The sequence below is a fragment of the Bidens hawaiensis genome, unplaced genomic scaffold (assembly GCF_021521415.1).
Source record: "Bidens hawaiensis isolate Kalapana, Puna unplaced genomic scaffold, B.hawaiensis_p1.1 tig00038673_1, whole genome shotgun sequence".
Taxonomy (NCBI): Eukaryota; Viridiplantae; Streptophyta; class Magnoliopsida; order Asterales; family Asteraceae; genus Bidens; species Bidens hawaiensis.
In genome coordinates, this window is record NW_027496804.1 from 90,557 (window position 1) to 153,953 (window position 63,397).

Sequence of the window (63,397 nt, forward strand, 5' to 3'; positions counted from 1 at the left end):
TATGTTAACGGAATGTGTAATTGTAACCTACTTAAATCAACCAAGGGGAGGTTATGTGATGAACTATAACCACCCTAAGTGTTAGAATTGGTATTTGAGAAATCAAAGTCAATCCTAATCTTTCTACTTTACGAAACTACTTGCCAACTTAAATTGACATTCTTGTGGTGGCATGACATTAGGAAATGGTCGACTTTAAAATGCACATGCTACTCCTTTTTTGTCATAGATGCTCGCTTAGAAATGCGGAGCTATCTATCATATATTATTACGGCAAGTTTTACCACATGTTTACATATTAATTATCAATGATAAAATGGATTGGATTCTTGATCTTAGATGGTAACCTTCATATAATTAAACTACTTGTTTAGAATCTCTCGTCCTGGTCACCTATATATTATATATAAGTATTTATAGTTTATAAAAAGTTCAAAAATTAACCACAAATATGATTAAAACCTTCGATTAAAGTAAAAACGACGATTCATCATTAGAAACATTTGTGTCCACGGATCGATACTTAGTTCTTACCAATACTATTCTACATATACGATAGGTACACTTGCCTATTTTGTATGTGTTTAGTCTTCGTAGAAATTACTTTTATAAATTTAAAACACGATCTTGTGCAAAAGCTAAATAATCCATCCTTTCATAATTTCACCACACTAACGTAGCACGCATCAAATAACATAGTATAATTAGCTTTTAATTACATCTATCAACATTAGCTTTGGATAATTAGCTTTGGATTTTTGGAAATATGTCTATCAACATTAGTGAAGTAATGAAAATTTAAAGACTAGGGTGGAAAAGAGGAACTACTAACAAGAAGGAAACTATGATACACTTGGGTAATTTGGGAGAATTTGGGTAATTTGGGAGAAATATTTTATCATATGTAGTTCGTTTGTTATTGTTTCTCTCTGTTTTTAATTACATCTACACTTCATGTTTCATATGCATACGGTTTGGCAAAACAATTATTTTTTTTCAGTTCTTATGAAGGTTGCAACATTTCCTTTGTCGAAGAAGCAGGTTTGTTTTGGTCCAACATATAACAAAATGTCACCCGCTCATATTTTACAACTAGAAATGGTTGGATTTATATAATGGAATTATAAATCTATAATGCCAGGCAGTAGCGGATCCAGGAATTTTTTCAGTGGGTTCATTGTTTATAAATGTTCTAATTTCATACGACATAAAAAAAATTGGGTCGGTTTGACGGTTCGGATCGTATAAGGTTCATCACATTAGATACAGGAGCGGTCCAACCATTTTGAAGGCCTAAAGCGTAAACTAAATCGGGCCCTTTTCAAAAAGAGATTATTAGTTTATCAACCTTGTAAGTTAGGATCCAATCATACAAACTTACTAAACTATGAAGTTATTATTCTGCACTTTTATTTGATGCAAATAACTACCATAAGACGAATAAATTCAAGATTTGAGTTGCAAAACAAGTTAAGAAAACAAAAATGACGCCTGAGTCGAGAAAACTACCCTGCAACCCATGTGTATTAACATTCCCAATTTGTTCAACATTTTAACAACTCTTTCATCCCTAAAGTTAATGGTACTCTCTTCCTTGCCTTGTTCATTATATCCTTTAGCATCAAGAACTTCTGAAATCATACAGTAGTATATCAATAATAATATGAAACTAGATTAGAACCAATCAATCATTTAAAGGAAATCGTGGGACGAACCATTACCTTTCATGATCATTAAATTTGATATTCATATCTTGGAATCTAAACCGGAAGTGAGATCAATATCTAAAAAGATTAGCAAATAGATTTCAGTCACATGAATTTTTAATTAAATCAAAGTAAAAACCAGCATTGCAAAGTTAACTTGTATATTAGATTCTACTTAATTAAAATCTCACATGCCTTTATGGAGAAAATGATACAAGACTATTAACAAATTAACACAATAGTTATCCAACTAACTATGAACCAGTAAGCATGACAACTGAGAACAATTAAAAAATCTCTATTGCATACAATCAAGAACAGAAAGATTTTGAAGTCTAGAAGCAACCAGTCAAAGTCTTGCTATTTACAATTAACAAATTATCATAACTAAATTTACATTTGTGATTTTGAGGTTGGGAAGTGTGTTTGCTGTGTAACTGTGTTTAGTGTTGCGATTGGATAGATGGCTGGGTAAAAAACCTATTTAATTAACCAGCTAAAAAACATAAACAAATAGTATATAGAGGGAGTCGAACCTCGGTTCTATCAATAGAATTGCTGTATGTTTTCCACCAGACCGTGGATCCATTTTGTTTATGGGTTCACTCATAATTTATATGTGGGATCACTCTCATAATTTATATAAGCGTTTTATATAAAATCCGAAACTCAGTGGGTTCCCATGAACCGGCATTGGTGTATGTAGATCCGCCCCAGATGCCAGATAGAATATCCGATTTTTGTAACCACAAATAAAAGCTATCCAGGAACGCTATGTTGGTGATCAAGTTACATTGTTATATCCTTTTGAACTAATTCTTCAAGTTTTAAATAAGAGAAACATTTTGGTTATAATATGTTTAGATATAACTCTTACTTATAGAAGCGTTTTGGTTGGATAACGGATCTATGGTTTGAAAATCTGGATGAGTTCATTCCATGAAATCACCCATGAAAATTAGGACAAAGCAGACATAATGCCAAATTACATAATTACATAGTAATCAATATATGACAAAGATTTGGTACACTTCTTAACAATGCACCATCTTTGAGGTTGGGGATGAGTGCGAAAAAGAGTTTTTGTTATATAAGAGGAAAGAGAGAAATATGAAAGAATTAAATGGACCAAACTACTCTCACATGCAATATTTAATAACAAAAGTTAATTGAGTTATATTTTTGGACAAATAATGAAACCAAAGTTGGTGGTTAAAGGTGTTGCATACAAGTTTTAAACATTAAAGATCATGGGTAAAATTTAACTCAAAACACATGGACCATTCATAAAATTCTCTCTTTAAACAAAAATATTCAGTACATTTACACTCAAACGTGATAACTAATTAGCATTTTTTCCATAATAATCTTGAGTATTTAATTAAATAGATTTTGCATCCATTATATTTGTTAGTTTACACTTGATTATTTTTGGAACCACTGAGTAATAATTGGTTTTAAACGATCATCAAATACTTTTGAAACAATCAAAATTTATAATAATGTTGATTGATGATTGTGTACCTTTGTCTTTGGGTCTATAACCAGTGTCATCGACAACATGTGAAGCCGACATCACCCTAATCTGTTCACCTCCCACAAAATCTATATTTTCAATTAAAGTGATTGAGCAATTAACTAATATGAGTTTAATTGTTATTGTTCAAAATTAAATTTGGGCTTAAAATATTTGGCTTAAAATTTAAAAAATTAAATTTGGGGCACTAAAAAAATTATTAATGGGTCACTAAAATTATTTTGGATGAGTCACTTGGGTCTTTGGACCTAACATATTACAAATTTATAAAGAAAACTATGGACTTGAGTGGGTGCAAACGCTCCCCCTGGCCGAACATTGGATCCGCACCGGTCCAGAGGAACAACTTCAACTTGAAACTGCGCATGATTATACAAACGGAGGTGAATAAATTCTTTGGAAACTATTTAATAGTGTTCATATTCCAGGTATAATAATATGTAATTAAAAAAAGGGGCAATTTCATAGAATAGTAACCAAGTTTCAAAAGTGTTCTAATTAGGTCACTCAACTTTCATATTTTATTAAATTAAAGGTTCTAACATGTTTTTTAACGTTTTTATTTTTTTGTTTCACATAGGAAATCTTTTTATCTTTTTTTTTTATGTTGACGTTGAGTGGCGACGTGAATTTTATTTTATATTTTTGAATTTTAACATAACAAACGTTTTTAAAATTTTTTAAAATTATAACTACATATATTGCAAATTCCGACCCCCACATCTTATCCTCCATTTCTTTCTTAACAAACAAAAAAATCGGTGAGACTCGATTTGAAGATTTAGTAACCCGATTTGAGAAAAATATGCATGAGTGATCTAATTGGAACACTTTTGTAAGTTGGTTACTATTCTATGAGATATTCCATTAAAAATAATATAAACATTTTCATGATGACTAATAAAGTTAAGTGATGAACCAACAACCTCAATTGTTTACGGAAGCTAGGTGAGGCTATGAGGTATACATCATTCCCTTTATTTCTCACGTTTACGTCATCTAAGTGCAAACTCAGTATTTTTCCATCGTTCAACTTCACCCTTCAAGGCTTCAATTGTTTGACCCCTATTATGGTTTGTTCCCGTCATTATACATTATTCTCCACCATTTCAACTTATTTAATATAAAAAGAATTAAAAAAAAGTAAAACAAAAAAAACAAAAAAATGATTGGTGGATGAGGCCATCAACCTGACCACAATTTTTGGGTTGTAACGTGATGCGTGAAGAAGATTCATGTCATATAGGACCATTAGAGGTTGGGAAATGACCCACACTCCTTATACTGACCACCTGGTAATAAAAAATTGGCACCATACTAAAGTCATATATGTATAGATGTTGACAATCTTACATTAGACCAGGCCAAGTAATGAAAATTGAATTATTTGATTCATTAAAATTAATAACAATAATTATATATTTCTTTTTACAAATGCCGACGAATCCTAACGAGTCACGACAATACCTATGTTGATTGGTCTTTATGTGGTTCTTTCAAATGTTGCGGATAATCAAACTTTCATGATATATAATCTATACTATATATGTTATTAAAATCATATTGTACAATGGCATTTTTTTAATTATACCACTTTTGGAGTTTTGGCTAAAAGGTTCTTCTAGATACAATCACTTGCGGCTGATATAGTCATAGAGAAAGCAAAGAGAGCAATTTGTGTTACCTTTTTTTTACTCTTGATTGTATCACAAATGTATCGAAGGGAGCAGATAAAGATAGCAAAGAGAGGAATGAGTCCAATGAAAACAAAGAGGTAGAAAGTACCTAAAATTTTATTGTTAACTAATAGTGAACTTTACAATAAAATATATGGTTTAAATCAAATACAATTTAAATTAACGTGCAAATTGTGAAAATCAAGTATAGTAATTATATATACAAGTAAAATAATTATGTAATTACATCATATAGTAATCAAATATACTAATTATATATACAAGTAGAATAATTATGTAATTAAATCATAATGTAATCAAAGATACTAATTATATATACAAGTAGTGTAATTATGTAATTACATCATAAACTAATTACATAATTACTCTACTTGATTCTCACAATTAGCATGCTAATTTTATTTGTACGTTAAATTTTCTCATAAAATACAAATGTTATATATAAAGAAATATATATCAAAAAAAAAATTTAAATCTCATGTTTTCGTAATGTAAATTTATTGTACCTTATAATACATCTTTATATTCATCCTTCAACACATTTGATGTATTTCACTTTGTATGATTCAAATGATTTTATTTGTTCTAACCTGTGTTGCACACGAGTATCTAACCTAGTACAGTATATTATGTTAAAAAATTTTAGGAAAATTGGTTTTAAATACTCCCAACTATGCCTTATTGGCAAATAACAATCTCAACTTAACACTTGGCTGGTGACGGTTCCAACTAATAAAGTATTTGTTTATAATGGTCCACGACTAACGGATGATTAACTCTGTTAGTCTGATGCTTACATGGCATGCTTTATTGTCAAAACCTTGATTACGTGGCATAATACGTGGCAACCGGGAATAATAATAATAATAATAATAATAATAATAATAATAATAATAATAATATAACATATATAAATAGGTTACATATCCACATCATCCGGCGGTCACTTCTTCTCCATCCCCACACCGTGTTCTCCGGCGACACCTTCGCTGCAACCCTCACCATCATCCGACGAGTCATAATCTGTCGTTATGTTTACAAAATCCTAATTCTGGCAGATTTAACATGAAAAAAACGTTTACACTAAGAGATTTATATCCATTTACCAAAACCTTAAATACTATGTTCACTTTAAATTCTTCCAATTGAACGCCACTGATGTCGCCGACCGTTGAACTCAACGCCACGGTGGTGGTGCTTTCATCTGACCGAAATTGTAGTGGTAGCTCTGAACCTCCGTTTGTCTCTGCCTCCATGGTGGTGGTGCTTCGTTCTTTAGTTCCTCCCGGCCCGGATATGGTGTTGAACGTTCATTTAGCACTCTGAAAGCTCAAATTCCGACATAGAGTTTGTGTAGACAGCCGTGAATTGATGGATTCTACCATCGAACAAGAGAATTGAACATGAGTGGGTGAGTGGTAGTGAAACTAGGGGTTGAAGTTTGATGAATTGAAACAGAGGAAAAATCTTGGGGGGGGGGGGTAATTGGAGATGACCAGTTGTGTGGGATGGGAGTTGGTGGTGGGTGTCGGTGACTGTTTTACGGGAGGGGAAGAAAAATGGTGAGAGGGAGAGAGAGAGCGCGCATGGGATATAGAGAGTAATAAAATCAAGAGATTGTGCCATGTAAGATGCCACATAATCAAGTTTTTGACAACTAGGTGTGCCACGTGAGCATTAGACTAACGGAGTTAATCATCTGTTAGTCGCGGACCGTTGGAAACAAATACACCTTTTGTTAGGCATGTCACCAGTCAAGTGTTAAGTTGATACTATTATTTGCCAATATGACATAGTTGGGAGTATTTAAAACCAATTTTCCAAAAAGTTAATAAGTGTTCTTCAGGAAGCCATTAATGTAAATCAAGAAGTCGTTGGATTACTTAGACCATTCGTAGTGTCACCTCGTTGTGCCGTTTGGCTCTGAAACCTCGGGGGCACACCCCCCGACTTTTTCCTTCAGCGTTTTGGGCATAACGTTTTGTACAAAACGCGGATATGGCACGAGTTTTGATAAAACTGTGTGTGGGGAGGGGAGAGAGTAATATATGTAATTATTGTAAGAGAGTTGTGGCGTTTTGCCCACTACGTCACTTTTTACAAAACTCTCAATTGATGACAGGGATGCCATATGGCAAAAAATGGCCAAAGGTCGGACGTTTTGACTACACATAGTCTCAGGCTTTATTTCTTTTTTTTTAATGAAATAAATTAATAATAATAATGTTTACTTTATGTAATAAAATTTAATATTAATGTGTCCATCTCAAGTGTTTGTTGCTGTTTGTGTTTACAAAATTTTGTGAAAATTTGATACCACTCCAATCGAATGTGGCTTATAAGAAGTATTTGTAAATTCAAACATGTATTACATCACCCTAACCAAACACCTTAGAGCATTCTCGGTCGCTCCTCTATCTCTATCGCTATAGTTACATTAAAAATCACTACATTTTCATTTTCATATACAACAAAATAATGTTTTTTTTACATTTTATCATTAGTTTTTGTCTCTCATCTACTCAAAACTACTTTTAAATATATTAAAAAATAAATAGATGGTAAATAGTGTTTCTCTAAATTTACCCCTCTTAAAAAGCCTCTCTTATCCACTCACAATCCCCTACGACACTATAATAAATTTAGAGATTTATCTGACAATATTTTAGAGGAGTTGTTATGAACGCTCTTAGTTGGATTTCATGACTTAATAAATTTAATAAAGTGAGAAAACATTTTGAATTTTGAAGAGAGAAAATAGTTTGAAATGATCAAAAGGACACTTTTCTAAAGAAAGTCTATATTATTAGCCTTGTGTTGTTACTTGTTAGCCATCAAAGTGTAGGGGTTCACCAAATACATGGATAACATTGTGTTTGTTTTCTTCTTCCCATTTTGTTTCTTGTTAAGTGGGCAGATGGAGGGAAGTAAACTTTTTCTCTGTAAATAATATATAATAATATAAAGTAACAACATTTAGAAACTCTATATACCATGCTAATATTTTATAAGAGTTATTCTGAATGAATTGGTTCATTTAAAGGAGAAAAATATATGTGGTCGTTTATTTTAACATTTAATAAAAAGTTTCAAAAATAAATATTAAACTTACTCTTAATAAATAAACAAAGTTTAAATAGTTATTAACAAGAAATAATCAATGAATGAAATCACATAAATTCAAGCGATGAAACACTGGATGATGATCTGCTGAAGAGGGAGACAAATTGATCGGTGCTTGGAAGGAAATAGAAGAGGTGTAAAAGACATTGACACGCGTAGTTACAAAGCTTAATCAGGAACCATAAAGCAAAGTAAAATAGCCAAAACCAATGATACAACACCTAAGGCAATCAAAACAAAGTACAATGGCAGATACACAAAGTAAATGTTTTAATGCTGCACTCTCCCGTAGAGAAATGTTAAAATAAAAACTCACTCCAGTTGAGAAAACCCTGGAAACTCTTTCTAAGCCATTGATTTCTTTTAATGGATGGTTGAGATTAAATCCATAACACTAGTACACTATTTATATTAAAAAACTAATGTTGAAGTACCGAAGGGTAAAACAGACTTTTTAAGTAGACTTGCTTTGTGTCATATCATCTTTCATTTTCCTCCATCTCAAATCCCAGTATTCTCTCTCTCTTTTCATTATTCAAGATTTCAAGCTAAAACTCTCTCTCTCTCTCTGTCTCTCTGTCTCTTCCTTCATTTCATTCACACAACCAAAACTCTCTCTCTCTCTCTTCATTCATCTTTCATGTTCCCCTTTCCTCCATTAAAACTACGATCCAAAGCATATCGAAGCCAAGATCCAAGGTGATGACGGCGGCGAAGGCCATGGTGTATCGGAAGGTGATGACGGCGACGAAGGCGTTGGTGTATCGGAAAGTTCCATGTAGCGGCGGTCGATCGTTTACCACTTAATCCAGTGATTTTTCTCTACAAAAGGTTCAGATCTGGAGATTTTATATTGACAAAGTTCTGAACAAGAATGTATGGATGAAAGCTGTTGTGATCTCGTCGTTTTTAGTTTTTTTTTCTTCTCTTTTTTAAGGTACTATGTCGACAGAGTTCAGATCTGATTGTTTTAGTATTTTTGTTTTTTGAGATATTCTATGAAATTTTGTTTGGATTCGAATCTTATTTTATATTTTTTGAAATTTGTTATTTTAGAGTAGAAAAATAGCTTCATTATTCTGTTTATTGTTGGCCCTTAAAATAAATTCAAACTTTTTTGATTTTGTTGCAATTCTTGAATCTTGAATTTGATAATAAATCTTCATCTTATTATTTGCTGGAAAATAAGACAGTTGAGTGGGGTGGTGTTTAGAGTTTGTACTGCAAATATTATTATCCAGTTTCTTTAAAATGTATACGTACATTTTTAAAACATATGTTACGTTTGTCTATAAACGTATGTTTTAATATGCAAAACATATGTTACGCTTTTCTATAAACGTATGTTTTAATATGAAAAAACGTATGTTTTTTTGTATCGAAATATTAATATTTAAGTGGATCAGTTTTAATATTTGCATAACCCATACATGCGCAAAAGAGAGTGAGAGACGGGTTATACAACGTTTATGAACATTTAAATACAAATGAGAGTGTGGAGACAAGTATTGTACCTCTAAGAAATCAATCAAATCAAAAACATCATTTTAACTATTACTTTTTTCTATATAACCATTATAAGGTAAAGGGTTAAAATTTTTTGAATAACCCCTATGAGGAGTTACTTATCCAGCTTTTTAAAAATACTTACGTATATTTTTAAAACATATGTTACGCTTGTCTATAAACGTATGTTTTAATATGAAAAACATATATTACGCTTGTCTATAAACGTATGTTTTAATATGCAAAAACATATGTTTTTTTTGTTTCGGAATATTAATATTTAAGTGGACAATTTTTATTATTTGCATAACCCATACATGGCAAAGAGAGAGTGAGAGAGGGGTTATACAAAGTTTATGAACATTTAATACAAAAGAGAGTGTATGATACATGTATTGTACCTTTAAGAAATCAATCAAATCAACTAAAACATTATATACATGAAAGCTGTATGCTCATAATCATACCAAAATAACATTTGAATATCAAAATTAAAACATCAAAAAATTCACTTATGTAAACAAACCCTACCTAAAAATTCCCTTATGTAAACAAACCCTACCTACAAATTTAGTGATGGTGTTGATGGGGAGGGAGGGTGGTGGTGAAGAGATGGAAGAGATAAAGAGAGAAAGATGATAGATTTTGTGGTTTTTGTTGGATACAGATCTAAAGGAATAGGTAGTTTTGGAAAGGACAAAAGTGAGCGGATGAAATTACATAACTAGCATTGATGATTATAAAACAATAAACCCAAAAAACACCCATGTGGCTGCATCTAGAACCACAAAATAGAGTTTCCAGGATTTTCTCAACTCAACCAAGTTTTCTTTTTATACTTTCCCCTCTCCCGTAATTGTAATTATATAGATATGATATTCAAAAATATCCATTAGGAGATGGAACTTTGTTTCTTAAGTGGTTATGGATTTGTACAATAGCCTAATAATTATGTTCTTGGTATGGAACAGTCTTCTGAGTAGAGGTCATTTGAGACAGCTTTTACGCTATGTTCCCAAGTTCATTTATGAAAAGAAAGGCAAGGAAAAGAAAGTTTTCTTTTTTTATATTTTCTTTTGGTATCTCATCTTTCTTTTAATTTTATTTTCCTTTCAAATATTTCCAATTTGGAAAGATACACAGTTTTTTATTTTACTCATCATTTTCTCTTCTCTCCCCTCATTTTCTTTCTTTTAATGAAACTCGGGAACACCTTTTTAATATTTTCCTTTCTTTTCCTTTTGTAAATGAAACTCGGGAACACCTTTCCTCATTTTAAATATTTTCATTTTAAATATTTATAAACCAAAATATTTTTGATACTCTTTAACTAATCATAAGATTTCAAGTTAGAATCTAATATCCAGTTTTATTGCAGTGAAAATTCAGGTTGCAGACTTGTTCCCATTGTGAAGTTGGCATGGATGGAAAATTTTGATGCAAAGTTTGCATTCACAAACCCTGTAACGGACTTCTTGGTGGGACCTCTCTCTTACCGTCTCACATCACATATATATAATATACATATTAATACATTTATACTTTTAATAAGTTTTTAATAAGATTTGTGAAGTTTTGCTGTTATAAAAGAACATGAAATTTTTTTATTAAAGTTTGGAATCTGATACTACACCGAACAACATTTGAAGTAGGGTGTGGATTTTATTTAGTAGTGTGCCTATGTTATAGTCTTTCCCTTTATTAATACTTGGATTCTATGTTTGAGCATCATTCTGCAATCTGTCTTGTTCAAGAAACTTCACCTTTTACACTTTACTTGTACACTCACACTACTCCTGAATTCCACGTACCACTGCCATGTGAGTATCTGACCTGACATCACATTCACATCAAAGTATTCACAAATGCTCATAACTATAATGTACCACTGATTTCAAATTTTCAATCAATCAAATATAAAAAAAAAACAAAATGAAAAACAATCACCGACATACCACCACCACCACCTCCGGCGACGGCAACTTCAACCTCTGGTCATCCTGCCGCCGCAAAATCATCAACACCACGCGCTGCGGCTGCACGACTCGCAACCGCAAAACTATCAAATCCCCGGAATGCAGATCAGACACGGTTAAATGCAATGGAGCCGGAAAACTGTCAAGTCGCCGGAATGTTCGCCGGAGGAAAAGATCACGGCGGTGGAAGAGGCGGTGAAGCGGTTACGTGGCGGCGGGGTATTACTAGGAGCGAAGGAAGTGAGGGAGCTAGCGAAAGTGGATTCGGAAGCGAGGACGAAACTCGCTTTGCTCGGAGCGATTCAGCCGCTTGTTGCAATGCTTGAATATGAAGACCTTGAGTCCCAAATATCTGCTCTCTATGCTCTTCTTAATATTGGAATTGGAAATGATGAGTAAGATGTTTAGATTAAGTATCACATTGATTAATCGAAATAAATATCGAATTAGTGGTCGTTAGTTTGTTGTCCATTTGTCTTCTGTATCGACGTAAGCACTAACTAAATATTAATGTTTATAATTTTATTTCAGGAATAAATCCGCAATTGTTGAAGCAGGAGTAGTGCATAAGATGCTCAAGTTAATTGAATCTCCAAGTTCACCCAATCCAGATTTAACAGCGGTAATTATTGCTAATTTTCTCGGATTAAGCGCACTTGATTCGAATAAATCCATCATTGGGTCATCCGGAGCCATCTCCTTCTTGATCAAGACCCTAAAGAGCTTGATTGAGGCGAACACTGGTGGCACTAGTTCACAAGTGATTCAAGATTGTTTGAGGGCACACTACAATCTATCTATTTTGGCGAAGAATGTTTCGCTCATGATCAAGGTCAATGGTTTTGTATCGTTTCTGTTGACCACGGTTGGGGGAGAAACTGAGATAAGTGATAGAATACTTTCGATTTTGACTAATGTTGTGTCAACTACCGAGGGTCGACACGCAGTTAGTAGTGTTGATGATGTGTTTACGATCTTAGTGGATGTTTTAAGTTGGATGGATTCGCCTTCTTGTCAAGAAAAGGCGACTTATGTTCTAATGGTGATGGCCTACAAGTCGAGTGAATATCAACAAGCTATGATCGAGGTGGGGATCATGTCATCATTACTCGAGTTAACTCTTTTAGGTAGCGCTTTAGCACAAAAACGATCGTCTAGGACTCTCGAAATCTTGAGGGACAAGAAAGGGAAACACGTTTCTAAAAATAGTGGAGGAGGTGGAGGGGCAACTCTATCAGCACCCCTCTGTGAGTCCGGTGACGATACTGAATCACTAGATTCACCAAGTGTCTTTTCAAGTAAGAATGCAGTAAAACTTATGGTGGAACAAAGCTTGCACAACAATATGAGGAAGATTGTAAAAAGGGCAAATTTACGGCAGGAGTTTTTATCAACAGAGCGTTACAAGTCATCGGTAGCGTCATTTTCGTCCTCGAAAAGTTTACCATTTTGAGACGAGTTTGATGGTTAAATTTGATCTCTCTTTTTTTTTCTCTCTTTTTCTTTTTTTAAATTTTTAATAATTGTATGGTTTGTTAGGGTATGATGCTAAATTTTGTATTGCTTTTTAAGGAATAGCTAGGATGACCAATGTTTTGGAAAAGTACATGTGCATGGTAGAAAGAAATGTTTTATAACACTTTGATATCTTATTTCAACTTGTACTCATTTAAAACCAGTTTGGACCGACAAACTAGAGAAAAAAAAAACTTAAATGGTTTTATATTACTTGGATCAATCGACCAAAAACCAAATCCAACTACTAACCAAATTATATGTATATATTGTTTTCCTTGCTGGTTGATGGCTCCTTCTCCTTCCTCCTCTTCAAACTCCAATTCGTCTGATCAAGGATAGATTAGACATTTGTAAATTGTAATACATAAAGCCGATAACCGTCTTATTCTCTCTCTCTTCCATTAAATATGACATACACCACACACAAGTTCTTGTACGGTTTTATACTTTAAATTGGTTTTGTAACGATAGGCATATATGTATATACTACAATACTACAGGAAGACGATATTAGCAGCCTTTGGATTTTGCCGAAGCTGACAAAGAATGAATTAGGAGTTAGGACAACAACTGCATCTAATATTAAGAAGCGTTTAAGAAAAATCAGATACACAAATAGTTAAATTTACGAGTAATAGTATGATTAGAATCGATACGAATCTTTTTTTTTTAATACGGGTTTTATTTTGTTTATATTTTATGTCTTGGAATTTTCAACTAAGAATGTGGATCTTGATTCTGCTACAGACACCCACGCTTTATATACGAATTTAAAAAATATATTATTCGATTTTGACCTTGTATCGGTTTTATAATGATCAACATCAAATTTCACAAAAATAATAAAAATATAGATACGATGGTAGTATTAACCATTAGGATTAACCAATTTGTATTTATTAATGACTAATATTTTTACCGATGGGTTACGTCGGGACATGTCGGTAAAACCACATGTGATAAAACTTAAGTGTAGTCAGTCCTAAGCGTTGATATAGTAAGTCGACGCAAATTTAGTCGGTTTCGGTTACATACATTACTGTATAGGAATTAAAACAAAAAACTATAAAATTGAGGTGGACCAACGGGGTGGTGTCGGCCGGTTTAACTCGAGTGTTGGTAAAACCCGATCATTGTCAATCCCGGGAGTTGAGCCGGTGAGTCTACGCAAGTTCGGTTGGTTTCCGACTCATTCGTTACGGTACCAGAATTAAAATATAAAAAAAACAAAATCGACATTCAATAGGTTCTTGTTATGTTCGTTACGATGGCAGTGGATCAGTAAAACCCAAGCGCTGTAAAATAGGAGCTTTGTCGGTCCATGTCATGCAGCGGTATGTCGACGTGAATTTGGTCATTTGCGGGTACATTTGTTACGGTAACGAAACTAAAACCCAAGTGTTGTAGGTACAAGGTTTCGCGGTGGTGAGTCAATAAAACCATAACATTTTCAGTCCTGGCGTTGCGACGGTGAGTCGACGCAAATTCGGTTGATTTCGTTTACATTCTTTACGATATTGGAACTAAAACAAAAAAGGTCTGTTAAACCCGAGTGTTGGTAAAACCCGAGCGTTGTAGATACCAGGCGTTGCGATAGTGAGTTGCTAAAACCCGAATATTTTCGATCTCGGGCATTACGGAGGTGAATCAACACAAATAAACATTTAATTATTAAAATTAAAAAAATTACTTAGCCAATCTCATAATGACAAATGGACCAATAATACTCTTGCATCGCCAAACTTTTCATTTATATTATATAATAATAGCTTTATCAAAATAAAAAAAGGTTTATAAGCAAAATAAGTTTGAATTAAAACAAGCAATTTTAAAATAAAAAATGCATCGGTTTGGCTTGGGTTACGACCAAAATGAGCTATTATAAGTCATTTTAGAAAATAATCATTAAAATTGATATAATATACTTTTTATGCTGGCGACGTGATAAAAGAGTAACAAAACTAAACGTACAAATTTAAGGGAGATAAATTTGGATCTCTTTTATTAAGTGACTATTTTGAGAAAGTTTCATATATATATATATATATAATAAGTAACGTGTCTAACAACTTTGTAAATAACTAAATAATAAATGCATAAATCTAATTAACAACATTTAAGTTTCTTATAAGTCTTTAATTTTCACAAAATATAAACTTACTTATTTGCAATGGTTAGTGTTTCTTCAAAAAAAAAAAAAAAATAAATTAGTTAAAATCATTTACATGTATATTTATAAAAGAGAAAATTACTGTTTGCGTCATTGTGGTTTCAGGGCGGAGGCACAATGAGTCTCCGAAAGAAAATTTGAACTGATTGAGTCCCTGTGGTTTCAAAAATGAACCATTTGAGTCACTGCTGTTAACTAAAAAGGTGTAATTACTAGTTTACCTTTTTTTTATGATCCGTATGAGTCCTTGTGCTTAACTGATTGGTCAGTTTTAGTCCCTCTTTAAAAATTACCTTCAAATTAAATAATTAATCACCAAACTATAAGCAATCAGGCCATAATCAACCAACCAAACCATAATCAACAAAAAAAAAAAAAAGAACCGAACTCTTTTTAACAAAAATAAACGAACCAAACTATTTTTTTAATAGAAATACACGACCGAACTACCTTTTTAACAAAAATGAACGAACTATTTTTTTACTAAACTAAACGAATGTAACTACTTCTAAAATAAGTAATCGAATTGAACTCCACCTTAGCACAAGTTACGATGATATTTTTGATGAAAATAAGTTCGGTTAGATTATTTTTGTTTAAAAAAGTTTGGTTCATTTATTTTTATTAAAAAACGTAGTTCGATTTTTTTTGTTAAAAATAAGTTTGGTTCGTTGTTTTCTTTAAAAGTAGTTCGATACGTTTGTTTTTATTAAAGCTAATTGTTCGGTTCGTTTAGTTAAGTAAAAAAAATTAGTTCATTTTGTTTATTTGTATTAAAAAAAAGTATTTCAGTATATTCATTTTTGTTAAAAAGAGTAGGTCGGTTAGTTTTTTTTTTCTTTTTTTTTAAAGTAGTTCGGTTATTTATTTTTGTTAAAAAAATTGTTACATTTGTTTATTTTTGTTACTCCGCATAAAATAAGCTTGATTCATTTTTTGTTTTGTTTTTTTTTTAAATGTAGTTGGTTTCGTTTATTTTTGTTAAACGAAATGAACTAAAGTGCTTGTTAAAAAAAATGTGGTTCGGTTCGTTTAGTTTAATAAAAAAAGTAGTTTGATTCGTTTATTTTTGTTAAAATATAAGGCCATACGTAGTGGGCAATAAAAAGGGGCAAAAGGGGGCGATATTGGGCGACAACACCGCCCCCCTGGGCGAGAAGAGGGGCGGGGCTACAACAGTTTATCGCCTGCTTCCTTTCTTTTTATTATTATTATATTCTAATGTGTTATATATATATATATATATATATATTATAACTATTGTAGCCCCTACACCATTACACCCCAAAAACAAATTCTCACCCCTTGCTGACTGGGTGCCACACGGCGCAAAACGCCACAATTTGTAGCCCCTCCACTACGCATAGCCTAAGTTTGGTTTGTTTATCTTTGTTAAAAAAATAAGTTCGTTTAGTTTAAGTTTGTTGGAAAGGTAGTTTGATTAGTTTATTTTTGTTATAAACACAAGTTCGGTTCGTTTATTTCTGTTAAAAAAGTAGTTCGATTCGTTTATTTTTAATAAATGAAATTAATTGTTAAAAAAAAGTGATTCAGTTCGTTTAGATTGATAAAAAAATTTAGTTTGGTCCATTTATTTTTGTTGAAAAGTAGTTTGGTTCGTTAATTTTTGTTGAAAAGGTTGTTCGGTTTGTTTATTTTTGTTTAAAAAATTAGTCTAGTTCATTTATTTTTGTTAAAAGGTGAAGGGGATTCAAGGTGACCAATTATAAATAAAATGTCGATCTACCCCTGAAGATAACAAAGTCAAGTAACGTTAGGGACTCAAATGGTTTATTTTTGAAACACAGGGACTCAACCAGTTCAAATTTTCTTTTGGAGACTCATTGTGCATCCACCCTGAAAATACAGGGACGCAAACAGTAATTTTTTCTTTATAAAACAAATAATAACGAAAAACCAAAAGGGTAAGTTAATATTTGATTAGTGAGAGGGAGTATTCACTATCTCTTTCTCTATCTTTATCTATATTTTTTTTTTAAAACACACTGTTTTTTTTTCTAAATTTTGTATATTAAAAAAAAAAGTTCCGCATCACATTCGTTATCTTATCTTTACTAAACTCACAAACATTTATTTTATTAGTTTTCATATTTTTAATACACTCATAAGGGTGAATAGTAAACTCTAAATATAAAGGATTAAAGAACAATCTCTAAAAACTTATTTATAAAATAAATAATAGGATGGAGATATAAATTTGAGATTTTTTTGAAAATTTTCTCTAACATATAAAGAAATAGTATTTATAAATCATAGAATGTGAATGCTTTAATAACTTAAAGAGAAATCTGTATTTTGTCTGCCTGGTTTATATCCACGTTCGATGGGTTTACCTCTGAAAAAGAATTTGCGAAGTTTGGGCCACTATGTTTCTCCGGCGGGTTCCTCTGACTCCTACCGTCAGTTGACCCGTCATTGACCGTTAACGTCGAAGGGTAATATAGTCTTTTACCTATTTATACACCCCTGATTCAATAAAACCCCCGAATTAGGGATTTTGTTTTCCAAACACCCAAATATAGGTCAACCGTTCGAACATTGAACCCCTAATTTTTCCGATCACCGTTAAAATCAAACGTCACCTGCACACATCGCAATGTCGACCTCGTATTCTATTAGGCCAGACAGTGAGTATTGTGACCCGTACGACCTATATGGTAAGGTGTTACTGTGTGTTCAAAATTTTTGTTTTATTTACTTGTGTGTTGTTAACGGGTTGAATGAACTGTTGTTATAGGTGAAAATTATTCACATGCGTTCACCATAAAAGTTTTCCATGGAGGGTATTTCGCTACCGAGGGGCAGCGAAGATACGAAGGGGGGAAGATCACTTACGGATGAAGTTCAAGTTTCTGAATTTTGTAAAAGTTTGTTGCTTGGAATACTTTGTAAGTAACAATATGGTTGTGGTACAACTTGTTGTTTTCATTACAAACATCCGCGTATTAGTTTGGATTTGGGTTTAAAGCCATTGGTTGAATATTATCATTTTCAAGATGTTTTTGATATGATTAGAGGTAGTGATGGTATAGGTAGTCACATTGTTGAGATTTTTGTAGAACATGGCAGGACTAGTGGTACTGAAATAGTGGTCTATGATTATGGATTTGTACCTGGTTTTGGTTTTGAAAGTGTCCATGAAGTGAGTGGTGAAAGTGTTCATGAAGTGAGTGGTGAAAGTGTCCATGAAGTGGGTGGGGAAAGTGTCCATGAAGAGAGTGCTGAAAATAGTTCTAGTGAGGAAGATGATGGCAGTTATGATAGTGATCGATCAGATGAAAGTGATCCTGAGTATACGGCTGCCTTTCAAACACCCTTGGAGGATGTAGAAGTTGACATGAGGTTGTATAAAGCTATTGTAGATTTTGATGTGGTAGAAGCAGCAGGTGATCATATTAGTGATGATGATGGTTTAAATCCTTGCATGGATACCTATGAGAGCTCTGATGATGAGCGCTTGAGTGTCTTGAATAGTATGTTAAGAAAGTTCAAGGGGAAGGAAAGGAATAATGATGATGAGTGTCCATTTTATGTTGGTCAGTTAATAACATTAAAGGAAACATTGAATGAAATGGTTAAGAGTTATGCTATTCATGCTAGAAGAGATTTGTATATCAAGAAGAATGATCCTTTAAGGTTTAGGGTGATTTGTTTGGGGACCAATCCTAATTTGGTTGCTGGTGAGGGGTCAAATGTGTCAAGTCAGGAAAAGTTTAAGGTAAAAAAAAGAGAAATGAAACCCACTTGCCCTTGGACGATGCACATCTCAAGACAATCTGTTGAGGATAATTGGTGTGTGAAGGCCATTCCAAAAAAACACAACTGCCTCAGAAATAGAACAATTGGTTTGTACACAATGTATACTATTGCCAAAGAGATTGAGGTTGAGCTACAAACCACCCCTAACTTATCTACCAAGGAATTGAAGGCCAAATTCCAGCAGATGCATCAAGTACAACTTTCTTAATTCAAGATGAGAAGAGCAAAGATAATAGCCTTGCAAAGGAAGGATGGTGACCACACCAAACAATACACCCACCTCAGATCCTATATTGATGAGCTTCTTAAAGCAACCCCAGGTAGTACCATTAAATTAGATGTTGACCCATGTGCTAACCCTAACCTTAAAACAATGCAATTTAGAAGGATATATGTGTGTTATGTTGCTTTGGTTAAAGGATTTAAATTGCTTGGTAGAGAACTTCTTGGGTTGGATGGTTGTTTTATGAAAGGGAAATACCCCGGACAGATTTTGACTGCTGTCGGGACAGACGGTAACAATTGCTTGTATCCTGTTGCCTTTGCAATAGTGGAAGCCGAATGCACAGACTCATGGAAATGGTTCTTAGATCTCCTTGGAGATGATCTTGACTTGCCTCGTGATGCCAATTTTACTTTCATAAGTGACCGACAAAAGGTATGTACACGTAGGATATATTTGTAATAGGCTAACTCATGTACACTAATTATGGTGATTTGACTGTTGTAGGGACTTATTCAAGCAGTTGAGAGTGTTTTCCCTAGGCAGAGCATCGGTTTTGTTGTAGACACATCCATGAGAACTTGAGGAAAACCTGGAGGGGAGATTTGTATAAAGGCTTGTTTTATAGGGCAACATCGGCCACTTCCGTCCCCTACTTCAACATGGCAATGGAGAAGATTAAGAAAACAAATCTTGATATGTTTCTCTGGCTTAGTGAGATCCCGGCAGCAAGATGGTCAAGATCACATTTTTCAGGAAGGGCAAAAAGTGATATGTTGCTGAACAATCTTTGTGAATATTTCAACAAGCAACTTGTTGGAGCAAGAGACAAGCCGATCATTACATGCTTAGAGTATATTAGAGAGTATTTGACCATGAGGATTGTGACTGTGAAGAAGATGCAAGCCACTGCAAGGGGCCCATTAACACTGCAAGCAACAAAAGCATGGGATGAAATCCAAACAGAAGCAAGCAAATTGATGGTTATGATGGTTGATGAAGTGACTTACCAGGTATGAATATTTGCATGACTATGATATTACAATCAATCTTTTGTTAATATGCAAATATGTTCATAGGTTAAAAGTCTGAGAAGCCAATGTGTGGTGAATGTGAGGGATAGAACTTGCACATGCAGGAGATGGGACTTGACAGGTATGCCATGCAAACATGCTGTGGCAGCCCTATATAACATGATAGAAAACAACATGTATATCGGTCCATTGGAGAAGTGGGTTGATGAAGCTTACTGGTTAGACACTTGGAAGAAGGTGTATAATCACCAAATCAGGCCCATACCTGTGACAATCGTCAATTTCAGGTTAACCTCGTTAACTCAACTCCGTTAATTCAAACTTTAAGATCGTTGAATCTATAACTCATACTTCATTACATTTAAACTAGGGTTTAAATGACGCTTAACACTTACTACATGTGTAGTAGTCTTTCGGGATTTGCACCGAAACGCAAACGATTGAGGAATAAACGAAGCACACTAAAACACTAATGATGTGATAACTATGTGTTAGGATTATGTGTTATATTATTGTCATGATTATGTGCAAGTTAGGATAGAATGTTCTAGAAAAACAACACTTGAAAGTAGAAGGACTAGAGTGTAACTTGTTTGTTTATAAATATATCACTAATAAACAAACCCTAACCTATTATTCTAAACCTACAACACCACCGATCGGCTCTCTCTCCCTCTCTTGACCCACGGCTGCCGTCCACCATCACACACATATACACATCAAATCAAGAGATTAATCCAAGAACTAGGTGCTAGGAAGGTATACTTGATCATCTCTTACCTCTTTGTTGTTTAATTTTGATGTTTGATGGGTTGTGTGAAAACCCTAAATCGGCCGATCTTGTATGTATGTGATTGTTATGATTCTTGTTAGTTGGATAATAGATTGATAACTAGATTGATATTGATACATGATTGATTGTTGTTCTTGATTTGAATTAAAACACAAACCCTAATCTTGTATGTATGGTGTGATTGATATGCATGGATAGTAGTTATAGTGTCTAGAGGGTTATATGGATGCATGATAGTTCATAGATTGTTATTATGATGAGTTTTGATGTGAACAGATTCTGGACAGAACGTATATACGATGTTTAACTGACTGTAACGAAGTGTAAACGTGAAAATTGATTGAGATTGTGGGTACTGCAGTAAACTAGGTTGAGTCTAGTTTCTATGAAGTATAAATTCGTAATTTTTGGATAAGTGGAAGTATACTTTTATGATTTTACAAAAACGTGATGCAAAGCTGAGCTGTTAGACCTGCTGTTAGGTTATGTTGTGAATGTTATATCTCATGAACTACGAGACCAATTGGGTTGGTTCCACTTCTGGAGGTTGACTCACTGAGTTAGGAACCAAACCCAAGTGGTCTTGCATTTATTGGATTTTTCGTTTAACGGGAATTGCAAATAACATTCTGATGTGCATGAATCTGACTGATATAAGTTAGCTGTAATGTTTTGATCATTATGAACAGTCTATATGGAATAAAAATAAGATAAAAGATGTTCTGGAAACCTAAGATATGTATGCTCCTGTGGTAATTTTTGGTAAATTAATTGAGACGTTATAATCGGTAAACTAGTGCAATCTTTCAAGTAGAAATTCTGTCATAACGAAACTAGCTGCTGAGTTGTATAGGAATGCATGAAATATGATAGTTTTTATATAATTGTTGTATTTTGACCAAAATACCCTTGCGGGGAATAGTTGCTAGTTGATTGCCATGAATTGACCAAATTGCCCTTATGGGGAATAATGGTTAGTTAGTCTTTGTTTGTTGACCAAAATGCCCCTACGGGAATAATTGCTAATAAGTATGTTATTAATACGTGACACGAAAGTAATTGCTCACTCATGTATCGTATCACAATTTTACTTGTTTAAGTCACACACGATTCACAAACGAAACACGAAACATGTTACGTGCATAGGTATTATGTGCCGAGTCTAGAGACTCGTTAAACATTCCGATACTTAGAAAATCTCTTTGTTATTTTAGAACGCTAGAGAGTTTTCTACGACGCGCATCACTCGGTGATCTAGATCGGATATTCTTCGCAAACAGTGAGTTCACTTACCCCACTCTTAAACTGTTTTTAAACGTTTTTCACTTGGGGGAGATAACATACTCCGATAAACATATTTTCTGAGATAAACGCATATGAAAGATTTTGTTATAAATTATATATCACTTGTAAAGGCAAAGCGGCATACGTAACATTTGAAGTCCCACACATCGGACCGGTTAATATTTGGAATAGCGAGTCACTTTTGGGTAGTACTACTGGGTTTGACAAACCCCACCCGACGCTAAGCTCAACTGGAGGTTGAGTGGGTGTAAATTTTGGCTAACACTTACCATGGTCTGGAGGACCTGGTGACGGGCACTTGATAAACAGTCAGCTTCGGTCGCGAACCACTTAGCGATACTTGTTGTATAGATTAGCTACCTATCGATATATAATTTGACATAACACTATCTGGTAATGCAAAACACTTAAACGCTGTAACGTGGTTACACACTTAAACGCTGTAACGTGGTTACACACTTAAACGCTGTAACGTAGTTACACACTCAAACGCTGTAACATGGTAACACACTCAAACGTCGTAACGGGGTTACGCAACATTTAAACGTCGTAACGAGGTTACGCAAAACGCTAAACGATTTATCTTATTTTACTTGTGAACTCACCAACCTTGTGTTGACACTTTTAGTATGTTATTCTCAGGTAGCCGAGGCGGGCGCGCGGTTTAGGAGCATGCATTAATGAAAACACTTTTATTCTGCAAACTTAATTTTAACAGTTACATTTGGTTTTAAGTCGTCCTGCGTGACGCAACTTTTGAATTAAGGTTTTACGCTTCCGCACTTACTTTCATTTAAACGTTTTTCTTTGGTTTGGTTATAACTAATGATTCCGATCCTGCCAGTTCACACCCTCTGACGGTAAAACTCCGTTAGTGGATTTTGAGGGTGTGACAGATTGGTATCAGAGCCATTGGTTATAGCGAACTAGAAACTGCATGCATACTAGACTATAACCGCGACGACCCATTAGTTATAATGATACGCACTGCATAGGTTTGTGTAGTCTTGAAATCTTATTTCCTTATCTCCTTCACTCATACGCGCGCATATACCCGGCTTACCTGTAGGAATGTCGACGCCACCCTCATCATCATCCGATTCGATGACGCATGCTCACGGGAAGGAACCGCAGTTACCTACTGCCTCGCCACCCCGTGTAGTCCCGGAACTCGAAGCTCCTGCACCAAAGAAGTACCGCCTATCCGGAGGCTTGTATGACAACAACGTTAGCTGGGAATGGTACCCCAACATGATCAGACGTATGGTCTACCGTGAACAAGTTCCCCCATTGCCTCACCCGAACCACCCTACTTACCCTAACACTCTACCACCTATAACCGAACCTGTAGAGCGAGTTCTCGCAGCTGTCGTTTCTTGTTTGGAGCGTGATGTGGGTTACATGCGCTACACTAGAGAAAATGTTGCCAGACTGTTTAAAGATGGAACCGAGACTCAGGAGGAGATTGCCCGCATGGCAGCGGCAATGAAAGAAATGCAAGAGACTAGTGAGCAATAAACCAAGGTTATGATGAAGATGCAAGCCGAGATGATAGACTTGCAAGAGCAACTCCAAGAAGCAAGGACCCGAACCGAAATAGCCTTAGAACGTTGCGATATCCTACAAATGCAACTTGCCCAGAACGTAGCAGAACCTGAGGCAGAGCCCGAGGCAGAGCCTGATGTAGAACCTGAAGAAGATCCCGAAGAGGAGCCTGAGGAGGATCCCGAGGAAGATCCCGAAGAGGAGCCCGAGGAGGAACCTGAAGAAGAACCGAAGGAGGAACCAGCTGAGGAGGAGGCACATTCAGAGGTGTCCTCAGATGACGACATCTAGTGAGGATGACACTTAGATGGAGGGGTTGTCTCCATCCGAACTATTATTTTTCTATAATTTTAAGGATTGATTGGAAATACTTTGTAGCGAATACAATGGTTTTAATCATGAATTTTTAATTAGACTAATAAGTGGTTGTGATGTGATGTTGTTTTTTTTTTCTTACCTATCTTTTATTACATGTATGGTGTGTTGTATATGAAAGAAAAATTCACGTTTTATACTATGATTCTAGGAAATGGCCGGAAGAAACGCTGGACGAGGACGAGGTAACATCAGCATGACTGCAGCTGAACTCCAAACCCTGCTGAATGACCATGTTGCTGCCGCTTTAGCTGCACACGTTCAAAATCAAACAGGAGGTCCGAATGGAGCATGTACCTTCAAGAACTACTTAGACTGCAAGCCCAGTACGTTTAAGGGCACTGAGGGAGCTATAGGCTTCCTGCGTTGGGCTGAGAAGGCCGAGTCGGCCTTTGAGATGTGTAATTGTCCCCCTGCCAGTAGGGTCAAATTCGCTGCTGGGACACTTGAGGATTCCGCCCTCACTTGGTGGAATTCGAACGTCCAGATCCTTGGATTGGAACTGGCTAACGCGATGAACTGGGAGGAGTTCAAAAACATGATGCGAGAGGAGTACTGTCCGAGGGAAGAAATTTCGAAGTTAGAGTCGGAGTTTTGGTCGTTGAAAATGGTGGGTTCAGAGATTGAAAGCTACACTACTCGTTCGCACGAGTTGGCAGTGATGTGTCCGCGGATGGTGGATCCGCCGAGCAAGAGAATAGAGATGTACATTGATGGGTTAGCACCACAGATTCAGGGTATGGTGACGTCTTCCAGACCAGCCACGATCCAACAAGCGATCCGTTTGGCTCACAAACTGACGGATCAGGCTGTGACCCAGGGTGCGTTACCACCGAGGGGTTCGACTGTTAAAGCCCGTGACAACCCGAGTAATGACCACGTCAGCAACAGTAACAACAACAGCAACCCGAACAGCGGGAAGAGAAAGTTTGACAACACCAGATCTTCATCCTCAAACCTCCCACCGCAACACCACTACCGTAAGCCCGAATTTACTCGGAGTTTCAACACTCAGAATCACAACAACAACAACGGTAGCGGGCAGGTTTCGAGCGGATATGTTGGGAAATATCCAAAGTGCAACAGGTGCAACTTTCATCATGTTGGTCAATGTGACCGTGTCAAGTGTCAAAGATGCGGAAAGATAGGTCATCAAGCGAAAGAATGTAGAGGAGACCTTGCGGCGAAGGGTGCTCCTAAGCCACCGATGACGACTAAGGGATGTTTTGAATGTGGACAGGAAGGTCATTTCCGGAAGGATTGCCCCAAGCTGAAACATAATGACAACAATGGGGGCAATGGAAGTGGCAGTAATGGTGGAGGAAATGGCAAAGGAAGAGCGTTTGTGATTGGATCAGGTCAAGCCCGCAGAGATCCGCATGTGGTGTCTGGTAAGTTCCCTGTAAACGATTGTTTTGCTTCTGTTTTGTTTGACACTGGAGCTGATAGGAGTTTTGTGTCAAAGGCCTTTAGCCAACTTTTAAACCTTACTCCAACCCCGTTAGACGCTAAGTTTCCTGTTGAATTAGCTAACGGCAAAACTGTAATAACAACTCATATACTTGCGGGATGTAAGTTGAAACTGTCAGGTCATGTCTTTGACATCGACCTTATTCCTTTTACGCTTAGTAGTTTCGATGTCGTTGTCGGCATGGACTGGTTATCCGAGAACCGAGCGGAGATTATATGCCATGATAAGATAGTCCATATTACCACCCCTTCTGGCGAGATCATTTCGGTCCGAGGCGAGAGAAGCGGCATGACCACCAGCGTCATTACCCTTATGAAGGCGCAGAAGTATTTACGAAAGGGTCATCCGGCAATTTTGGCGCAGATTGTTGAGAAACCCGCGGAGGAGAAACGAATTGAAGACATACCGGTTGTGCGAGACTTCCCGGAAGTTTTCCCGGAGGATTTACCTGGACTCCCTCCTATTCGTCAAGTCGAATTTCAGATCGAGTTGACACCCGGTGCAGCACCCATAGCACGAGCCCCGTATCGGCTCGCACCGGCGGAACTTCAGGAGTTGTCCACCCAGTTGCAAGATTTGTTGGATAAAGGTTTTATCCGACCTAGCTCATCGCCATGGGGAGCCCCTGTCTTGTTTGTCCGAAAGAAAGACGGGACTTTCCGAATGTGCATCGACTACCGGGAGTTGAACAAGATGACGGTCAAGAACCGTTATCCTTTACCCCGAATTGATGATTTGTTTGACCAGCTTCAGGGATCGAGTTACTACTCGAAGATCGATCTACGATCCGGTTATCACCAGCTGAGAGTGCGCGAAAAAGATATTTCAAAAACGGCTTTCAGAACACGGTATGGTCACTACGAGTTTTCGGTTATGCCTTTTGGCCTAACCAACGCACCAGCCGTATTTATGGATCTCATGAATCGAGTATGCAAGGCGTACCTCGACAAGTTCGTGATTGTTTTCATCGATGATATTCTCGTCTATTCCAAGAACGAGACTGACCACGAAGAGCACTTAAGGATAATTCTGGAACTACTGAAGAAGGAACAACTGTATGCTAAACTCTCGAAATGTGAATTCTGGCTTCGCGAGGTTCACTTTTTAGGACATGTGATCAACGAGAATGGTATCCATGTCGATCCCGGTAAGGTAGAGGCCATCAAAAACTGGGAAGCACCTAAGACTCCGACTGAGGTGCGACAATTCCTAGGACTGGCCGGCTACTATCGGCGTTTCATCGAGGGATTTTCAAAGATTGCTCAACCCCTCACCGCTTTGACTCACAAGGGCACTAAGTACAACTGGGGTGACGCGCAAGAATCCGCTTTTCAACTGTTGAAAACCAAGCTTTGTAGCGCCCCTATTTTAGCTCTCCCCGAGGGAACGGAAAACTTTGAGGTACACTGTGACGCATCTATACAAGGTCTCGGTTGTGTGCTGATGCAACTCGAGAAGGTTATAGCCTACGCCTCTAGACAACTACGGGTTCACGAGAAGAACTACACGACCCACGATTTGGAACTCGGAGCTGTAGTGTTTGCTCTTAAGATATGGAGGCATTACTTGTACGGTACCAAGTTTACCATTTACACCGACCACAAGAGTCTCCAACATATCTACGATCAGAAGGAGCTGAACATGCGACAGCGTCGTTGGGTCGAGCTGCTTAAAGATTACGATTGTGCCATCAAGTACCACCGTGGCAAGGCCAATGTGGTGGCCGACGCCCTCAGCAGAAAAGAAACAGATAAACCCAGACGGGTGAGAGCATTGCAACTTACGATTCATGCCAGCTTACCCAATCAGATTCGCGATGCGCAACTGGAAGCGTTGAAAGATGATAATCTTCCATCGGAACTCATGCGGGGCATGAGCAAGCAACTTGAAACCAGATCGGACGGGGTCCGATATTTTGAGAACCGGATTTGGGTTCCACGATACGGAGAATTGAGAACTCTAGTGATGGACGAAGCTCACAAGTCCCGATATTCTATCCACCCTGGCTCAGATAAAATGTATCATGATTTAAAGGAACTTTACTGGTGGCCGAACATGAAAGCCGACATTGCCACCTACGTGAGCAAATGCTTGACTTGTGCCAGAGTCAAGATAGAATACCAGAAACCATCTGGTCTACTGCAACAACCGGAACTCCCAATGTGGAAATGGGAACACATCTCAATGGACTTTATTACGGGTTTGCCTAAAACACCGACGGGATGCGATACCATCTGGGTGATCGTTGACCGGTTGACTAAATCGGCGCACTTCCTAGCGATTAAGGAAACAGACAAAATGGAAAGACTGACTCGTGTCTACATGAAGGAAGTAGTGTCGAGACACGGAGTGCCTGTCTCGATCATTTCCGATCGAGATTCTCGTTTTACCTCACACTTTTGGAAGTCGCTGCAAAGCGCACTGGGCACACGTCTCGATATGAGTACCGCATACCATCCTCAGACGGATGGGCAAAGTGAACGGACTATTCAGACCCTGGAGGATATGTTGCGTGCATGCGTCTTAGATTTCGGAAAAAGTTGGGAACCCCACTTACCCTTGGTAGAGTTTTCGTATAATAACAGCTACCACGCAAGTATTAAGGTAGCGCCGTTTGAAGCGCTGTACGGACGGAAGTGTCGATCACCACTCTGCTGGGCAGAGGTGGGTGATAGCCAAATCACTGGTCCGGAACTGGTACTCGAAACCTCGGAAAAGATTGTTCAAATCCGAAATCGCATGGCAGCAGCACGAGATCGCCAAAAGAGTTACGCCGACAAGCGCCGAAAACCTCTCGAATTTCAAGTAAACGATCGAGTGTTACTCAAAGTCTCACCCTGGAAAGGTGTGGTTCGCTTTGGTAAGCGAAACAAACTCAACCCACGATATGTTGGTCCGTACCGGATAACTGAGCGCATTGGTCCGGTGGCGTACCGACTGGACCTACCAACAGAACTCAGTGGCGTACACGATGTATTCCACGTATCAAATTTGAAGAAATGCCTATCTGATGAAACCCAAGTAGTCCCTTTGGAGGAACTACAAGTTGATGAACAGTTACGGTTCATTGAGGAACCAGTCGAGGTTTTGGATTGGGAAACCAAAACGCTCAAACACAGCAAAATTCCAATTGTTAAGGTTCGTTGGAACTCGAGACGTGGACCGGAGTTCACATGGGAACGCGAGGATCACATGATGAAAAAGTATCCTCACCTTTTTGAAGGGCTAACCAAACACCGAAAACCGCGAAACCCGGCAAACCGTCAAACATCACCGGAGGTATGAACTAAATTTCGGGACGAAATTTCTTTCTACTAGGGGATGATATGACAAACTGAAAATCTTTCTTACTTTTTCAGGCTCTCATCACGACTTGACTCAAATTTTCGGGACGAAAATTCTTTAACATGGGAATGATGTGACAATCGTCAATTTCAGGTTAACCTCGTTAACTCAACTCCGTTAATTCAAACTTTAAGATCGTTGAATCTATAACTCATACTTCATTACATTTAAACTAGGGTTTAAATGACGCTTAACACTTACTACATGTGTAGTAGTCTTTCGGGATTTGCACCGAAACGCAAACGATTGAGGAATAAACGAAGCACACTAAAACACTAATGATGTGATAACTATGTGTTAGGATTATGTGTTATATTATTGTCATGATTATGTGCAAGTTAGGATAGAATGTTCTAGAAAAACAACACTTGAAAGTAGAAGGACTAGAGTGTAACTTGTTTGTTTATAAATATATCACTAATAAACAAACCCTAACCTATTATTCTAAACCTACAACACCACCGATCGGCTCTCTCTCCCTCTCTTGACCCACGGCTGCCGTCCACCATCACACACATATACACATCAAATCAAGAGATTAATCCAAGAACTAGGTGCTAGGAAGGTATACTTGATCATCTCTTACCTCTTTGTTGTTTAATTTTGATGTTTGATGGGTTGTGTGAAAACCCTAAATCGGCCGATCTTGTATGTATGTGATTGTTATGATTCTTGTTAGTTGGATAATAGATTGATAACTAGATTGATATTGATACATGATTGATTGTTGTTCTTGATTTGAATTAAAACACAAACCCTAATCTTGTATGTATGGTGTGATTGATATGCATGGATAGTAGTTATAGTGTCTAGAGGGTTATATGGATGCATGATAGTTCATAGATTGTTATTATGATGAGTTTTGATGTGAACAGATTCTGGACAGAACGTATATACGATGTTTAACTGACTGTAACGAAGTGTAAACGTGAAAATTGATTGAGATTGTGGGTACTGCAGTAAACTAGGTTGAGTCTAGTTTCTATGAAGTATAAATTCGTAATTTTTGGATAAGTGGAAGTATACTTTTATGATTTTACAAAAACGTGATGCAAAGCTGAGCTGTTAGACCTGCTGTTAGGTTATGTTGTAAATGTTATATCTCATGAACTACGAGACCAATTGGGTTGGTTCCACTTCTGGAGGTTGACTCACTGAGTTAGGAACCAAACCCAAGTGGTCTTGCATTTATTGGATTTTTCGTTTAACGGGAATTGCAAATAACATTCTGATGTGCATGAATCTGACTGATATAAGTTAGCTGTAATGTTTTGATCATTATGAACAGTCTATATGGAATAAAAATAAGATAAAAGATGTTCTGGAAACCTAAGATATGTATGCTCCTGTGGTAATTTTTGGTAAATTAATTGAGACGTTATAATCGGTAAACTAGTGCAATCTTTCAAGTAGAAATTCTGTCATAACGAAACTAGCTGCTGAGTTGTATAGGAATGCATGAAATATGATAGTTTTTATATAATTGTTGTATTTTGACCAAAATACCCTTGCGGGGAATAGTTGCTAGTTGATTGCCATGAATTGACCAAATTGCCCTTATGGGGAATAATGGTTAGTTAGTCTTTGTTTGTTGACCAAAATGCCCCTACGGGAATAATTGCTAATAAGTATGTTATTAATACGTGACACGAAAGTAATTGCTCACTCATGTATCGTATCACAATTTTACTTGTTTAAGTCACACACGATTCACAAACGAAACACGAAACATGTTACGTGCATAGGTATTATGTGCCGAGTCTAGAGACTCGTTAAACATTCCGATACTTAGAAAATCTCTTTGTTATTTTAGAACGCTAGAGAGTTTTCTACGACGCGCATCACTCGGTGATCTAGATCGGATATTCTTCGCAAACAGTGAGTTCACTTACCCCACTCTTAAACTGTTTTCAAACTTTTTTCACTTGGGGGAGATAACATACTCCGATAAACATATTTTCTGAGATAAACGCATATGAAAGATTTTGTTATAAATTATATATCACTTGTAAAGGCTAAGCGGCATACGTAACATTTGAAGTCCCACACATCGGACCGGTTAATATTTGGAATAGCGAGTCACTTTTGGGTAGTACTACTGGGTTTGACAAACCCCACCCGACGCTAAGCTCAACTGGAGGTTGAGTGGGTGTAAATTTTGGCTAACACTTACCATGGTCTGGAGGACCTGGTGACGGGCACTTGATAAACAGTCAGCTTCGGTCGCGAACCACTTAGCGATACTTGTTGTATAGATTAGCTACCTATCGATATATAATTTGACATAACACTATCTGGTAATGCAAAACACTTAAACGCTGTAACGTGGTTACACACTTAAACGCTGTAACGTGGTTACACACTTAAACGCTGTAACGTAGTTACACACTCAAACGCTGTAACGTGGTAACACACTCAAACGTCGTAACGGGGTTACGCAACATTTAAACGTCGTAACGAGGTTACGCAAAACGCTAAACGATTTATCTTATTTTACTTGTGAACTCACCAACCTTGTGTTGACACTTTTAGTATGTTATTCTCAGGTAGCCGAGGCGGGCGCGCGGTTTAGGAGCATGCATTAATGAAAACACTTTTATTCTGCAAACTTAATTTTAACAGTTACATTTGGTTTTAAGTCGTCCTGCGTGACGCAACTTTTGAATTAAGGTTTTACGCTTCCGCACTTACTTTCATTTAAACGTTTTTCTTTGGTTTGGTTATAACTAATGATTCCGATCCTGCCAGTTCACACCCTCTGACGGTAAAACTCCGTTAGTGGATTTTGAGGGTGTGACAATACCAGGCCCTGATATGTGGGCACCCTCAAAATGCCCAACAATAATAACTACACCTAAACATCATACTCAGATTGGCAGACCGAAGAAGAGCAGGAAGAAGGCACTAGGCGAGAAGAAGAAATTGGCAGCTAGCAAGAAGATGAAGAGGAAGATTGAAGAGGTTCAGGAAGTGTTTTCTGCAGAAGGAAGACTTACCAAGTTGGGGCATGAAAAAAGTTGTGGAAGATGTGGAGGTTACGGACACAACATCAGAACTTGCAGGGCACCAATTCAACCATAATGATGTCAACTATAAAGTTGTGTTTGAGTTAGATTGATGGTGTGTGATCCTATTTAAGACTTTTGTTTGAACTTGCTGGTACCATGTGTGTGTTATCATGGTTTGTGTTTGAAACAATTTAAGACTTGTAGCATGTGTGTTTGATTTGGGACATGATGGTTTGTATGCTATTTTGACAGTATTTGTTTAATGCTTTTAAAACTAGTAGCATGTAGGCAAATCATGCAAACATTACAATAGATTTAATCATGTCAAATTAATGTACAATTCAAATGCAAACAATACTAGAAACTAACTACAATGTTACTTCCAATGACAATCATCATTTGACCAGTCAGAGTCCCACACTGGATCGTCTTCGTATGGATCATGAAAGTAAACTTCTTCCGGCTCACTGGTGTACTTGAAAGCTGCTTTCACAACCTCAGGGTCATAATCATCACCAGGATCCATTTCATATTCTTCCCTTTGTCTAAATAAGTCATCTTCTTGCACTAAATAAGCCATCAACTCATCTTCACCCAATTGATATTCCTTGTCTTCCATTTGACTTTTGCCTTGGTCAAACTACACTTTATCAATTTCATCGTTCCCTAACTCAACATTCTCAGTTTCATCATGGCTGCAACATGACTGATAATGTGGAACACAAATTTAAAGTAAATAGATGAAACAAGAAGCTCTAAAATTTAACATAAACTAAAATAACAACAACAAAGATTACATTATCCCATACTACAAAGACAATGTTAACAGCTAATCAATAAAAACACACATAAACGAAGAACAAAAACCAACTAATTCCTAGCAACATCTTCAAGCTTGTTACTTCTTTGGTTTTCATTCTTGCAAAATCATCTTTCTTGTTCATCATCTTCACCATTGCTTGAATTACCTTTTCACAACTAGGGCATGTGGGATCATCAGCCCATTATAGCCATTCACAACTCCCCTTCTGTAACAGACTAAATATATCAACAAATAAACAACCCTAATTCGATTCACAGATTAGAACAATTACCCCTAAAATTGACCTAAGCAACACGACAGACCAAATCATCATCGATTAACAGAGTAGAACCCTAATTCGTGAGTAATTAAAACTTACACAGCACAAGAATCGACGCCCCGGGTTTGAATCGGTCCTGGATATCCGGTAACATGTCGCGACACCACATGAACATCTCACACAAAGCTCATCCGCACGGCAAGGCTTGGAAGGTGAACCTGAGGAGAGTTGACTTGACTTGGATTGAGACATCCGTCAATCCGTCGCCGGATAATGAAATATTAAAGGGTTGAGAGAATCGCCGGAGATGGTAGCATAAAGGGAAAGGGGGTAGATCGATTAGTTATAAAGGAATCAGGGATAACATAGTAATTTCCTTTTTTTTAACGGGTCAACTGACAGTAGGAGTCAGAGAAACCCGCCGGAGAAACACAGTGGCCCAAACTTTGCAAATTCTTTTTCAGGGGTAAACCCATCGAACGTGGATATAAACCAGAGAGATAAAATGCAGATTTCTCTGACTTAAAAGAAGTTTGTTTGTTACAAGTGGTTAAACAATTGGCGCCATAACCCAATTCAATTGTATGGAGACAAAGCATTAACTGCCCTCTAATAATAATCAACTTTCTTATAGGTATTTACTTACCATAAGATACACAACTTGTTATATGGGATTATAAAAACAAATCGAAACTCAGAATAGGATCAATAACAAGCATCTTTTACAAAATAATTGGACGCGTGTATAAATATCATCTATACAAGTATATCAAAGTCCGATATAAATATGATGTATGCCTCTTATGTTGTATCTTCTCTAGCCCGAAACAAGAAACAAACAAGATAACAACCACCTGATTAATGAAAAACTTGAGGTGATGCGTAGTACTCGCTTTCTTTAAAAACGGGCCTTAAATCTTCTTTGCACATAAAATCGGTAGGGAAACAAACAAGATGCCCTCTCACACCCTCTAATCTAGCAATTGGATCAGTAGTCTTCATAGTCCCAGTTTGATGTAATTCCAACTTCTTTGGAGCTATTCCTAGGTCAATTGTTGTATGTCCTGATTTTCCTTTTAATTCACCCATTCCTTGCCTCAAAGATGCCCTGTGTTGTTTTTTCAAAGTATTTGTATAAAAATTAATTGAAAACCAGAATAAAACCCAAAAATGGAAAATGAAAAGGGGTAAAATGAAATATTGTACCTTGAATGGATAAAATCATTAGGGAGGCAAGAGAAAACATCTTGGTAGATCATGCTATTATTCTGTCATTAGCAAAGTATTGGAAAGTGTAAGCATAAAATAATACGAAAAACGGTGAGTTGGGTAACAGGTCAAAACAAGTCATTTATTGGTACCTTATATTCTTAATATTTTTTTTATTGTCTAATATAAAAATTTTATATTTCAATGACCGCTAACTATTCGATTATTACCTTTGCTGTTGCCATCCATATGTCTTTGTAGGTAGAATCAATCACAGGGTCAGCTATTTTATTGATCTATAGGAAGACAAAACAAAATCATAATAAGATACTCTTACTTGATGAATATTAATTAGTATCATACAAAACTAAGAACAACCTCAGTACTATGAAGACCAAGGTGTTCAGACCATAGTGAAAGCCGAAGACTTAATGCGAATTTTCCAGCCCTATATGGGTTGCCTCCCATATAAGATTCAACAACTTCTTTATCTTCAATAAGCACTCCAATCTGTATAGATTATATTACAACCAACTTAAAAATAAATTTGATTCAGTCAAAAATGAAAAATTGTAGTAATTACCTCAGAATCGCGTAATCCAAGTAAACTTCTGTCATTAATATTTGCTGATCCAACAATGGCTGTTTTATCATCTATAATCATAACCTTGCTATGCACATATACCTGCATTAGCATACCACCTATAAATATATCTAAACATGTACGAAATATTAAAGGAAATGCAACTAAAAGAAATGCAACAAGAAATATGGGCTTATAAAGATACCAGGCTGGTGGCGAGAAGCCCGTCATCAGAAATTTTACCATACGACCGAAGACCATAAAAAGATATGTAGTCATGAACTTTGGGACCGATGCGATCAGAAAGAGTATGCAATATAGAATTGGGCCCTCTTGATATTGTTCTATATTGCCAATGCATAATAGCTCTTACAGATGCTGCACCAGCATCATCTAGTCCACCCTGGAATCCAGGTAATAATGGAATAACAACGATAACCCGAAAACACTGTTTTTCATTATACGCTTGTAATATACGTTTGTACAAAGATTCCAACACACGGTTTCGTATGATATCGTCTCCAGAAAGACCCGAGATGAAAAATTGGTTCTGGGCACAAAAGATAAATGTCAATAACGCGTCTACAAAAGTCAGACTGTTGAAATATGCAACAAGTTTATAATGTATGACCTCAATGTAAACCAAGTGTTCGGCTTTCTCAATAAGTGTGCAATAAGCATTGTGAATGCTTTCTTCAACTTGACTTGTTCCGGCTGACCATAGACTCACACTTCTTATAATCTATATAGAATATATGAAACTTAAGAAAACATTATTAGTATGAAAATATTAATGTACAAAAGTTGGGGATTTAATTAAAGTTGACCTGGCAGCGACATGTGGCACGAGGACCAACTTGTCCGGTTTCATCTGATGCACCAGCGAGGTTCAAATTGGACCGCCCTTGCTCATCAACAAAGCCTCTCATTGGCATGTAAGAAACCAAAGGTTCAAATTTTGATTTTCTAAAAGAAAATGGAGCCCGAGGCGGCCTGCTGGGCTGGCCATGAGTATTGTGGGCTTTACTCTGCCCGTTCTGTTTTGGATGTGCACTAGAAGTCTCTAGACCATCAGCTTCTTGAGGGATTAGTAATGGGATGTCTTGAAAAGCCGAAAAAGAAGGTAACGAATCTTGTCGGTTTATTGCTTTCGGTATATCGATGTTTTCAGTTCTCCCATCTTGTTCTCTGTTGTTACCCATGTAATGTGGAATAACCATGTGCTGATGCGGCATAAGCAGTGGAATTGTTTGCTCATAAGGAGCTTTACTTCTCTAAAATAAATATTATCATAACCAAGATTAGATCATAAAAACAACAACAAACTTTAACCTTAAATGTTACTTCAAAAAAACCTTGGCGTAATTCCAACGCTGAACAAAGTGTCGAGCAATATCGCGACATGGTGGGCCCCACAATGCACAGTGAACATCATGCCATGGCATACGAGGATACCTTTCACGATTCAGCTCGTCTTTTAGAGTATCTTCCCATGAATTAGGTTCTGATTCCCTGTAAAGTTAGGATATATAACATTTATATCATAATTTCTTAACCGCCTCATATTCAAATAACAAAAATAAAACTACCTAGGGTTATAATAATCTTTTCCGGGCCATATCATAGGCGGGTGATCACCCACTTTGTGCTCATACGAGTCATAACGACCAAAGCAAAGATCTAGTCCACCAATGAAGCAAACCTCATGATCAACAATCACCAATTTCTCATGATGGGACCTATATTATTTTACCATAAGTAGAATATTAGTTTTAAAGATCAGCATGAACAATAATGTGAGATGTAGAATGTTACCATAAATAGACACCACTCGAAAAATGGTCCGGATGGCGTAGAACTCTGATGTTCTCATGAAGTGCAGCTAGCTTTTTCTTACTATAAAAGCTATTAATTTTAAGAGCAAGAGCTAGCTCTTTATACATCAGAATATAAATCTGCATTAAAGATACATATTTTTATAAATCTGCAATAAACATAATATAAAACTGTTGATGTGGCATTGGTATCATACCTGGACCCCTTGCTTGGCTTTCGTCTCCAGTAAATTATCTAGGCGAGAAGAGGCGTTGGAATGAAAAGGACGTCGTAAATAAAGATCCGGGCACAACCACCACCCGCACATAAATATCTGCTTGAAACCAATAATCGGTTACAACTCTTTTGAACTGATTATGGTGACTATTAACTTGAAATTAAGTAACTTTGAGTGAAAACCTCTGATTTTGCATCTTCAATTGCTAAAGCAATTGCGTCAAAAGCTGCACGACCATCAATGAACCACTGAGCCTGACTATCGTCGTCAGTCAGGCCCCGGGGTGGTGCAAATGACCCGAACCTGTGAGGGTGGCACCACCCCTCGGGTGGCCGAAGCCCAACATCATTAATTGCGGAAACCCATGATCTTGCTTTAGCTTTAGATCTACTTCTTAGTATTATCCTCCGGTTTCCACTTGCCACCTAATGTCATTTTGGCTAATAAGATAAGTATCACCATCCTAATTAGTCAAGTCAATAATTGTATTATACTTGCCTCAAACGAATGGCGTAAAGGGTTACGATCGTTTACTTCTTTTGCTAATGACACCTGGCCTTCACCCGTCCCATGTGGAGACAGTAGAACATCAAATACAATAATATCTAGCGGGTCCTTGTCGAATGGATCTTTTAGCAAGGCCAAAAATCCAGGTTTCAGCACAGCCCAAACCTACAGGCATTATGTATTATTAATAAACTATGCATATCTTTTAATTATAATTACAAATAAACCATAACTAATATATATTGTCAGCGCGATACCTGTTGCCAGTTGTCATTACAACAATTGAACCAATGACAAACGGAACATAGTCTCCTGTCATCATTTCCTGGTATTTTCGGTAAATGTTTCACAAACACATATTCTTCTTTATGTTTAGACCCGTATTCGGGACAAAAAGATAACTTAGAAGCCTCCATAAACCTGCAAACCTGCAATGAACATTTTACTCATGCATTAATAACAATATTATAATTATAAGCCGATGTTATCACACGCCTTTCAAATAAACTTTACCTCTCTAGAATTTGCAATGTCCAGATTGCCAAGAAAGTGATTCATGTACCCCTGCATTGCTGTCATGGCACGGTCTGACATGGAATGTTGCCTGCCAAGTGGCGGCCGGATCATTGGCAATGCTGCTCTTGAAGGAACATCTCTGAACAAAAAACCACCTGTAAGAACTATGATCATTACAGCAAGAAAGGATGAATCATCAGTACCAATCTTGAAAACTCAAGATGTTCAGGAGTCACCTGTTTCTGACACTGTCATCGTTGTTCACGGGTGTGACGTCATCGTCAGGATCATCGTCATCATCATGATCATGCACAACTTGTGTATGATCCATCAATCCTATGTTATGAAGCCATTCTTTGACCTACATAGGGAAGACCACAAATAATGTAAATATAATTGTTCATTACAAATCACTACATTCTTTCGAGAACAAAAAGAACAAACTTAAATCGTTTAACTTTTCTTACCAGTGGTTCATGTTATTTAAAACTTTTACTTCATACATAAAAATGTCCATAGTAATTATATACACTAAAAACCATAAACTAATTTGTTAATATGCTTCAAAACTTTTAAATGTTTACCTATGTGTAGGACATATAAACTATAAATGAATTGCACATGTCAAGGTTTTATGAATAAATACATTTTGTTAATATTCTTGTAGAATATATTAGAATAGATGAATAAACATTTACACTTCAACCATAAGTATTGGATCATTTCAGAAGTTTTTTACAGCGAGAAGTGCGAGAAGTGAAGGTGTAACTCCATTAATCCCTAATTTCACTCCATTTCTTATGTGTAGGTGCGTTGTGTAGCCGCGCATATGTATATGTGTAGGTACGTATGTTTGTATATGTGTACGTATGTTTGTATATGTGTATGTATGCTTGTATGTGTGTAGGTACATAGGTTTGAATGTGGCTCGGTACATTTATATGTTTTTGGGTAGGTTTGAATGTGTAATTAAGACAAAAATACAACCAACCTACATATATGTATGTAACATCATATGAAAGAGGGTGAAATTAGGGATTAATGGAGTTATACATTCACTTCTCGCACTTCTCGCTGTAATATCACTTCTAGCAAGATCCATCCCAACCATATATGTAAAAAAAAAACTGTGATAAATTACATTAAACTCACTTGTTCTTGTTTTTCATGGATTTCTTCAATAATGGCACGTTTTTTCAAAGCAAAATGCAAATAAAACACATGTGAAGCCTTCTTCACCAGCTGCCACTTGAACTGACATACATAATTGGGCATTTAATTCCAAAATCCAATCTAGGTTAAGAAATTAAATATTCATAACAACCACATTCATAATAAAAAAACCTATGAATCTCAAACTAACATGATCTCATCAGGAACATGTTGCATGAATGGAAACTGATCAATGCCATGCATTATTAAGGATTTTAAAGACGTGATTACAAATATTATTCATAATATAATATGAAACAAGACCTGTTTATATTGAAAGTCAATAGTGTAGGTAAGAAGCACGGGGCTAATGATATCACTCGCATCATGACGAGATACTTGAACGATTGTGGCCTTGGGTAGCTCGTCGAAAATGCGACTAGGCTCAGGCGGGTTCGAGAAGAACGATGGCTCCGATTGCATTTGCACGTAACGCGTTGATTGGTCCGATGCCATTGTCATATTGTAATGTGTTACAGAATTCCGATCAAAACATGAATGGCATATATAATTGTATATGTTTGGGATGAAAAGTGGTAGCGAGGTGAAAAGTGAAAAAAAAGTATGGAAAGTGATTCCGAATGTGTTCCGGAGCACTTTGTACGTTGGTGTCATGGTATGGAGTGGATTTTGGATGACTTCCGATCTTTACGTACGTGTGTTATCATTGGGTCGGGTAATGTTGGTATTTACAACATACAACTAAGATATGGTTTGTTACATTCTACGATGTTAAATGGACTTTTAATTTGCGAATACTTTGTTACATCGAATGGTTATTTGCACCAGGGCCAACTCTATCAAGTATCAACTAGTCTTTTTCCTCATCTTTGTTTAAGGATTTATCTATGTGAGGGCGGTTATTGTACAATAATACCTAATCGTACGATAGGTACGAGACTAGTTTAAGCGTCTGATGAAAAATTGAAAAACACGCGCCTCAATTCTTTTATAAGGGTAAGATCGTCAAATAATCTCCCATAAACCATCCCAAAAATCACTATAACACGGCGATGATTCAGTTCTACGTTTAAGAGTAATCAGAAAGTACTAGGCACGGAAGGAAGATGGAGAAATTGAAGAACCCTAAATCATCTACTTTGGGAAGGGAACGAATATCGGAAGAAAATCATGATAGACCTCAGATTACAGAGAAAACATGTGTTTTTTTATAATTCCTGTAAGTGTTTAGGTTTAATTACTGTTAAAATGTTACCGTTGTTTATTTAAGCGTTTATGGTTCTTGTATCAACTGTATCTATGTAATTAAGCGTTTGACAAGCGTTTAATTCTTGATATGCGTTTGACGAGTGTTTATAATTTTTGTATCATATTTTTTTGTTTTATTAATCTGACTGTGTTGTTAAGCGTTTTATAAGAGTTTTAATGTTCTTGTATCATATTTTTGAATTTTGTTAATCTTGATGTGGTGTTAAGCGTTTATGGTTCTTGCATCATCTGCATCGATGTAATTAATCTAGATGCGATTTTAAGCGTTTTAATATCCTTGTATCAATTGCATCTATGTAATTAATCTGACTGTGTTGTTAAGCGTTTGATAAGCGTTTAAATTTCACTGTATGAGATTTTTCTATATAATTAATCTAGATGTGATGTTAAGCGTTGTTAAGCGTTTTATAATTCCTCTTAATTTCCCCCACCCCCTGTTTTGTCGAATGTATGTGATTCAGTTAAGGGTAGCAAGCCAGGTGAGAAAAAGAATGATGTTAAACGAAAGACTGTTGATAAGAAAACTAAACAACTTGATGCCGCAGTGAAAAAAGTTAAAATAAAACATGTTGAAGCAAACTATGATTCAGACTTTGATACACCAATTAACAAGTTATTAGTAAAGCAGAAAGACGTGGAAGACAGTACCTCTAACTAGGACTTTCAACGTCCAAAGAAGAAAGTTGTTAGAGAAAAGAAGTCGGCTGAAAGGATATCAAGGAAACCTTTTGTTGAATTTTTAGATAAAATGTTGAGAATGAGATGTGCACCTTTTAATATTGTTGATGTGAAGGCAATGAACTCTAAACAACAAGCTTGTGTGGAAGCAATGGGTTTTGGGTCAATATTAAGACTACAAGTAAACCAAAATCCAACAATTTTGGGATATTGGTTGCTGATGAACTATGATCAACATTTTAATGAATTGAACATCGGAAGTCGTATTATTAATATAGCACCACAAAAGGTGCATGAAGTGTTGGGAATAATGTGACACTCGTCAATGTCAGGTTAACTCCGTTAATTCAAACTCCGTCAATTCAAACTTAAGATCACTTGATCTATAACGCACATCTCATTACATTTAAACTAGGGTTTTAAATGACGCTTGACAATTACTACATGTGTAATCTTTCGGGATTGCACCGAAACGCAAACGAGTTGACGCAAACCATTGGTGAATAAACGAAAAACATCCAAACAATAATTATGTGTTAGGCTTATGTGTTATTTGATAATATCATTTAGAACACTAACTCAAGATGCAAACAAGTTATTTTATGCTAGAAAAGTAATATTTAAAAGTTGAGGGACCATTGTGTAACATGTTATTATTTAATAATAACAAAACCCTAACCTCCCCTCCCTCTCTCTAATCCCGATCACCCCCCCCCCCCCCTCCCCTTGCTCCCTTGGCTGCCGTCAACATACACACACATACACACAAGATTTTTCAAGTTTGGTTGAAGATTAAGGTGCTAGGAAGGTATAAACAACTATCCTATGTATTTTACATGTTTAATTTTGATCTTGAATGGGTTAATCTAAAACCCTAGGTCACGAAAATTATGAGTAGGATGAACTAGGGTTGATTATATGTTTGATTATGCTTTGGTTATTGATTTAGATGATCATATGTGATTTTGAACGGTGAAAGATTGTTAAATCATTGATTGTTTGTAAACCCTAAAGGGTGACTACTGATTTTGATGAATAATTATGTTTATTACATGTTTGGAGATATGTCGTATGCTTAGGATGCATGTTAGACAATTGTTTGTGCTTGCTGAATTTTGACAGCAGAGATTGTAAAACTTGAACAACATGTAACTTGTTAAATATAAAAGCAAACTGAGCTAGTTATGAGTCTAAAAGGTAGTACTCTGAGTCTAGTTTCCAGAAAACCCAACCACGCCTAATTTGGAGGTGCTTTGGTTGCTCAAACGATTTAAATGTGATTAAAGGTCAAAACTGGTACTGGACAAATTGTAAGTTATGTTTAGACAACTGTAACTAAATGTTAATGTGGTAATTGGTTGAGGTTGTTAACACTACAGGGTACTATGTTGAGTCTAGTTTCTATAAAGTCCAAAATTGTAATTTTTGGACGAGTAAGAGTTAACTTTTATTATTTTACAAAACTGAAGTGCAAATCTGAATTGTGAGACCTGCTGTTAGGTTGTTTTGTAATTATCATATCTCATGAACTACAAGACCAAATGGGTTGGTTCCACTTCTGGAAGCTAACTTGTTGAGTTAAGAACCTAACCCAATTGGTCTTGCATTAGTTGGATTTTTCATTTAACGGGAATAACAAATAACATTCTGTTGCGCATGATTTTGACTGCTGTGAGTTTGCTGTAATATTTTGATCATTGTGAGAAATCTATGTGGAATAAAAATACAATAAAATACGTTCTGGAAACCTAACTCATGTATGTTTTTGTGACGATTTTTGGTGAATTAATTGAGATGCTATGATCTGTTGAATAGAGTAATCTTTCAAGTAGAATTCTGTCTTGATGAAACTAGCTGCTGAACTTTGTGAAAATACATGAAACATGCTAATTGCTAGATAATTGTTATGTTTTGACCAAATTGCCCTTGTGGGGAATAATTGCTAGTAATGTACACTATCAACACTTGACACGTAAGTAGTTGTTCACACATGTAAAGTATCACAAATGTATTTGTTAAGTCACACACGATCCACAAACGAAACACGAAACGTATCTTGTGCATAGGTATTATGTGCCGAGTCTAGAGACTCGATAATAGTTCCAACACTTAGAAAATCTCCTTGTTGTTTTAGAATGCTAGCGAGGGTTTTCTGCGACGCGCATCACTTGGGTGACTTGTTTTTGGAATTCTTCGCAAACAGTGAGTTTCACGTTCCCCTTTTAACTCTTTTAAAACGTTTTTCACTTGGGGGAGAATACATACTCCGAAACGCTTTAGATTTTGTTATTTATTATATATCACTTGTAAAGGCTACGTGGCAAACGAAATAACCGAAGTCCTTCACACATCGAACCGTTTAGTATTGGATAATAGCGAGTCACTGTTGAGTAGTACTACTGGGTTTGACAAACCCCACCCAACGCTAAGCTCGACTGGAGGTCGAGTGGGTGTAATGTTGGCTAACACATTACCATGGTCGGGATAGACCTGGTGGCAAGGCACATGATAAACAGTCAGCTTCGGTGTCGAACACTTAGTAATACTTGCTTTATAGGCTAGCTACCTATAGATATATAATTGATTTATCACTATCTAGTAACGCAAAACGCAAAACGCAAACGTAAACGTTTTATTGATATAAACTTGTGAACTCACCAACCCCGTGTTGACACTTTTAGTATGTTATTCTCAGGTAGCCGAGGTGGGCGCGCGGTATAGGATCATGCATTACTTTGAACGCTTATGTTTATGCAAACTCATTTTTAAACTGTTATTATTAATTGGGTTTTAAGTCGTCCTGCGTGACGCGACACTTGGTTTATGGTTTTACGCTTCCGCACTTATTTACACTTAAATGTTTTCGTGGTTTTAAACTTTACTTATGGTTTGATTATAACTAATGATTCCGATCCTGTTAGTTCACACCCTCTGACGGTAAAACTCCGTTAGTGGATTTTGAGGGTGTGACAAATACCAACGGGTAAATTACTAGTTTTAGACAAGAGTAGACCAAGATTGGAGGATGATGTAACTACAGATCTGTTCAAAAATCAATTCCCGACTGCAAGAATAAGTATAAAATATGTGAGAGAGAAATTGGCTGAAGATCATGAAGTTGGTGACTTGTTTAAGATTAATTTCCTTGTGTTGTTCAACACATGTATTGGATTTATGACAAAATCAACAACAGTCAACCAACGATTCATCATCGCAATCGAGACACTCTTAGATATTCCAAATATGGCATGGTGCAGCTATGTGATTAAAAACTTGAAGACGACAAAGGAAGACTGGAAAGATATCAACGATCAATAAAACAGTCTCATCACCTTACTTGTGATGCTTTACACAGATGAGTTCCAAAAAAAATATAGTCCATTTGGGGGCTCCCGTCACAACACCTGCAGTTAACTACATAACAACAAATCTTAATAAGATGGAGAGATACTTATATAATAATGGTCATCCTTTAGAAGATGATGCTGAAAATGATGAAGAAGAGGAATACGCTGCTGATGTTGAGGCTGCAAAAAAGGGAATGGATAAGACTGCAATTTGTGACATCCCACATCGGTTGGAAAGGAGAACTAAGCCTTCTTTATAAGGAGGTGGATACCTTCCCCATCATAACGCGTTTTGGGCACTTAATGGTAGTGGATGAGAGGAGACATCCACAGTTAAGCGTGCTCAAGTGGGATAAGTATGAGGATGAGTGACCACCTGGGCAACCAAAAGCAAATCCGTGAGGCGATGGTGGTACATCTCGGCCAAAGCGAACAATATTATGGTATGGTGGTAGCTGGGCTGTTACAGATGGTATCAAAGCCAAGGCCGGACCGGTAATGCTAGGTCCCGCGAGGACGCTGGACCCTTAAAAGGGGTGGATTGTGACATCCCACATCGTTTGGGAATGAGAACTAAGCCTTCTTTATAAGAAGGTGGATACCGTCCCTATCATAACGCGTTTTGGGCGCTTAATTGTAGTGGATGAGAGGAGAATTCCATATTTAAGCGTGCTCATGTGGGAGAAGTATGAGGATAGGTGACCACCTGGGCAACCAAAAGCAAATCCGTGAGGCGATAGTGGTACGTCCCGGCCAAAGCGGATAATATTATGGTGCGGTGGTAGCTGAGCTGTTACACAATTGAGGCTGCTGATGTTAGGGCTGCTGCTTGCGATATTGTGACATTCGTCAATTTTGGATAACTTGTTTGAACTGTAAACCGACCCGATTTGTAACCCGGATATTTTGATAATATAAAATAATGGGTTTTTATGTTACATAATCATTTCACACTTGTCGGATTTTGAAAACACCTTTTACGGGTTTTAAAATGCTTCTAAAACGCTTAAAACACCTCGAAACGAACTGCATGGACTAAAGCTGCCAAACAACCAAACCTGCCCCCCCTAGCACTCCGCGCGGCGTGGACAGGGAGGCTAGGCTGGTCGCGCGACGCCTAGCCATGTCTGCAGATCCAAGTTCGATTTATTGTTGTTTTGTTGCTTTGTTGACTTGTTTAACCAAACAAAACTCATGAAAGTCTTGAAATAAAACATAGAAATAAACCTTGACCATTACCCTATATAAACAAGCTTATCTTCTTCATTTCAACCCTGTTCATCCACTTCTTTTCTCTCCCAAACAAAGAACACAACTATATCTTTTCAAGGTTTCTTAATAATCAAACAAGAACTATTCTTTAATTTTGTTTTGTTACTTAGTAATTGAATATTGTGGTACAACATATATATAATATGCACCCCTTGTTTACCTTCAGCTTTCACCTTCTCCGGCCATGGTCGGTTGAGGTGATACGCTACAAGACAATGCTACATGGAGGACTCATTATAGTCCTTGATTATACTATATTTCCTTTAATGCTTATTAGTCTTGTTTAAAGTATAAGTAGTTTAGTTTCTAATTCATGTTAAATGAGTTCCAAGGTATTGGGTGTGAAGTCACTAGCCTCAGTTTTTATCCCGAGCTGAGAACCGAACCAAAACCGAACTCTTGTTTACTAGTTTTGTTTTAAATAGTTAAATAAACATGTTTATGTAAGATTTGAATATTATAACTTCTAAAATCATTTTTATAGTTCTATGGTTTTTGGGTATGTGGCAACCATCCTCGGTATTATTCCGAGTCAAGGACTGAAACAAAACCGAACTAAACCGAGTTCACTCGCTTAAGACACACAAGTGTGTTTTGGGCCATCGAAACTCATCTTTTTCTTCAAGAATGTATTTTAAACGGATTTTAAATTATTTTCTCAACATAATTGGTGTGTCGGAATCCAACTTGATCTTATAACAAGTTTGGACCGGTAAAACCAAATACTCGTTTAACGGACGTTAAAGTTCTTCACAATAGAACTATATACTTGGTTAAGTCTTTTGATTTTTATTGAGTTATCTTATAACATTTATCACTTTGGAAAATTGACTTGGAGTTTGGTAAATTATCAAGACTCGAATCGGAAATCCGAACACTCGATTAAAACCTCGTTTTGGTATTTATATAACAAAGGGTTTTGCAATAGTTCATTATAACCCATATTGTTACTTAACATAGGTTGAGTAATATTAATGAATGGAATACCAATACCCGGTTTCGGGTAAACTTATTTTCAAGAAACATGTCCTTAATTTCTCAAATATTTATATTTTAAGCCCTTAAGTTTATTTATTTACTTTATTTGTCATATATTTTACTTTAAACCTTTTTCAAGGCTACCTACTAACTTAAGACCCGTTTAATCTAGGCCTTGCTCGTTAAACCGATCTCCGATATTTCACGAATTAATCTTTCAAGTTATTTAGTTAACGTTAGTACTTTTTCATCCCCTGTTTTCCATCTTACGTTTTGAGGGTGGCATTTCATACTTATTTAAACTCAAATGATTTATACTTGTGTCTCAATCCACAAACTCTTTAGTATATGTTACTTAAATAAATGCTTGATTTGGTGTTATATGTTTTACATGATTACATGCTATATGTTTATTGCTTTAGGCGGGTTGGCCTCTATGAAACTATTAAGTATGATCATACGCACCCCTAACTACTTTAGCCCCGTGCTAGTAGCATGGGGCAACTATTATCCGAGTATATTTGGTTGTTACCATATAGAAAAGTGTCTCAAACTATTTACTATTTTTCCATATACGAGTTGTGGATTTCATCTTTTATATACTTATTGTTCAAAACTATAAAAATTGCTCACCAACAATTCTTACATTATACACGAATTTAATCATATACTTCACCTTTTCTTTGCTTACTTGGGTGACACAGGCTTTCTCTGTTCGAGTCTAAGCATGTAGGATGCTTATTCTCTCGAACTATGCTCTAATACCAACTTGTAAGGCTCCTGTCCCGGTGCCCTACTTTGACGTTAGATTTACTCGTAAACACAGTTCTAATTATCAGAGTTAATTAAAACTTTTCGCAGGAATAGATAGCTGTCAACCATTCATTACATAAGTCTTAAATTAAAACAATATATAACATGTCTTTTAGTTCAAACATTATTAACTAAGTCTTCAGATGCCAGCTTCTTTACCTCTGTCATGTGTCCCTCTTCAAGCCAGCTGTCTCATCCTACTCACCTGCGTGCATATTAAAAGTCAGGTATGCTGAGTGAGTTCTAGTTAATCAGGCAACATACATTCATACACTTACTTTCATATGTGCATCCGAAGATACATATTATATACTTTACCTGTTACCTTTCTTTCGTACATTAATACATTCATACATACATTCTTTCATACCATCGTACTTTCGTACTTTCATACTACATGCATAACTATCCTTACCATCTTAGATTGTGACATTCCACGTCAGTTGGGGAGGAGAACTAAGCCTTCTTTATAAGGAGTTGGATGTCTTCCCCATCTGATGTATATAAAAATAAACATCTTTTTAGCATCAAATAATCTCTAAAAACTGCAACTTTTATCGTATAATATAGTTAAAATAACTACTTATCGTGTTAAAATGTATTTTCAGGTGAATCCAAGCCTCAAACGAAGAAACGAATGAAAAGCCAAAGAAAAACCAAAGAAAACAGCAAAACATGGGGCTGTGCTTCAGGAAACATGGGGCTGTGCTTTCAGGAAACATGGGGCTGTGCTTTTGAAAACACGGGGATGTGCTTTCAGGAAACACGGGGCTATGCTTTTGGAAGCACGGTGCCGTGCTCACCTTTCAGAAACGACAAAAAGAATTAGCACATGTCACTAAAATGCACGGGGACGTGCCTCAGGAAGCACGGGGTCGTGCTTACCTTCCAGAAACGACAAAAAGAATTAGCACATGTCACTAAAAAGCACGGGGCCGTGGCCACGTCACAGAAAAGACAAAACAAATCTGGCACATGTCTTAAAAATGCACGGGGGCGTGCTCATCAAGCACGGGGCCGTGCCTCACCATCCAGAATGCCTATAAATAGTGGCTCATGTTGCACTCATTTGGTTTGCCTTGAAAAGACTTCTATCCGATTCTCTCTTATAAAAACACACACTAACACTCACATAGAAGGTTTAGTGAAGAGTTTGAAGGCTTGGAGATCATCACCATCAACCATCATCATCAACCATCATCACCATCATTAAGAAGGAAGATTCATCTACATTTGGTTAGATCATTCTAAGTTTAATCATGTATTTGGTATCATCATTCATCTTAATGTTTATCATTATAAGCAAAACTCCTTTTACCATCTAGAATCTATGAAGAAGCTTTGTTTTACTTGATAATTATACAAAACATGTGGTGTAGTCTAGTAAAGTACATGGTTATATTACAATTATCTTTTGATGAGAAATGTTTCACCATCTTAAATCATTAATTCAAATTTGGTGGTTGTCAATTATATTGGCAATCGTTCATGATCGATTCATGTTCTTGAAAGATAGAAATACTTTGATACATTATCGAAACATGGATCCTTATATTGTACTTAGAAATGATGAGATATAAGTTATGATGTATTTCTCTAAGTCTTGGTAATCTGAAAATGGCTTTGCTTAGGATATTATGCTAGTTAAAGAAATCACATGTTAATGGAATGTGTAATTATAACCTACATAAATCAACCAAGGGGAGGTTGTGTGACTAAACTACAACCACCCGAAGTTGTTAGAATTGGTATTTGAGAAATCGAAGTCAATCCTAATCTTTCTACTTTACGAAACTACTTGCCAACTTAAATTGACATCATTGAGATGGCATGACATTAGGAAAGGGTGGACTTTAAAATGCGCATGTTATCTTCTTAGTGCCAAAGATGCTCACTTAAGGTTTAAGGAGCTATCTATCATATATTGCTACGGCAAGTTTACCACATGTTTAAATATTAATTATCAATGTTAAAATTGAGTGGATTCTTGATCTTAGATGGTAACCTTCGCATAATTGAACAACTCGTTTAGAATCTCTTGTCTTGGTCACCTATATATTACATATAAATATTTGTATTTTATAAAAAGTTCAAAAATTAACCCCAAAATGATTAAAACCTCCGATTAAAATAAAACAACGATTTATCATTAGAAACATTTGTTTCCACGGATCGATACTTGGTTCTTACCAATACTATTCTACATATACGACAGGTACACTTATTTTGTGTGTGTTTAGTCTTTGTAGAAATCACTTTTATAAATTTAAAACACGATCTTGTGCAAAAGCAAATTATCCAACCTCTTATATTTTAACCGCACGCGCACGCACACATCACCATCATAACACGTTTTAGGCGCTTAATAGTAGTGAATGAGATAAAATTTCCACAATTAAGCGTGGTCTGGTGAAAGTAGCATTGGTATTATGATGGGTAACCTCCTGGAAAGTCTTCACCAGGACAATCAAAAGCAAATCCGTGAGGTGATGATAATACATCCAGCTAAATCAGAAAATATTATTATGCGACGGTAGCTAAGCTGTTACACTAGTTTTACCAAACATGTTACATACCCATGGACTTTGTTAAACTAGTCTTCTTGCTACAAACAAAGTCATGAAACTGTTTTGTTTACTATTGAAAGCCGAATTGTTTGAAAATGTCCCATCGGATCATCATATATGTTCCATCACTTCCCTATGTCTGTACCTCCTTTTGGTCCATACAAAATTAGTCAATCCTACACTCGGATCACCCATGGGGTCTGATTATAGGATCTTATGGGTTGGAACATTAAAAATGATAATAATAATAATACTTGCAACAAATGAGGTAATCAATTAATAATATTTTAGCACAAGTTGTTAATATATAGGATAAATAACTGAATATATATATTCCTAGTACAACCTAGGAATTTGAGAAGGTGCATGAACGATTGTGCAGTGGGCCATCTTATATCAATCCATAGCCAAAATGGTGGGGTAGGTCAATATTATATACTAGTTTTTAGTCCGCGTGTTATGCGGGTTTATTTAAGTTTTTGTTTTTAATCATTTTGTAATTATAATTTTGTAATTATTTTTCAATCGAGTTTTGTTTATGTTAATTATATTTATTGACATTTGGTGTCTTTCAATTTAGATTAATATGTTTATGGATATAAAACATCTTACCCTCATCAATGGCTTTTTGAAAGAACCTATCTGCATTTGAGTCATTTTTTCATTTAGTAATGCACCAACACATCTACCATAACTTTATGCAAAAGTGAAAAATACATTCATTCAGTTATTTTGAGAAAGTTCTACACAATGTGCACACGTGTATTACTAATCTCAACCATCTATATAATAGGACACAAAGTACATAATCGGTTGACTCATGTGTATAAAGTTATTTTGCTCTCGCAAAAGTGCCTGCTCAAGACATGTACAGATTCTTAGGAAGCAATACATACTTCAAAAATCCAAATGAAGATATAAAATCAAGAATCGTTCTTTAACCCTACTTAATAATTGTTCTTGACTCTTTTTGTAGTCATAATGCAGCAAACTTATAAATGATATTTTCGTCTTGTAAACGTGAATGACATGTTCTTGTCAGAAGGTGTCAGGGCAAACTAAACAAACACGAACATGAACATGGATTGTTGTTTTTCTCCTCTCTAGTTCTTTCAACACTCTTGAGGTCTTATTTAAACTTTTGAATCTTCGTCTAATATTCTTCTTGAGTTCCAACTAACCCGCAATTGACTCGATGACGGTTTCAACCGCTAGTATTTCTTTAGTTTTTCGTAATGCTTTCTTTTCAGCAAAGCATTTTAGTAAATGGTTGACTTTTGAATGGCCAACGCTTTGGTAATGTGGTTGAACTGAAGGCAGGCCCATTCGAGCTTTGTATTAACAACGGATATAAAGTGAATGGCGAATATACGTGACATGCTAGACGATAGAGGATATAAGTGACATGCTAGACGATAGAAGGTTATCATTCAACCACATTCGGTGGATGATTGGTTTGATTCTGTTTGAGGAACCATTAGGAGTTTGAGTTTGAGATTGGGTTTTAATCTGCGATTTCAACATACAAAAACAACTTCATGATTAATATTCTTTTCAAAACCCGAACCCAAAACATTATTCGTAACAAAATTAACCTAACCATAATAACAAAACCTAATAAAAAAACTAATGGTTTGGATTAATGTTTTTTTAAACAAATTTTCCGAGTCGGTTTTGTTATCAACAAAACCAAAAAAATTACCACTTATTGGAACCGAAGTTGAAGCCGAGTAAACTCTTTTCTGCAAAAGGCCAAATCAGTTACCATCGTTAAACAATGACCACATGTGCACGCTTAACAATGAAATTCGGAAAACAACATGCTATATGCAACCATTACTCTACCCATAATCTATATAAAAGACATAACATCAACGCAAATACTTAGTCTCAAGACCAGTTAGCTTTCAACCCGAAAGCTAGAGCACCAAATTAATCGATACAGACGAAAATTGCCAAAAAAGGATAAGATATCAATAAACCTCGTAAATTATTAATAGATAGTGGACAAACACAAACTAAAGTAGTATTTTGAAATAAATAGCAGAACTCACAAAGCCACACTAACAGTTGACACACATATATACATAGATAAAGCCAAATATACACCACCAAAAATCCTCATTCAAGCAAAATACATATCTGCTATATAATCTACATTCTGCAATCTTTCAAGAAGGTAACATGTTGGTGTCAACTATATTCTTGATCTTCTTAGTTCTTCTGCAGAAACAAACCTACAATCCATAACCATGATCCTTATGTTCAATATTTGAAGGAGAACTTAAAAATGTCCGCTCATGCCAAAATTACTCTTCACCTGACCCGACCAAACCAGCCCATTTTAGTACCCAACACAAACGCGAAGGAATGTTACTCACTTTGACAGTTTCAACCGTTGCATAAGTAACGAAAAGTGAACGTATTGATAAGCTTGGAGTTCGGTTTTTTCAACTTGTCCACCACCAAACTCACATAGACAGTATGCAACCATGCCAACTTCAAATCTCAAGTTCAAAGCAATATACTTGAGTGGTTCTCTATTTTAATATCAGGCCCGTTTAACCAAAAAAACTCGTTATGAAGCTTCCTAATAGTTGCTTATCTAACTTGTTCCCTGGACCTTTGTATTTTCTTATCCTTCTAATCAACAATGAAGAGGTTCTTGAATTTTGGGCACAAATTTTAGTGCATGGTAATTACCTTTGCATCTTAACCTCTGCATGCATAAAATAAATTTAAAAGATTTATTTTAAGTCAAAAAGAAACTCAGTAGTGAGATGATATTTCGAAAGTAGGGTTATTCAAAAATCTATGTGGCTTGCTTAAAGCTCGCTCAAAATTGGCTCGTTTTTTACTAACCGAGCCTGCTCGGTTGTAGTTGAGCTTAGCCCAAGAAATGGTAAGTTGGGCTCATTAGACTTGTTTAGCTGGGTCATTAGCTTGCTTGCCAACTCGTTTAAAATAAAACCCAAGTTTTAATATATATAACTTGTAACCAAAAGTATAACCCAAAATTTTAATATAAATAAATTGTAAGTTTATGGTTTATTAATTATGCAAGTTAAAAATAATACACATATCTTTATGTATATATATAAAATAAAATTTTCTTAAATAAATAACATCATTATACCTTGTGCAATAGGTTGTACCTGCACCCGATCAACATGATATTTATTATCCGTCATTATTGTTATTTACATTGTTGAAATGCTCATACTGCCTGTTACCAAACTCCTTTATCATCTTTCTACACAAATAGAAACAAATTCTAGATCAAACCCTAGATCTTAAAAACATAACTTTAAACTACAATGCGGATAATATTTATAATTTACCTCACTAACCACTTGTTAAACCTTGCAGCGTTATTAATTAGTTGGCTCACCATCTCCATATCTACATAACAAAAATATCATACAAAATTAAGTTAATATGCAATTAATCACCTGCTAGGTACTAATAAATCTATTTGAATATGTAATCTAAATTAGTCAAACATTTCCTACATACAGTAAAAAAGAAATGAATAAACATGAAACCTTACATAGCGAGGTAGAAAGAAAGCATAAGTCTCCTTATTTAACTTCTCTACGTACTCATCGTCATCGGCATCACAATCATCATGCATATTAATTCAATCCAATTATTACAATAATAACAAATTCATACAGTTAAAGCACTGGATCAACTGCTTTAAACACAGTCTTTTCATATCCTTCAAACATTAAAAATCAATTTAAAATTTTAAACCTAACTTTCAAATTATAATTCACATTAGCGAAACCTTCAGCCGTTCCGGTTTGTGTCCAAAGAATGTTGTAACCTCCTTCTTACCATCATCAACCTCTGGCACCACTTGTCTCTTCGACACAACGATCTTCGGCGGTTCCAATTGCTTACCGGACTTAGACCTCTTCAACAACAAAAGAACGAAATACATCCCGATTGCTTAAATATGTATTCGTCACGTGAACGTATCCTATCAGCCAAAGCCAAACAAATATCAGTCTCTTCCTATGTTCCAAATTAATACTCTTTTTTCATTTTACAAATAGTATAACAATCTCGTTTACTTTCTCTTTGTTTTATATGCTATATTATAACCTCTTCATAAATTTCAACCAAGTAACTCTTCAACTAAACAATACCAATTGTTAAAGTTTTATATTGTATATTAAACATGTAATTGCTAACAAACCAATACTTGCTCAAACTAATATTCACATATAAATTACTATCCAAAATCAACTTCTAAATCCACAATTTAATTCAGCAACCGTTTTGACCCGAACCTATTACTCAAAACCCGTTCTGACCCAAGCCTACTTTGCTTAGAATCCGTTTTAAACCAAACCCATTTTTGGTCATAACCAGTTTTGATGGAGCATAATTTGCTCAGAACCCGAACATACTTTGGTCAGTAATATGTTTTAACCCGAAACAAACAGGAGCAATCTAAATTAAGCATTTAATCAAACACATGGCGTGCATGATTGAATCAATACGAATTTTAATTGTATGATAAGGTTTCAAGTCGCTTACAATCGATCACACGCGAAGAAGCCTATGCTATGGTTAGGTATTGTTAAGGCTCGCCAATAAGTAGATTTGGGTTTCCGGAAATAATGACGGGCGGGTTTGGAATAAACGAAAAGAGCAAAGACATACTTGGTGGATTTGGGTTCTAGGGTTTGTGATGAGAGATTGAGACGGTGGCAGTAGCGGATTCGATTAAGGAATGGCAGCGAAAACATTACGAAAAAGGAATGTTTGTTTGAGGAAAAGCTGAAAGAGAAACAAATGTTATGACCCGCGAATTTTATAATTAAACCTGGTAGTTTTAAAAGGGGTGGAGAGCGATGTGAGAGCGACACGTAGGATTTATGGTAGACAGTTATACAGATTGTTAGATTAAGCTTGTACGATAAGTTGATAGCATTCTAATATTTTATTTGGCCATATATAGATTGTGATACATGCAATGCATATAATCCTTGTGATTTGGCAAATAATGCGAATTTAGTCCAAAAAGTTTATTTTTTACATATAGACCTTCCACGTTTCCCAGTTTTTGCCAAATACATCCAAAATTTCTAACTCTGTTAAATTTAATCGTTAAGTCAGGAGTAGACATGTCTTTTCACCCTTTCTTTATTATAATACTTATTTTAGTGAACTGTGGTTTTCGTCCCTCTAGTTTATCCAAATCTGCAGTTTTAGTCCATTACTTTCAAATTTACAATTTTCTTCCCTATGGTTTCATTTCATTTGAAATTAAAGCCGAATTCCATAATATCGTAAAGTCTGGTCGTTAAACCCATCAGTGTGCCCTTCACGTGATGGGCAGTTTTGTTCCTTGTTTTTTTTGCCTTTTTCCCCAAATACACCACAGCACCTTACGTGAGGAGGCTTGCGAATTAGGATTGAAGTTTATTTAGGGAGAGAAACGACAAAACTAGTTGTCAGGGGCACACAAATGGATAACGGCCAAAATTAACAAGAATAATAAATTCGGGTTTGATTGCAAGTTAAATGAAACTACAAATACGACAATTGCAAACTTGAAACTATTGGACTAAAACCACATATTTGGATAAACCACAAGGATGAAAACCACAGTTCACTAAAGTAAATATTATAATAAATAAAGGGTGAAAAGACATGTCTACCCATAACTTAACGATTAAATTTAATGGAGTTAGTGATTTGGATGTAATTGGCAAGAACTGAGAAACGTGAAGGGTTCATATGCAAAAAATAAACTTTTTGTACTAAATTCGCATTATTTGCCAAACCACAAGGACGAAAATGGCACATTACTCCATCTTTTATTCTACTGCAATTTGCAATTACACATAAAATTATGGCCACTCTTAATCAGAATTTCTTGCTTATGGCTATGTGGTAACCGGCCCCAACAATATTTTTTTTATTTTGAAAAATTATGTGATATGATGTTACTGATTCATTAATTAATGAAACTCATCTAGAATGTGATACTTGTTGGAAGTTTAAGTGTGTGAATGAAGGAAGTGGTAAAGGTTTGTCCCACATCGGTTTGGAAACAAAATAATGAATGGTTTATAAGGTAGTGACCTTACACCCATTTGAATTCTTTATGACATGTTTTACCACAAGTCCTACGTGCGCGCAGGGGGGTGCAAATTTGGGTTTCTAGACTAGAAATCCATCGAACTCGTGTGTGCCCGCACATCCCGCGGACACGAATGAATGCAACTCTGAAAACCCGAGCCCGCGTGAGATGATTTTTTGAATTCGTTTTTGAAATTCAAATCGGTTGGTCTGGTCAATACCATTAATGATTATGATTATTACTATTCAGTTTTCTATTATGTACTAATGGTGGTCATTATAGGAATATTATTATTCTTTAATAGTCTTGAATGGCTATAAATCAGAATTGATTATCTGTTATGAGTTTTGGTTATAAATACCATGACCATTCTTCATTTGTAGACACACCAAAATCAAACACACTTCTTCTTCTACTTCTCTACAGCAGTATTATTTCTGATTGCATTTCAGGAAAGTGTCCGAGTCCGGCAGAGCACCGATTCTGTTTCGAACCGGAGTACCCTGGGAACAGACCGAGAATCTGTTTAAGGGAATTGTGTTAAACACAAGCCCGGTTTTCTGTTTAGTTTATTTTCGGTTAATTTTCTGGAATTTATAATACAAGTTCTCCAACAAACTTAAACAGATTACTTATTATTATTCTTGTATTTTGCATTTCAGAATGGAATTCCAACCCATGAGCGCTGCTGTTTTTGCCATCGTGACTAACGCCGTTGCTGTCACAACCGGTTTGGTTGCTCTGTTGCCGACTGCTGTCACGTCTCATGCTGAGAAACCGGAGAAGTTCACCGGTGTGAATTTCAAACAGTGGCAACAAAAGATGTTCTTTTATTTGACCACTTTGAACCTCGCGAGGTTCTTGACTGAAACCGTTCCTCATGTTGATGAAGAGGCAACGGATGCGCTGTTGTTAAGCGCGGTTCAGGCTTCGAATCATTCGGATTTCTTGTGCCGGAACTATTTCTTGAATGGCATGGTTGATGCACTTTATAATGTGTATTGTAAGCCCAAGACTGCCAAAGATTTATGGGAGTCGTTGGACCCAAAATATAAAACCGAAGATGCCAGTACTAAGAAATTCGTGGTGGCTAAGTTCTTGGACTTTAAAATGATAGACTCGAAAACTGTTATGAGTCAAGTCCAAGATTTACAAGTTATTCTTCATGATATTCATGCGGAAGGGATGTCGCTTAGTGAGACATTCCAAATTGCTTGTATTATTGAGAAGCTACCACCAAGTTGGGTCGATTTCAAGAAATATCTCAAGCATAAGAGAAAGGAGATGACCATTGAAGATCTTGTTGTTCGTCTTCGTATTGAAGAAGATAACAAAATTGTTCTAAAAAGAATTGAGGGTCCCGGAACAACAAAGGCCAATGTTGTTGAACATGGCCAATCTTCAAAGGGTAAAAATGGTGGAAAGAAAAATCATGGGAAAGGCTTCAACCTTGGTCCTAAGGGGGGAGTTGGGAAGAAAAAGAAGTTTCAAGGAACTTGTTATAATTGTGGGAAGCAAGGCCATAGGGCCAATGAGTGCAAGCTTCCAAAGAAAGAAAATGCTCGACAAGTTAACATGGTTCGTGAGGTTGAGAACTTTGTTGCGGTGGTCACGGACCTCTCGATAATGGTCACCGAAGTTAACTTGGTTGGGCAAAATAACAAAGATTGGTGGGTCGATACGAGGGCTACCCGTCATGTGTGCTTTGACAAAAGTCTCTTTAGCACCTTCAAAGAGGTGACTAATGGAGAAAAGGTGTTTATGGGAAACTCCGCTACGGCCGAAGTCAAAGTTGAGGGGAATGTGGTGTTGAAGATGACTTCAGGAAATGAACTTACTTTGTCAAATGTGTTGTATGTTCCCGAAATTCGTAAGAACCTTGTGTCGGGGTGGCAGTTGAACTAATTTGGGTTCAAAATGGTGATTGAGTCTGATAAGGTCGTGTTGACCAAAAATGGTGTGTATGTTGGTAAGGGCTATGCCCTTAATGGCATGTTCAAGTTGAATGTAACCGTGTTTAACAAAATGAATGAGAATGCTACTAGTTCTGCTTATATGCTTGAGTCTTCTAATGTTTGGCATGGTAGACTAGGTCATGTTAATTTTAATTCCATTCGACGTTTTGATTAAACTTAAATGCATACCAACATTCGATAAAGACTCAAATAATAAATGTGAAACTTGCGTCGAAGCAAAACAAACGAGATCGTCATTCAAAAAGATTGAACGATTTACCGAACCCCTCGAGATGATTCACACCGATGTGTGTAATCTAAAAGCAATTCCTACTCGTGGTGGGAACAAGTACTTCATCACGTTCATTGATGATAGTACAAGATATTGCTATGTTTACTTACTTAAGAGTAAGGACGATGCTATTGATAAGTTTATCTTATTTAAAGCCGAAGTTGAGAATCAACTAAATTGATATAATGCTAAATATTTATGTTTCCCATGTATATTTTAATTAATATTTTAATAGTTTTTGTTCGTTTTTAGTCGAGATTTGTATACTACTAACGTTTTTATGTTTCGTAGGTTCCTGGATTATATCATGATTAAAAAGGGCGAAAAACGAGCTACAACGAGCCGAAACGGAGATCCGGAACGCATCAGAAAGGAACCGGACAGAGAACCGGTCAGACCGGGCCGGTCTGACCAGCCCCCTTGGTGGAGCACGCGGCGCTGCGCCTAGGGGAAAGGCAAAAAGGCCTAGGCGCGGCGCCTAGGCACAACTGGGCTAAAATTATTTCGTTTTTGCTTATTGTCGGGCCTTGTTTTCGCTATTTAAACACCTTTAACTTAAACCTGAAAAAACCTGAAGCCACCGGACTATTTTGGAGAGTTCTTGGAGCTATTTTATGAGTTTGTTGGTAATTTTGAAGGCACGAGAACAGCTGGTGAAGAGCTTTACGTTCAAGATCGAAAACTACGGGTTTTATCGCCTTTAATCTTTCGTTTCTCATTATTTCACCGTGTTTTCAGTTTTATTTGCTTTGTTTGATTTAGACTATATGATGCTAGGCTAAACTTCATAAACTACCTAGGTCGTGATGAACCTTTGTTCGGTTTGATTTTGATTGGGATTTCTTTTCGTTATGGATTTTATGTTCTAAGTAAAGTGTTGAGATTGAATTAATTGATGCGTATGATTGATTGGTTTTATTTACTCGTATTTATTGTTTCACATTACCCTTGGTGATTGTTTCATAGGATAGGGTTTTGTTAGGTCATTTACTGTGTGTTCTTGACTAGTTTATGATTGATATGCATTAAAATCATAGAAACAATAAAATCAATTAAATAGATAAAAGTGACCTGCTAGCCTAGAAAGCTGTAAGGTGATAGGTTATTGATAGATCTTTGTTGGTCAGGATTGCTAGATTTAGTTCTTCGTAAGGAGTCCGTCTAGGTTTGATTGTCAGCTTAGTCTATTAAGTCAATTGAGTCTTCTTAACTATCTTTGATTTCCGCGCTGTAAGGTAGGATTTAGTCATAAAGATACTTAGACATAAATTATTAAATAACCGTAAGGAAGTTTAATTTATAAAACTGGTGAGTCTTAAAACTTGTTAGAAATCCATAGGTGTCTTCTTGAAGGTCAAGGGTCCTGTTCGGGTTTTCTGTCAATGGTCTATTTTACGATCCCAGTTCCATAACTTAAGTTTCCCATTTGATTGATTGTCGTGACATTGGGGATTCTAGCCTAGGTAGTAATTTTCATCATCTGAGTTAATCTAAGTGTTTTAATAGTTTATTATATTTTATTTAATTAGGGTTAGGTTTAGTTAATTAATAATTAGTTTAAAACCCCCCTTCAAACATTATTATTAAATAGTCACATCTTGTAGTTGAGTCTAATTAGCTAGTATACGTAATTTATAGAGTCTCGTGGGTTCGATATCCAGACTTACTTAGTTGTACTAGAGTCAACCGGTACACTTGCCGGTTAGTAGTTTAAGTTAAGTTTAAGAGTCTAGAATTATTAATTAGTGTCTAGAGTAGCTTATTTTTAGTTAATAATTATTTGACTACTTCAAGCACATCATAAATCGAAAAATTAAAAGAGTAAGGAGTGACCGAGGAGGTGATATGTTTCACCTTTTATTGACTTGTGTGAAAAAGAAGGAATCATACATGAAGTCACGCCTCCTTACTCCCCTCAATCAAATGGCATAGCGGAACGTAAGAACCGAACATTGAAAGAAATGATGAATGCCATGATGATAAGTTCTGGGGTAAGCCCGGACATGTGGGGGGGGGAAGCAATATTATCGGCTAATTATATCTTAAACATGATACCGAATAAGAAGAAAGATCTAACTCCATATGAGTTATGGACGAGAATTAAACCACCATATAAATACTTGCGAGTGTGGGGGTGCCTAGCCAAGGTAGTGGTGACTCCACAAAAACGCCTACTAATAGGACCCAAAACCGTGGATTGTGTGTTTATAGGAAATAACCTTCCCGGTGGTGCATATCGATTTCTTGTGCATGATTCCAAGAATCCCGGAATAAACAATGGCACCATAATAGAAGCAAAAGATGCATCATGGTTTGAATATAAGTTCACATGTTTACCGAGCTATTCTAGACCGGTTGAGGAAAGTATTCAAAATGAGAGTACTGGAGATGAACCTCGGGAACAATCTGAGACAGAGGAGGTTGAAATCAGAAAAAGTAAACGGCAAAGGACTGAAAAATCCTTCGGCCCTGATTTCATTACCTACATGGTAGAAGAGGAACCTCAAACGTATCAACAAGCGGTGAACTCCGCTGAAGGACCTCAGTGGAGGGAGGCCATCAAATGTGAGATAGATTCTATCTTACAAAATCATACTTGGGAACTAGTGGATCTTCCTCAAGGGTGTAAATCACTAGGATATCGATGGATCTTCAAGAAGAAGATGAAACCTGATGGCACCATCGATAAGTATAAGGCAAGGTTGGTGATCAAAGGATATAAACAACGAGAAGGTTTAGATTACTTTGATACATATTCGCCGGTTACGCGAATAACATCAATAAGGTTGGTGCTTGCCATTGCCGCCATTAGAAACTTGGAAGTTCACCAAATGGATGTAAAAACGGCTTTCTTGAATGAAAATCTAGAGGAAGAGATTTACATGGAACAACCCGAAGGCTTCATAGCCGTTGGGCAAGAAAAAAAAGTATGTAAACTTGTGAAATCCTTGTATGGATTGAAACAAGCTCCTAAACAATGGCACCAAAAGTTTGATCATGTCATGCTTGATGCTGGGTTCAAAATCAATGAATGTGACAAATGTGTATACGTGAAGGACACATCCGATGGATATGTCATTTTATGTCTATACATAGATGATATGCTCATTGCTGGTAGTGATGACAAAATCATAACGTCCACTAAGAACATGTTAAAAGCAAGATTTGACATGAAGGACATGGGTCTTGCGGATGTGATTTTGGGAGTTAAATCACACGAACCCAAGATGGACTTGTTTTAAGTCAATCCCATTACGTGAGCAAAATTCTTGAGAAGTTTAATGCGAATGACTCTAATGTAGCTAGAACTCCCATTGACACGAGTCAACATCTAGCTAAGAATAGAGGTGAACCCGTTAACCAGTTGGAATACTCAAGAATTATTGGCAGTTTGATGTATCTTATGAGTTGCACTAGACCCTACTTAGCATATGCTGTGAGCAAGCTAAGTAGATACACAAGCAACCCAAGTTCAAGTCATTGGAACTGTGTGATTCAGTTGCTTCGTACCTAAGATACACTAGAGAATACGGGTTACATTATAACAGATATCCAGCAGTTGTCGAAGGACATTGTAATGCAAATTGGATATCTGACACGAATGATTCCAGAGCAACAAGTGGGTATGTATTCACACTTCGAGGTGCTGCTATATCGTGGAAATCGTCTAAACAAACGGTTATAGCTAGATCCACGATGGAATCAGAATTCATCGCCCTAGATAAAGCGATCGAAGAGGCATAATGGTTACGTCAATTTGTTGAGGATATACCAAGATGGCCTAAGCCGACATCGGCCATCTGTATAAATTGTGATAGCCAATCGGCAATTGGCAGAGCTCATAGCACAATGTATAATGGTAAGAATAGACATATTAGACGTAGACATAATACGGTACGACAACTAATATCTACTGGAATTATCACTGTTGACTACGTGAAGTCAAAGGATAATATTGCGGATTCGCTAACAAAAGGCCTAAGTAGAGAGTTAGTTCAGAAGTCGTCCATGGGAATGGGACTGAAGCCCTTGAAAAATTAAAGTTCATGTGAAGGAAACCTAACTCAACAGACTGGAGATCCCAAGAGTTGAGTTCAATAGGAAAACCTAATTGTATGAATTAGTGTGGTCACTGTGGGGGGGATAACCCTACAATTTTAAGAGGGAGTTTACCACGTGGAAAGGTAACCTTCCTAGTCCATTCCTAAAAGTGACAAGTGTGAGGCTAAGCATATGGATTTTAATGATTCGACCAAGGTAGTCATACATGGTGAATCATCTATGTGAGAGAGAAGTGGGGTCGCTTCGAAGGGTATTGTTGGGCACAATACTTAATAACTCTTGCAGAACCAGGCGCATGTTCATGACCATAACGAACATAACTATGAGAACTTGACTTTGTCAGGGAGAGTCTTGTGTGAAGTGTATTGTCGTCTACACAAACGGCCTCGAGTTCAAAGACATCACCGTCTACTCAGAGCCAGTGGGCTAAGTATGCTTCATAAGCAAAGGTTCAAAGGATAACACCTACCTATTGTATGCAAGATTCAACTGTTGAAATCTAATCGGAATAATGTTGTTTCGACCTCCATTCATGTGGGGGATTGTTGGAAGTTTAAGTGTGTGAATGAAGGAAGTGGTGGAAGTGGTAAAGGTTTGTCCCACATCGGTTTGGAAACAAAATATTGAATGGTTTATAAAGTAGTGACCTTACACCCATTTGAATTCTTTATGACATGTTTTACCACAAGTCCTACGCTCGCGCAAGGGGGGTGCAAATTTGGGTTTCTGGACTAGAATCCATCGAACTCGTGCGTGCCCGCACGTCCCGCGGACACGAATGCAACTCCAAAAACCCGAGCCCGAGTTTTGGTTATAAATACCATGACCA

At 36.4% G+C, this 63,397-nt stretch overlaps 2 protein-coding genes and 1 pseudogene across 3 annotated transcripts; 2 read left to right on the plus strand and 1 right to left on the minus strand.

Annotated features, from left to right (window-relative positions):
• The first annotated feature begins 11,291 nt into the window (after window positions 1-11,291).
• On the plus strand, window positions 11,292-13,247 carry LOC143590585 (U-box domain-containing protein 45-like). The gene is made up of 2 exons (XM_077071021.1): window positions 11,292-11,940; window positions 12,077-13,247. The coding sequence occupies exons 1-2, from the start codon at window positions 11,666-11,668 to the stop codon at window positions 12,996-12,998; spliced, it is 1,197 nt and encodes a 398-aa protein (XP_076927136.1). The 5' UTR covers window positions 11,292-11,665; the 3' UTR covers window positions 12,999-13,247.
• A 20,619-nt stretch (window positions 13,248-33,866) lies between these two features.
• On the minus strand, window positions 33,867-35,094 carry LOC143590583 (phospholipase D zeta 1 pseudogene; annotated as a pseudogene). The gene is made up of 3 exons (XR_013145495.1): window positions 34,987-35,094; window positions 34,782-34,913; window positions 33,867-34,699 (listed from the first exon to the last, which is right to left on the minus strand). The product of XR_013145495.1 is annotated as a phospholipase D zeta 1 pseudogene (transcript).
• Window positions 35,095-56,922: 21,828 nt separating this feature from the next.
• On the plus strand, window positions 56,923-57,639 carry LOC143590584 (uncharacterized; the record flags this gene model as incomplete). Its single annotated transcript, XM_077071020.1, has 1 exon — window positions 56,923-57,639. A coding segment is annotated over exon 1 (717 nt), but the record flags the coding sequence as incomplete, so codon positions are not given.
• Window positions 57,640-63,397: the final 5,758 nt, after the last annotated feature.

Excerpts from the sequence above, each read along its gene's own strand:
- LOC143590585 (XM_077071021.1), top strand. The coding sequence starts at position 11,666 with ATGCAATGGAGCCGGAAAACTGTCAAGTCGCCGGAATGTTCGCCGGAG. Across the intron at positions 11,941-12,076 it reads ATTGGAATTGGAAATGATGA|GAATAAATCCGCAATTGTTG; the intron begins GTAAGATGTTTA and ends ATTTTATTTCAG.